Source organism: Oncorhynchus keta, chromosome 9, assembly GCF_023373465.1.
Source record: "Oncorhynchus keta strain PuntledgeMale-10-30-2019 chromosome 9, Oket_V2, whole genome shotgun sequence".
Lineage (NCBI taxonomy): Eukaryota > Metazoa > Chordata > Actinopteri > Salmoniformes > Salmonidae > Oncorhynchus > Oncorhynchus keta.
In genome coordinates, this window is record NC_068429.1 from 21,773,021 (window position 1) to 21,845,109 (window position 72,089).

The following is a 72,089-nucleotide window of genomic DNA, read 5'->3' on the forward strand; positions in this document are numbered from 1 at the left end:
GAAAAAAAATCCAGAAAATCACATTGTAGGATTTTTAATGAATTTATTTGCAAATGATGGTGGAGAATAAGTATTTGGTCACCGACAAAACAAGCAAGATTTCTGGCTCTCACAGACCTCTAACTTCTTCTTTAAGAGGCTCCTCTGTTCTCCACTCGTTACCTGTATTAATGGCACTTTGAACTTGTTATTAGTATAAAAGACACCTGTCCACAACCTCAAACAGTCACATTCCAAACTCCACTATGGCCAAGACCAAAGAGCTGTCAAAGGACACCAGAAACAAAATTGTAGACTTGCACCAGGCTGGGAAGACAATCTGCAATAGGTAAGCAGCTTGGTTTGAAGAAATCAACTGTGGGAGCAATTATTAGGCAATGGAAGACATACAAGACCACTGATAATCTCCCTCGATCTGTGGCTCCACGCAAGATCTCTCCCCGTGGGGTTAAAATGAACACAAGAACGGTGCGCAAAAATCCCAGAACCACACGGGGGGACCTAGTGAATGACCTGCAGAGAGCTGGGACCAAAGTAACAAAGCCTACCATCAGTAACACACTAGGCCGCCAGGGACTCAAATCCTGCAGTGCCAGACGTGTCCCACTGCTTAAGCTAGTACATGTCCAGGCCCGTCTGAAGTTTGCTAGAGAGCATTTGGATGATCCAGAAGAAGATTGGGAGAATGTCATATGGTCAGATGAAACCAAAATATAACTTTTTGGTAAAAACTCAACTCGTCGTGTTTGGAGGACAAAGATTGCTGAGTTGCATCCAAAGAACACCATACCTACTGTGAAGCATGGGGCCATGTATCGTGAGATTTTGAGTGAAAACCTCCTTCCATCAGCAAGGGCATTGAAGATTAAACGTGGCTGGGTCTTTCAGCATGACAATGATCCCAAACACACCGCCCGGGCAACGAAGGAGTGGCTTCGTAAGAAGCATTTCAAGGTCCTGGAGTGGCCTAGCCAGTCTCCAGATCTCAACCCAATAGAAAATCTTTGGAGGGAGTTGAAAGTCCGTGTTGCCCAGCAACAGCCCCAAAACACCACTGTTCTAAAGGAGATCTGCATGGAGGAATGGGCCAAAATACCAGCAACAGTGTGTGAAAACCTTGTGAAGACTTACAGAAAACGTTTGACCTCTGTCATTGCCAACAAAGGGTATATAACAAAGTATTGAGATAAACTTTTGTTATTGACCAAATACTTATTTTCCACCATAATGTGCAAATAAATTCATAAAAAATCCTACAATATGATTTTTGGGATTTTTCTTTTCTCATTTTGTCTGCCATAGTTGAAGTGTACCTATGATGACAATTACAGGCCTCTCATCTTTTTAAGTAGGAGAACTTGCATCATTGGTGGCTGACTAAATACTTTTTTGCCCCACTGTACATACTGAGGATATCACAAAATTGTCACCTCTGTTAGTTTGATCCCAGCAAACAACACATTGCTCATATTCACAAAACGACTCAAATTACAAGGTTATCGCCAAGGGTTTTCGAGTGCTCACACTAATTACAAATACTTATTTTCTCATCATCAATATAGATATATACATGTATGTACTGGTCTTAAAAAAGCTAATCTGCCTTGTCTTCACAGCAAATATATATATATATATTTTTTTTTCTTTTTCCTTTTCTCTTTTATCTCCCCACATGTTTTGAACAGAGGAGGAGAACCCCCCTTCTGGGACATGTGCACATCCTGAGGTGGGGAGTTGATAAGGCTATGTACACGTTCTTGGCTGAGGGCAGGAGCCTTGGTAGGGTCCTAGAATGGTGATATAGTCTAGAGGCTCAGGATGTCCTGGGTCTATGGCAGGCTGGCTATGTCCCGTTTGGGTGGAGGACCATCAGGCTTACAGATGGCCCCGTTAGCCTTGTCCTCGAAAATCATCACCCTGCAGAAAAAAAAGAGTGAGAGAGTGAGGTCAGTGGCAGACTGCAAAACAAACTCAGTCTCCCAGAGCTAAGGGTAGGTGCTTTTCTAAAAGTACATTGCACAACATTGTCAATGGGTGTCCAGCTGAGAGTAGAGGGTGTTTTTAAGCAGCACACTCACACAAGCATGAAACATACATTCCCAGACAAACACACTAAGCACTTTTAGATCTAGGTTTACAGTTAGCTTGAAGGGTTACTGGAAATGTGGCGTTGGGTGTGTATGTGTGCACGCACGAGTGAGTGAGAGAAAGAGAGAGAGAGCAAGTGAACATATGCCTGTGTATGCATATAGGCTATAGCAGGATTTGGGCCATGCACCGAGGGATGGGGTTTGGGGAACATGGTTGGCAACCCTGCCTAGACTGCCTCTATTCACTTCACGGTGCATGGGAGCTGAGAGCTGGGCAGGATTTAAGATGGTTGCCTAGCAGTGTCCACTCAGTGTCCCACACTAACGAAGACAGTGGCCATGGCCGAATACCCATACTAGTGGCATATGTTTTATAGTATGTGAAATGTATAAATTTGTACTCCGAATAGGTCATCTAATACACGATTGCGTTGACTCCCGCCATTTGTTCATTTTGGTACAGCGCTTCAATTTATCTGATTATCAGCTGTTGTCAAACACCTGAGTCGGAAAAGACGAGTGGTAGCTCAAACGCAGAAATTACTATTCAGTTTATGTAGTACACTAGTATGGGTATTTGGACACCCCCAGTCACTAACGACACAGTCCCTAACGAGCGGCCAGGTCAGAGAAGGCGATCAGAACAGGACACCCTGCTGAGTTTAACAAGGGGCTATGTCACCAACCTGACACACTGATCTAAATAGAGTAGAGAGAGGGGGAAGAGGCACAAAACAGAAAGAGAAATAATAGGGGAATATGAGAGGCAGGAGTCCAAATCCAAAAAAAGATTGAGACCATGGAAGGCCTTGAGAGAATGAAGGAGGGAGCCAGGGAGGAAGGGAGAGAGCAAGGGAGAGATGCACACAGAAAACAAGAGAGAGAGAGCTGGCAGGTTCTATTCAGGGCGAGCAGGCATCTTTACATTCCTTTTTTGGTTAACCTCAGCAAAGCTCCTATAAGCTCATAATGTGCGCTGATCCCTATGGAGACCAAACCGCTGCCACGGCAACCTGAATGCTGGTTCACAGCTCCCTGGCAACCACAGCCCATTCTCTTCCTGACTATGTTACCCAGGGTTTCAGTGGATGGCTCACTCAGCTACCTCCAGCTGCATCTGCCTGACGGTGGCTACTGGATCAGTGTGTTTGAGGGGATTGCTCATCTTAAATGATGTAATGAGTAGTGATTTGGGATGCAAGATTTGTATTGTAGATAAGTCATTCTGCAAAGCCTTGCTCAGGCTGACCCTCTCGCGAACACCCACTATGCCTCTAAATTCCCTTCTGACAAAGCAGCCTCAGTTGTCAGGCACAGCCACACCGGTTCCACTAATATAGCCGGGATTATCTAATTGGCTGGCTGGGCTCCATGAGGAAAGAGGGATTCCTCATCTCACTGTGTGGTGGTTCACACGATAACCCTGGAAAGCCTATCACACTGACCTGAACTAAGATTCACTCTGAGGACAACACAGAACCATACACAGTTACCGATCAACTACTAACTCCATGATCAACCTCTATAGATCTAACCTTTTATCCATAATAACTAGGATAACTACACACTGCTATGGTAATAATCACTAGTTAACCTGTTGATCCTACCCCCTACTTTTCGAACATTCTGTTAATCCCTGGTCTCTCCTATCATTGCTCTCCTTAACAGGTCCCCCTTGATGACCGAAAATCGCGCAACATTTCAGCGCCCTGCTACTCATGCCAGGAATATAGTATATGCATATGATTAGTATGTGTGGATAGAAAACACTCAGACGTTTCTAAAACTGGTTAAATCACGGCTGTGACTATAACAGAACGTGCGTTTCATCGAAAAGCGCAGGAAAATCTGATCACTGAAAACTGGAAAATATATCAATGCGCCACTTGAATGTATTGTTGAATAGAAACCACAATACCTGGAGCCGAGGTTGCAATACCTACCGCTTCCACACGATGTCAACAGTCTTGTCATTTGCCTAGGATTTGTTTCTTGGTCAAACGAACAAGAGACAGCCCATTTCTTCCGGTCTCCAACAGGAAATTTTGGTTGAGATTTACCCGGACATTATTTCAAGACGTAGAGCTATAGAATATACATCGCCCTGTGATCAATTTGATCGATTATTAACGTTTACTAATACCTAAAGTTGCATTACAAAAGTATTTCGAAGTGTTTTGTGAAAGTTTATCGTCAACTTTTTTAATTTTAAAAAATGACGTTGCTTTATAAAACGCTGTTTTTTTCCTTGATCACACAGTCTTCATAGATCGATATCTAGGCTATATATGGACCGATTTAATCGAAAAAAAGACCCAATAGTGATGTTTATGGGACATCTAGGAGTGCCAACAAAGAAGATCGTCAAAGGTAATGAATGTTTTATATTTTATTTCTGCATTTTGTGTAGCGTCGACTATGCTAATTATTTTGTTTACGTCCCCTGCGGGTCTTTAGGGGTGTTGCATGCTATCAGATAATAGCTTCATGCTTTCGCCGAAAAGCATTTTAAAAATCTGACTTGTTGGCTGGATTCACAACGAGTGTAGCTTTAATTCAGTACCCTGCATGTGTGTTTTAATGAACGTTTAATTTTTAACGAGTGCTATTAGCATTTAGCGTAGCGCATTTGCATTTCCAGATGTCTAGATGGGACACCTGCGTGTCGGGTGGAGGTAAGAGGTTAACTGATATGGACAAATACCTCGCTATCAATATTCTTCAGATAATCCCTTGATCTTCAAGTTAGAAGTAAACAGAATAGATACATCATTGTCCTCTGGTGCTGTGAAGAGGAATGTTTCACCAGTCTTGTCTGTATCTTCCTCTATCAATGAGTATGCTTACATGCGCAGTAAAAATTAGATATTAAACTGATTATGGCAATAGGCAGATTATGCAAGTCTCGTAAACACCCTACTCTGCTTATCTTAATTGGTGTGTAATTAAAAATCAAAGTAAGCATACGTCAATTAAAACACCTGGTTTTCTGAGCAACCATTAAAATTATTAGCACACGTGTGTACCTTAACCTCTTCAACCTATGGGGGCGCTATGTCATTATTGGATAAAAAAACGTGCCCGTTTTAAGCGCAATATTTTGTCACGAAAAGATGCTCGACTATGCATATAATTGCCAGCTTTGGAAAGAAAACACTGACGTTTTCAAAACTGCAAAGATATTATCTGTGAGTGCCCCAGAACTGATCGTACAGGCGAAACTAAGATGAAACTTAAAACAGGAAATTAGCAGGATTTTTGACGCTCCGTTTTACTATCATCTCCTTATAAGGCTGTGAATATGCTGTGAACGAGCTTATGCGTTCTGCCTTTCGTCCAAGATGTCTGCAGCATTGTGACGTGTTTGTAGGCATATCATTGGAAGATTGACCATAAGAGACTACATTTACCTGGTGTCCCGCCCGGTGTCCTGTGTCGAAATTATTGCGTAATCTGTAGGTCCATGCGCGTTCCATTTCTTCAGAAGGGAAGGTCAATTGCCACGAAGGATTTATCGTCGATAGATATGTGAAAAACACCTTGAGGATTGATTCTAAACATCGGTTTGCCATGTTTCTGTCGATATTATGGAGTTAATTTGGAAAAAAGCTTGCGTTTTAATGACTTTATTTTTTTTCTTACCCAAACGTGATGAACAAAACGGAGCGATTTGTCAACACAAATAATATTTTTGGAAAAACTGAACATTTGCTATCTAACTGAGAGTCTCCTCATTGAAAACATCTGATGTTCTTCAAAGGTAAATGATTTTATTTGAATCCTTTTCTGGTTTTTGTGAAAATGTTGCATGCTGAAAGCCAGGCATAAATCCTATGCTAGACTATCAATCCTGTTACACAAATGCTTGTTTATCTATGGTTCAAAAGCATATTTTGATGACAGTGTTGTTAACAAAAGGCTAAGCTTGAGAGCAAATAGATTAATTTCATTTCATTTGCGATTTTCATTAATAGTTAACGTTGTGTTATGCTAATGAGCTTGCGGATAGATTTACACAATCCTGGATACAGGTTTTTTTCGTAGCTAAACGTGACGCAGAAAACGGAGCGATTTGTCCTAAACAAATAATCTTTCAGGAAAAACTGAACATTTGCTATCTGAGAGTCTCCTCATTGAAAACATCCGAAGTTCTTCAAAGGTAAATGATTTTATTTGAATGCTTTTCTGGTTTTTGTGAAAATGTTGCCTGCTGAATGCTAACGCTAAATGCTATGCTAAATGCTACGCTAGCTATCAATACTGTTACACAAATGCTTGTTTTGCAATGGTTGAGAAGCATATTTTGAAAATCTGAGATGACAGTGTTGTTAACAAAAGGCTAAGCTTGAGAGCAAATAGATTAATTTCATTTAATTTGCGATTTTCATGAATAGTTAACGTTGCATTATGGTAATGAGCTTGAGGCTGTAGTCACGATACCGGATCCGGGATGGCTCGACGCAAGAAGTTAAACGGCGTTTCCAGCGGTGTATTTGATCTGCGCATGTGTCAGCACCAGCCCAGCGAGCCTCCCTCTTTAGTGCCAGTGAAGTGTGTTTGGAAAAACTGAAAATATGCATCTTATAGTTTTCACATAAATGTTATAAGTCCGGACTCCGAATTAAATAGTATTCGCAAAAATACCATGGTCACGGTGGTAGGTCGTTCATTCTAATTGGATATTTTCTGCATTTATCAAAAGATTGGATGTCATAAGGTGAATGCACCAATTTGTAAGTCGCTCTGGATAAGAGCGTCTGCTAAATGACTTAAATGTAATGTAATGTAATGTAAATGTAAAAGTCCCATCAGTAGCTTGATTTCAGATGTGTCCATATAAACAGGATTATTAAGGAAATCATTCTTCTTGCAAAGCATGACACTTTTTGCATGCCGAGTGATGCAGTGTTCTACGGCACTGCATCGCTGTGCCACTAGAGATCCTGGTTCGATTCCAGGCTCTGTCGCAGCCGGCCGCGACCGGGAGACATGGATAATTACACAAAGTTCAATTAGGACAGGGTCCTCACTCCAACTGCGGAAGGATGGAAGAGAGCACGAGACAAACAAAGAGTGTACGGATCAGTGGAGAACAGTTTTGTTTCCTTCTGATGACTATTAGTGCATTTTAGATTATTTTAGCGATTTGCCTGGTTAAGAGTCTGCCTGGTTAAGAGTCTGCCTGGCCAGCTTACGCCAGTTAGAGCTGACACGCAATAGCAAACACACACTGACCATCCCAATCCAAGATGGCATAGCAGTCAGATGTCCTTTGTCTTGTCGTGTCCTGTGTGTGTGTGTGTGTGTGTACATATATATACATATATATATATATTTACATATATATACATACATATACATATATATATATATATATATACATATATATATTTACATCTTTTATATATTTTCTTTTCCAAAAACTCAACTTCAAAACTCCCCTGCAACCCGCCTCACAAATTAAAAAAAAGAAAGTATTATTTACCTCAAATCTGATATCCACAATAGAAGCTAGCCTGAAGCTAGCCAGTATACTGGCTAGCGTTAGTATTTAGCTAACCACGGTTGATGGTCAACAGCTATCCTTTAGCTCGAAAAGCTATCGCCAGTTTTTTACAACGCGACTCAGACCAGAATATACCGGACCTATTTTTCTCTCCATATCCCCGAATTTCAACCGAAAGCTCTGAACATTTATACCTGGAAATCCCAGCTAGCTAGCTGCTGTCCGTGTGACTATTGGCTTACGTCGGGGTCCCGGAGCAAACTTAAATTATTCTTGAGCTAGCCAGCTGAAGAGTTCCATCAACCACTCCTGGGCTACAATCACCTATCCGAACCCGTTTTACTGCCGATGCGGAGCTCCACAGGGCCTTCACGACTGTACTACCGACGTTATCTGCACGAGGGAGTTATCCAACTGGCTCCTCCGTCGCGACGTTACCTGAACGGCCATCTGCGGCCCGCTAATCGTTAGCTGTCTTATCGGCTGCTATCTGAATAGGTCTCTCGGACAATTTTTCTTGGGTCACTATAACTAAATCTATTTTGCCAATTGGATTGATCCCCTCTACCACACAGGACCCCACTAATCTACTAACGGAAACGCACAAAGTGGCTAAAAACAGAACACCGTCCTACACTAGCTTGCTACCGATGGCCCGGCTAGCTGCCTGAATTGCCGTTACCCCAACCAACCTCACTACTAACTGGACCCTTATGATCACTCTCCTTAATGTCAATATGACTTGTCCATTGCTGTTCTGGTTAGTGTTTATTGGGTTATTTCACTGTCGAGCCTCTAGCCCTGCTCATTATACCTTATCCAACCTTTCAGTTCCACCACCCACACATACGATGACATCACCAGGTTTCAATGATGTTTCTAGAGACAATATCTCTCTCATCATCACTCAATACCTAGGTTTACCTCCACTGTATTCACATCCTACAATACCTTTGTCTGTACATTATACCTGGAAGCTATTTTATCGCCCCCAGAAACCTCATTTTACTCTGTTCCGGATGTTCTAAACGACCGATTCTCATAGCTTTTAGCTGTACCCTTATCCTACTCTGTTCCTCTGGTGATATAGAGGTGAATCCAGGCCCTGCAGTGCCCAGTGCGCTCTCTTTTTATGACTTCTGTAACCGTAATAGCCTTGGTTTCATGCATGTTAACATTAGAAGCCTCCTCCCTAAGCTTGTTTTATTCACTACTTTAGCACAATCTGCCAACCCGGATGTTCTCGCCGTGTCTGAATCCTGGCTTAGGAAGACCAACAAATTCTAAAATCGGCCAAAGGGGGCAGTGTTGCAATCTACTGCAGAGTTCTGTCCTACTATCCAGGTCTGTAACCAAACAATTTGAACTTCTACTTTTAAAAATCCACCTCTAAAAACAAGTCTCTCACTGTTGCCACCTGCTATAGACCACCCTCTGCCCCCAGCTGTGCTCTGGACACCATATGTGAACTGATTGCCCCCCATCTATCTTCAGAGCTCGTGCTGCTAGGCGACCTAAACTGGAACATGCTTAACACCCCAGCCATCCTACAATCTAAGCTTGATGCCCCCAATCTCACACAAATTATCAATGAACCTACCAGGTACCACCCCAAAGCCGTAAACACGGGCACCCTCAGATATCATCCTAACCAACTTGCCCTCTAAATACACCTCTGCTGTTTTCAACCAAGATCTCAGCGATCACTGCCTCATTGCCTGCATCCGTAATGGATCAGCGGTCAAACGACCTCCACTCATCACTGTCAAACACTCCCTGAAACACTTCAGCGAGCAGGCCTTTCTAATCGACCTGGCCCGGGTATCCTGGAAGGATATTGACCTCATCCCATCAGTAAAGGATGCCTGGTTATTTTTTTAAAGTGCCTTCCTCACCATCTTAAATAAACATGCCCCATTCAAGAAATGTAGAACCAGGAACAGGTATAGCCCCTGGTTCTCTCCAGACCTGACTGCCCTTAACCAACACAAAAACATCCTATGGCGTTCTGCATTAGCATCGAACAGCCCCCATGATATGCAACCTTTCAGGGAAGCTAGAAACCAATAACACAGGCAGTTAGAAAAGCCAAGGCTAGCTTTTTCAAGCAGAAATTTGCTTCCTGCAACACTAACTCAAAAAAGTCCTGGGACACTGTAAAGTCCATGGAGAATAAGAACACCTCCTCCCAGCTGCCCACTGCACTGAGGATAGGAAACACTGTCACTACCGATAAATCCACTATAATTGAGAATTTCAATGAGCATTTTTCTACAGCTGGCCATGCTTTCCACCTGGCTACCCCTACCAACAGCACTGCACCCCCCACAGCAACTCGCCCAAGTCTTCCCCATTTCTCCTTCTCCCAAATCGAGTCAGCTGATGTTCTGAAAGAGCTGCAAAATCTGGACCCCTACAAATGTATTTATTTGTATGTATTTCACCTTTATTTAACCAGGTAGGCTAGTTGAGAACATTTGCAACTGCGACCTGGCCAAGATAAAGCGTAGCAATTCGACACATATAACAACACAGAGTTACACATGGAATAAACAAAACACAGTCAATAATACAGTAGAACAAAAGAAAACAAAAAGTCGATATACAGTGAGTGCAAATTAGGTAAGTTAAGGAAATAAATAGGCCATGGTGGCGAAGTAATTACAATATAGCAATTAAACACTGGAACGGTATATCGGCAGAAGATGAATGTGCAGGTAGAGATACTGGGGTGCAAAGGAGCAAAATAAATAAATAAATAGATACCAGTATGGGGATGAGGTAGGTAGATAGATGGGCTGTTTACAGATGGGCTATGTACAGGTGCAGTGATCTGTAAGCTGCTATGACAGCTGGTGCTTAAAGCTAGTGAGGGAGATGTGAGTCTCCAGCTTCAGAGATTTTTGCAATTCGTTCCAGTCATGGGCAGCAGAGAACTGGAAGGAAAGACGACCAAAGGAGGAATTGGCTTTGGGTGTGACCAGTGAGATATACCTGCTGGAGCACGTGCTACGAGTGGGTGCTGCTATGGTGATCAGTGAGCTGAGATAAGCAGGGGCTTTACCTAGCAGAGACTTGTAGATAACCTGTAGCCAGTTGGTTTGGCGACGAGTATGAAGCGAGGGCTAGAGCATACTGGTCGCAATGGTGGGTAGTGTAGTAGGATTTGGTGACAAAACGGAAAAGTAACTTTTACAGGGTCGATGTTTTGGAATGTAGTCAACATTGTTTGTTTCATGCTCCTCCCACCATGGCGATTTAACGCTGGTTCGGTACGAGAAGTTTTGTTAAGTTCTACACTTCTGTCAAAATGTGTCTCAAGTGATTGAGAAGATCAAGTCTGTCTATCAGAGCAGCCCCTTTATAACGCAAAGTGCCTGCTCTACTTCCTCATTCATTGCTAGAGCTGTCTGGACTGCATTGTTAGCTCCCCACTCATGCTGCACAGACGTTAACACACTTGAATAATGCAACACGGCATGCATGACTATTTGCAAAACAATATTCATACATTCTAGACCACATTTACAATGCAAGACAATAACAGTAGCTTCCAGCTTTGACTGTAGGCTACCAAAAACAAATCAACTTCTTCAACACCCTCTCCACACCTGTGGTAAATTCAATTGATTGGACATGATTTGGAAAGGCACACACCTGTCTATGGAAGAAGTTTGAAAGCCTCTTCCTAGAACTGGCCACCCAGCCACTGAGCAGTCGGGGAAGAAGGGTCTTGGTCAGGGAGGTGACCAAGAACCCAATGGTCACTGACAGAGTTCCTCTGTGGAGATGGGAGAACCTTCTAGAAGCACTCCACCAAATCGGGCCTTTATGGTAGAGTGGCCAGACAGAAGCCACTCCTCAGTAAAAGGCACATTACAGCCTGCTTGGAGTTTGCCAAAAGGCACCTAAAGACTCTGACCATGTGAAACAAGATTCTCTGGTCTGATGAAACCAAGATTCAACTCTTTGGCCTGAATGCCAAGCGGCACGTCTGGAGGAAAGTAGGCACCTCCTATCACCTGGCCAATACCATCCCTACGATGAAGCATGGATGGCAGCATCATGCTGTGGGAATGTTTTTCAGCAGTAAGGACTGGGAGACTAGTCGAGGGAAAGAAACGGAGCAAAGTACAGAGAGATCCTTAATGAAAACCTGCTCCAGAGCGCTCAGGACCTCAGACTGGGGCGAAGGTTCACCTTCCAACAGGACAACGACACTAAGCACACAGCCAAGACAATGCAGGGGTGGCTTTGGGACAAGTCTCTGAATGTCCTTGAGTGGCCCAGCCAGAGCCCGGACTTCAACCCGATCGAACATCTCTGGAGAGACCTGAAAATAGCTGGGCATCGAAGCTCCCCATCCAACCTAACAGTGCTTGAGAGGATCTGCAGAGAAGAATGGGAGAAACTCCTAAATACAGGTGTGCCAAGCTTGTAACTTCATATCCAAGAAGGCTGTAATTCCTGCCAAAGCTGCTTCAACAAAGTACTGAGTAAAGGCTCTGAATAGTTATGTAAATGTAGGTGGCGGACGTGGCAGATGGCATGGCAATGAGTGCGGTTGGCTGTCGACGCAGCTACATTTTAGGAGGCCCCCCATCTTGGCACTGTAGAGAAAGTTTTACATTTTAAAGCAATTTCCTACAATTCTACAAATTTCTCCATGGAGCAGAGAGAAAATTTAGCAGTTTTAAAGCAAACTTTCTGCAATTCTACATATTCTGTTATGGATAATGCTGTGTTTGTTTGCTCAAACATAACAAAATGAATTCTGCTAAATCCATGTTTTTTTATTTTTTATGTTAAATTCTCCCTGACCTGTCTAGCTTTTATTTTGGTGATTGTTAGTTCTCTAAGATTATATTATAAAAAATATAGATCCATTCTCTTTTTTACATACTTTATATCTGTTTTAGTCATTTAAGTTTATACTTCATGCATTTTTCCATCCCAAAAATGTAGAAAACATGTTATCATAATATATTAATCGATTACAATGGCAGAAAAACCCTGACTTCTGCAAATGTTTTATTGTCCGAGTGAGGTAAATGCTGTAAATTACGAAGGCTCAATGTATTTTGAAAGACATTGAGGATTATAATAAATACCGTTTTGATGTCATACAAGGAAGCCAAAGACCCATTAGTCCAAATGTGCACTTCACATTTCCATATCATAAAACTAAATGTAATAGTGTCAACGTTTAAGATAAATACGTTGAACGTACAGTTAGAATATAACATGGCTATATACCCTGAAAAGAAAAAGCCAATTTGTTGTATTGAAGAAAATTTGACACAGACCACGCATCTGAATGCACTCATGACTCTATTCTATGTACACCAAAATTACCATCCGTCTCTCTGAAATGCCTTGTGAAAGCCTAACAATAAGATTGTATTCAATAATTTAGCTAGTCATGTTGGCAATAGAACAAGCTTTCAAATTATGCCCGCCTGACCCAGATTGTGATATATAATGGCCAGTTTTTGGATTGCGTAAACAGAAGTAAATTGTGTAAAGGCAGACATGCAGGACTGTGTTCCAAACAAAACTATATGTGCTTGCTCTAGTTCTTCAACAGCACAGCTAGGAAAGCAACATTTTTTTTTTTTTTTAAACATGTATAGTTGAAAACTCTGAGTCAAACTTCCTGGTTAAATAAAAGGTTAAATAAATAATTAAATAAAGGAACTGTGTACACTTTGGAGAGATGTGTCACTTGGAAACACCAGTTAGACCTCGCACTCAAACACGTGTAAGTTTGTCTTATGTTGCACCTACCCCACATTTCCAACACTCTTATCATGTTACTGAATGTATTCAGATATTTTCAGATTACGTTGTCAGCAAATGTGGCGAAAAGTACAGTAAATGATAATGCACATAAAATCAGCAGTGTAATGTTTGGATTCAGTCTTGTGTTAGGTGAACTGTTGTGTCCTCACCTTTAGTCAAATACTTTTTCCATAATATCCAAACTGTTCCCTTTAAATTCCTACCATGGTTATGCATATGCTTTCATTTCACATTTGAGTCATTTAGCAGACACTCTTATCCAGACCGACTTAGAGGAGCAATTAGGTTTAAGTGCCTTGCTCAAGGCATATTTATTCCGTAAGAAACATCAATTTAGCCCTATCCATAAAAGCCCATTCACACGAGTCTAAGGAGCGAAAAGAGACAGCGCACACTTCTATGCAAAGGTTGTTGATCAGTGCAGTAAACTGTTCTCCTAGCAGCTGCCAATAAAATAAGTCCTAAATGGAAGGGATTGTTTGTAATCTGTTGACCAATGAAATCAGCTAAAACAAGCTCAATAACTCAATGCATGCACACACTCCTATTGAATAATACGCATTCACGTGTATTGTGAATAGACCTAGGCAACATTTTGATTTACCCAGTTTATCAATAGAGATTTACAGTTCTAATAAATGATTGCCATTGTCGTTTTTGTAGTTAGATTGGTAAAAAGTCAAATTGACTGTGATTGCATTAATGAATCACACACGGCTGTCTCTAAAAGCACATAATGTTTAAATGTAATGATATTGAACTCAAGATGCCCAACGATTGAACAGAGCAGTAGCTGAGTTTCTCTCTTTGGATCAAGTGCCATTGTGTGACTTAGGCTAATATGCCTTCTTTTATTTGGTGGTATCGTTTTGGTATCGAGTATCGTGATGGTATCGAGTATTGTGATACTAAACATGGTTTCGGTATTGAAGTCAAAGTTCTGGTATCGTGACAACACACACGCCGAAATACAAAGAACATAAACCGAGACAATGCATGTGGTCACTCACACACCCACACAGAAGAAAAACAGCTGCCAACGAAACATGACGCAATACAAAGCACATATGTCGGCGACAGGTGCCGCACACACACCAACCCAATACAGCACAACAGACACACACCACAAACACTCACAGTTTGAGAACGGCCGAGCGCTTTCCCAGCATCATCTTGACAAAGTCTCTGTAGTTGATGCTGTCGCTGACGCCTTCGGTCACCTCAGAGATCATCTTCTTCATCTCCAGGTGGGTCTTAGGAACACCCAGCTTCTCCATCATCCTCTTCAGACCCATCATATCTGGAGGAAAACACAGGAGAATGGTTAACACACAAACGAGAATGACACACACAACACCTGGCAAACACACATACGCAAGCAGCCAAATGTGCTTGCCTGACACCTGTTTTCAAGGCCAGTAGGTCAACTACAGTATCACCTTTCTAGTGGGATACAATCATGACTAATAAACCCCTTACAGATGTCTAGTTCATCCAATACAGACAACACACTGAGGTATTAACCAATGTTCCCTCAGATTTTTTCCCCGCACTGAGCAAATTTCAGGTCTGCTGAGCGCAAACTTGAACGTCGTAGAAATTCTGTGCAACTTCCAGTGCACGTATACTGTGAACACTGAGGTTGTACCACTTTAAGCTACAGTTTTAACAGTGGCCAAGTAGGCTACTTTATCATAATGTAGGCCTACCAGAGTGGCCTACCATAAAAAACTATGGAGAAAATGCATCCAATAACATTTTAATATAGAAATAGCTGTTCTGGCATTCAGCCTACAGTAGCAGCCAATGTGTGGTGTCCAATGTAGGCCAACATTCCATGAGACTTTTGAAAAAAAACATACATGACATTAATACATTTATCCACTTGTCCTTCAGACAAGGAGGTGACTGAAAATGTGTTGTTTGAAACCACTTTACAAAATAAAAAGCATTGTTATTCCCCATTATTAGAAAATCAGACAAAGTATGCTACCCTCTGCCTATTGGCTACTTATTAAAGCTAGTCTCAAAATACAAAAAAAGAAGCTCTTTACCGGACTGGCTTTTCAAAGATGCCTAGAAATGCACACGTTTGGTGCTCTTGTAGGAAGAAATCACTCTCCTATTGCTGACTATAAATGATTTAACTGGCTAATAACTCACTACCTAGCAAAGGATATGAACAACATGTGCATGTGTGGCTACATGCAGCTCTCGCTTTGATCTCAAAACAAGCACATTTATTTACGACCTCTCATGCTGTAAACCGTCCAGTTCAAAGTAAATGGCCTGGATACAGATATGGCAATGGTCTATTTACATATAGGCCTACTGTAGCTCATTGTTTATGCCCCACCAGTCTGTGTAGAGTATGGGCTGAGTATTACGTGTCAATACAATAGAATCCTACTCCAATGTGTTCTGCCTACAACAAAATCTCTTACATTGTTTGTTTTGGTAAGTTGCATTGAAAGTGGCTAATGTTGATTTGATTACAATTGCCACAGTAAAGGGAAACGTTGATAGTGTTAACAGGGAAAACTATAGAAGTGGTCGCTGTCAAGATCACGGAGTCAAAACGCAAGCCGAGACTTACCGCTCAGATACATGACAAAAAACCCTGTAAAATTATGTAACATTAATCAATTAAAAACAGTACTGTAGCAATGAGGTTTGTGCAGTAAGCCCAATACATTATCACTGCATATTGGCTTTGCTTGAATTGCCCTGCCGATGCATTGCTGTTCGGGACATTTTCTTAAATTATATTTCAAAATTTGAGGAAGGCTATATGATCACACTGGTAATAGATCTGTTGTTGAATTATTTGTGAGGCACAGCTGAGTGAGCATACATTTAAATAATTAGCTTTTTATTTTACTAGGCAGATGGTGCCTGCATCTGATGGTCAGTCTCAGCGGAGGGAGAGAGCAGTAGACTAAGGGTCCGCCTCAACATCCCTCCGCTCTCCCTTTCATCCACTGACACTGACCAAAGAGGGACACCGTCTTCCAGCTGATAGGGAAAATAGAGTCGTACCGCATTATTTCTGCCTCATGCACAAATTCATGTTGTTAATCCTATGAACAGAGAAAGTGAAATATATCACGATATTAAAAAAGACCCAAGCTGCTAACACAGGCCTATAAATACACTTTCCTACTCATTTCTTACTGCTGCACTGCATGTTGTAGCGCTGTGTGGAAATAGGAAGAAGGCACATTTTATGGCTTATAAAAGTACAAAATACAAAGTTCACAGTGCGGAGTAAGAACTTAAAGGCTAACACACTCATAAAAACAGCTGCCCTTCGCTGTATCTGTTGACAGTCTCTCTAGTAACGGTTTTAAAACATTTGTGAAATCTCAAAGTATCAACTTTGCTGTAGCTTTATTTATTTATTTTTAATCTTTTTCGTGATATCCAATTGTGAATCTTGTCTCATCGCTGCAACAACCCAACGGGCTCAGGAGAGGCGAAGGTTGAGCCATGTGTCCTCCAAAACATGATCCGCCAAACCTTGCTACTTAACACCTGTCGCTCGAGTGCGATGAGCCTAGTAAAGCCCCCCCCCCCGGTCAAACTCTCCCCTAACCCAGACGACACTGGGTCAATTATGCGCCGCCCTATGGGACTCACGGTCACGGCTGGTTGTGACACAGCCTGGGATCAAACCTGGGTCTGTAGTGATGCCTCAACGACTCTCAGACCGTGTCGTAACTCTCGAGGCCTGCTGTAGCTTTATTTTATGCCTGCTACGTTACTGCACAGTGTTCTGAGCCATCCGATTGGCCAGCAGTAGGCCTATATTGAACTTGATTTGCTCTCTAGGCACACCGGAAAGCAGTGTTTGTACCCTCACACACATGAAATGTATTTCCCTACCCGGCGCGCAGGGCAGGTGAAATCAGGTGCATCTACTGCCAACAGCCCGAAACTAAAAAATACAAAATTAGAACAAGGCTTTATCATTGGGTTTTTTACAGAAATATTTGGCGATTGACTAAGAACGCCGACTAAGAACGCTGATTTGATCGACCAGTCAATCAAATCTAATTTTATTGGTCACATACACATGGTTAGCAGATGTTAATGCGAGTGTAGTGAAATTATTATGCTTCTAGTTCCGACATTGCAGTAATATCTAACAAATTCACAACGACTACCTTATACACACAATTTAAAGGGATGGAATCAGAATATGTACATATAAACATATGGATGCACGATGGCCATGCGGCTTAGGCAAGATGCAATAGATGGTATAAAATACTCGTATATACATATGAGATGAGTAATATAGGATATGTAAACATTATTAAAGTGGCATAATTTAAAGTGACGAGTGATACCTTTATTAAATCAATTCATTAAAAGTAGCCAGTGATTGTAGTCTGTATGTTGGCAGCAGTCTCTCTATGTTATTGATGGCTGTTTAACAGTCTGACAGCCTCGGTGACCACTACTCTAGAAAGTTGAGTGAAGTTCAATCTCATGGGGTAGCCTAGTGGTTAGAGCATTGGACTAGTAACCGAAAGGTTGCAAGTTCATATCCCCCAGCTGACAAGGTACAAATCTGTCCTAGGCCATCATTGAAAAAAAGAATTTGTTCTTAACTGACTTGCCGAGTTACATAAAGGTAAAATAAAAAAAATGTTTCTCTCTGTGGACTGATATTTCTGTACTGCAGTCCAGGAGAAGCGGGCAGTCTCCGGGCTACTGCGCACAGCTTAGAGGGAACATTCGTCTTAACTACTGCTCAGTAATATCTCACACACAGGTCAATTATCCTTATTATGACTGCAGTTGTGTATCACTGCTGAGCTGGTTCCACTACTTACCAATCTCTCCCTGGTCGTTCAGGTCAAACTCTGCATATTTGTCTGCAAAACAAACACACAGCAGACTAAATAAGGAGTGTGGTGAACCCTCATAGCCTCCAGAGACACAAACAGAAAACGCACACCACAACATTCTCAAACACACCATATATACAGTAACACAAAGTATTCAGACCCTTTCACTTTTTCACATTAGCGCCTTATTCTAGAAAATGTATTAAATATATTATTTTCATCAATTTTCACACAATACCCCACATGACAAAGCAGAAACATATAATACATTTAAAAAATGATGAGAAAGTGCATGCAGCCTCAATTAGCTCGCTAGCTTAAACGGATGCTTAGGGGATTGGCAATGAGGCCCTTTATCTAGTTCCCCAGAGTAAGATGAACTTGTAGATACAATTGTTATGTCTCTGCGTGCAGTTTGAAGGAAGTTGCTAAATAGCGCTAGCGTAATTGCTAACTAGCATTAGCGCAATGACTGGAAGTCCATGGGTACATGCTAGCAGATACCCATTGACTTCCAGTCATTGCTCTGACACTAGTTAGCATTGGCTAGCAAAACAACCTCTAACTTCATTCATACTGGACAGAGATATACAAATGGTATCCAATAGTTAATCTGACTCTGGGGAAGTAGACAAAGGTCCTCATTGCCATAATTCTGAAGTATCCCGGTTTAATGCAGTCAAGACAGGTACTACACAATCATATTGGATGATAAATAACCCGAGGTATGGCAGCGATTAGTCTACTATAGCGGGAGTCAGCTTGGTTGGTTGCCGTCTCTCCCTCCCTCCTCCGTGTCACTCACAGTAGCCTACAGACAGCACGACCCCTGCTAGAGAGGGTCACCGCTCTACCTCCTTTCCCTTGCGCTTTATCAGCTCTGGTTAATAAAGTAGCTTAAAAATGGACTTCTCTGCTGCTTCTCACCCAGATCGGAAGGGGTTTGCATCTGACCAGGTCTACACAGAATGTGTCGAGTTGTCCTCGGGTCTGTTCGGAACTGATCATTCATACACACACACACATACAGTACATACATAAATAATCAGGTCCAGATGGGAAAGCCCCAAGTCTATTTTGGAACGGGTCCAAATTTTGGGGCTGTGAAGGCCTCTAGGTGAAAAGCCCTGGAGGGCGGCTGTTTCTGAGATACTGGATCTGGTGCGCCTGGCACCGACAATCCTACCACGCTCAAAGTCGATTTTGTCCATTCTAACGTTCAATCGAACAGTAACTGAATACCTTGATGCTCATCTGCCTGCTTTATAAAGCAAGCCACGACCAAGTGACTCACTGTCTGTAGGAGCGATCCATTTTTGGGAACAGGCTGGTGTACCTAATAAACTGTCTGGTAAGTGTAGGTCAGATCCTTCATAATGTAGCCTGATAATTTATCAGTAAGTAGTAGGGGGACAATGCTGACCCTGTACGTAACTTCTGAGGAGAGGGCCCCTCCAGTTCTAGCCTCCCACCTAAACACTGCTGCGAGTGGGCCTCGTCCTAAAGCTCTCTGTAAATCATCCATCCACACACTGATAGTCTCAACGAAACAAGTATATTCTTCTTCTTCTCCTACATTCCTCAATGTTCTCATGTTCCAAAAGGTGGGTGAAGTAGCTTATCCTCTCTGAGGACTTCCCGCTCCCCCTATTCACCTTTTCGGGCTTGGCTGTGTGCTTAAGGGCAAGAACTGACAATCATACATTGTCTCGCTTTCTTCCCCACCCCTTTCTCACCCCTTTCCCTCCCTTTCTTCTCTCCATGGTCAGGAGTTTGTTCTGACAGATATATTTGTGTGAAAGAGACATCAACCCCTGGAGCGTGGGTAGCGGTTGGTTTGAAGCCTCAGCTGAGACAGAAGGATGCTACATGGAAAGCCTCCTGTCATTTTTATTTTTTTAATGATGTATTGTGCTCTTGACTGCTGCCTTGCTCTTTGTTCATTCTATCAAAAAATAACAATACCTCCAAACAATTGCTGTAACAGCTTTTGATAGCTCTATATTATTCCTGTGTTATTAATCACATCTCAGAGGCTGAGAGAGAGCTCTGATCTAGAAGCATAAGATCTAAACTGAGACAGGAAACAAGCTTTGAAGCACAGCGGCAATCAGCAGGGAGGAGGAACCGAGGGGGCAAAGGTGAGGAAGTCAGGGGTCAGTCAGATACCATAGAAACTAGAACGAGATTGTAGCATGGAGAGCCATCCTCTCAGGATCTCCCTGGGACACTGCATGTTTATAGACCATTTCCTGCACTGCACGGTGGAGTATGAGAAAGACATACAGCATTGGGGCTCTATCTAGGTCTGGTCTCCCATGTTTATAATCTTAGGACTTACCCCACACACACACACACACACACACACACACACACACACACACACACACACACACACACACACACACACACACACACACACACACACACACACACACACACACACACACACTACACTGACTAGCAACTCTCATACCTGTCCCTTGAACGATGACACACGCACGCCAACAGAGTTCATGTAGACCGTAATATGGCAGGAATCTGGGAGTCTCAATGCTGTGGTATGATAGTTAATCTGGTCCTGCTATTCTACTCCCTATAACCACATGTTACCCAGAGCCCTGGATAAAACAACAACAACCAGAGGAGTGGAGCAGCTACATTCCTGCTGCCTGGACTGCTGGGGACAGGTCGGGCCTCACAACCCACTTAGAAATCAGTACAGAACACACACACACACACACTAAAAAACAGACACAAAATACAAAATCAAATCAAATTTTATTTGTCACATACACATGGTTAGCAGATGTTAATGCGAGTGTAGCGAAATGCTTGTGCTTCTAGTTCCGACAATGCAGTGATAACCAACAAGTAATCTAACTAACAATTCCAAAACTACTGTCTTATACACAGTGTAAGGGGATAAAGAATATGTACATAAGGATATATGAATGAGTGATGGTACAGGGCAGCATACAGTAGATGGTATCGAGTACAGTATATACATATGAGATGAGTATGTAGACAAAGTAAACAAAGTGGCATAGTTAAAGTGGCTAGTGATACATGTATTACATAAGGATGCAGTCAATGATATAGAGTACAGTATATACGTATGCACATGAGATGAAAAATGTAGGGTAAGTAACATTATATAAGGTAGCATTGTTTAAAGTGGCTAGTGATATATTTACATAATTTCCCATCAATTCCCATTATTAAAGTGGCTGGAGTTGGGTCAGTGTCAATGACAGTGTGTTGGCAGCAGCCACTCAATGTTAGTGGTGGCTGTTTAACAGTCTGATGGCCTTTTTAATAGAAGCTGTTTTTCAGTCTCTCGGTCCCAGCTTTGATGCACCTGTACTGACCTCGCCTTCTGGATGATAGCGGGGTGAACAGGCAGTGGCTCGGGTGGTTGATGTCCTTGATGATCTTTATGGCCTTCCTGTAACATCGGGTGGTGTAGGTGTCATGGAGGGCAGGTAGTTTGCCCCCGGTGATGCGTTGTGCAGACCTCACTACCCTCTGGAGAGCCTTACGGTTGAGGGCGGAGCAGTTGCCGTACCAGGCGGTGATACAGCCCGCCAGGATGCTCTCGATTGTGCATCTGTAGAAGTTTGTGAGTGCTTTTGGTGACAAGCCAAATTTCTTTAGCCTCCTGAGGTTGAAGAGGCGCTGCTGCGCCTTCTTCACGACGCTGTCAGTGTGAGTGGACCAATTCAGTTTGTCTGTGATGTGTATGCCGAGGAACTTAAAACTTGCTACTACCCTCTCCACTACTGTTCCATCGATGTGGATAGGGGGTGTTCCCTCTGCTGTTTCCTGAAGTCCACAATCATCTCCTTAGTTTTGTTGACGTTGAGTGTGAGGTTATTTTCCTGACACCACACTCCGAGGGCCCTCACCTCCTCTCTGTAGGCCGTCTCGTCGTTGTTGGTAATCAAGCCTACCACTGTTGTGTCGTCCGCAAACTTGATGATTGAGTTGGAGGCGTGCGTGGCCACGCAGTCGTGGGTGAACAGGGAGTACAGGAGAGGGCTCAGAACGCACCCTTGTGGGGCCCCGTGTTGAGGATCAGCGGGGAGGAGATGTTGTTGCCTACCCTCACCACCTGGGGCGGCCCCTCAGGAAGTCCAGTACCCAGTTGCACAGGGCGGGGTCGAGATCCAGGGTCTCGAGCTTGATGACGATGAACAGCATTCTCACATAGGTATTCCTCTTGTCCAGGTGGGTTAGGGCAGTGTGCAGTGTGGTTGAGATTGCATCGTCTGTGGACCTATTTGGGCGGTAAGCAAATTGGAGTGGGTCTAGGGTGTCAGGTAGGGTGGAGGTGATATGGTCCTTGACTAGTCTCTCAAAGCACTTCATGATGACGGAAGTGAGTGCTACAGGGCGGTAGTTGTTTAGCTCAGTTACCTTAGCTTTCTTGGGAACAGGAACAATGGTGGCCCTCTTGAAGCATGTGGGAACAGCAGACTGGTATAGGGATTGATTGAATATGTCCGTAAACGCACCGGCCAGCTGGTCTGCGCATGCTCTGAGGGCGCGGCTGGGGATGCCGTCTGGGCCTGCAGCCTTGCGAGGGTTAACACGTTTAAATGTCTTACTCACCTTGGCTGCAGTGAAGGAGAGACCGCATGTTTTCGTTGCAGGCCGTGTCAGTGGCACTGTATTGTCCTCAAAGCGGGCAAAAAGTTATTTAGTCTGCCTGGGAGCAAGACATCCTGGTCCGTGACTGGGCTGGGTTTCTTCTTGTAGTCCGTGATTGACTGTAGACCCTGCCTCTTGTGTAGACATGCCTCTTGTGTCTGAGCCGTTGAATTGAGATTCTACTTTGTCTCTGTACTGACGCTTAGCTTGTTTAATAGCCTTGCGGAGGGAATAGCTGCATTGTTTATATCCGGTCATGTTACCAGACACCTTGCCCTGATTAAAAGCAGTGGTTCGCGCTTTCAGTTTCACGCGAATGCTGCCATCAATCCACGGTTTCTGGTTAGGGAATGTTTTTATCGTTGCTATGGGAACGACATCTTCAACGCACGTTCTAATGAACTCGCACACCGAATCAGCGTATTCGTCAATATTTTTATCTGACGCAATACGAAACATGTCCCAGTCCACGTGATGGAAGCAGTCTTGGAGTGTGGAGTCAGCTTGGTCTGACCAGCGTTGGACAGAACTCAGCGTGGGAGCCTCTTGTTTTAGTTTCTGCCTGTAGGCAGGGATCAGCAAAATGGAGTCGTGGTCAGCTTTTCCGAAAGGGGGCGGGGCAGGGCCTTATATGCATCGCGGAAGTTAGAGTAACAATGATCCAAGGTTTTACCACCCCTGGTTGCGCAATCGATATGCTGATAAAATTTAGGGAGTCTTGTTTTCAGATTAGCTTTGTTAAAATCCCCAGCTACAATGAATGCAGCCTCCGGATAAATGGTTTCCAGTTTGCAAAGAGTTAAATAAAGTTCGTTCAGAGCCATCGATGTGTCTGCTTGGGGGATATATACGGCTGTGATTATAATCGAAGAGAATTCTCTTGGTAGATAATGCGGTCTACATTTGATTGTGAGGAATTCTAAATCAGGTGAACAGAAGGATTTGAGTTCCTGTATGTTTCTTTCATCACACCATGTCTCGTTAGTCATGAGGCATACGCCCCCGCCACTCTTCTTACCAGAAAGTTGTTTGTTTCTGTTGGCGCGATGCGTGGAGAAACCCGTTGGCTGCACCGCCCCGGATAGCATCTTCCCAGTGAGCCATGTTTCGGTGAAGCAGAGGACGTTACAGTCTCTGATGTCCCTCTGGAATGCTACCCTTGCTCGGATTTCATCAACCTTGTTGTCAAGAGACTGGACACTGGCAAGAAGAATGCTAGGTAGTGGTGCGCGATGTGCCCGTGTCCTGAGTCTGACCAGAAGACCGCTACGTTTCCCTCTTTTACGAAGTAGTTTTTTTGGGGGTCGCTGCATGCGATCCATTCCGTTGACCTGTTTGTAAGGCAGAACACAGGATCCGCGTCGCGGAAAACATATTCTTGGTCGTACTGATGGTGAGTTGACAAAGATCAGCAATAACCGACTACATTATCATGCTGTTAGTTTGCCTGTCCAAGTAGAGCTGGCACCATGCAATAACACATGTAATGACACTTAAACAGTAATGAGATGGCAGCACAAACAAACACATTGACATATGGTACACACCCCCACAGGCAACTCACTCCCACTCCTCTGTGATTAAGAGCTAAAATAGGACAGTGATACATCAGATATTCCAGGTCGGGTAGGTCTTTCCTGGTAGAATTCCTTACTTTTAAAAGAATCCAGTTTTTCCAGGAGGTCCTCCTCATCCCGGTATTTCTGGTCTTCCATGTATTCCTAAGGAGAGAAGAAGAAGGGAGAAATAAATCTTAGATCCTTGCTGAGTATCAGGTCTAACATGGCATCAGATTCACAAAATGTTACCATCATGGTTACCTCCCAATTAACTCTTCTGCCCAAAGTGCACTTTCTTTCACTGGCTTATAAGGAAAAGACTGGGATAAAAAATATGGTGGAAACTCCAAATATTCCATGCCGCCACCAATCAAATGCTTTTTCGATTGGTGGGAAGAAGTGAACGGGTGTACACTTCAGGTTTCGATGTATCTGAAAGAGGTTTCAATGCGTCAGAAACTTGAGCTAATTAGCTTAAGTACAGCACAGGACAATGACATATTCCCAATTTAGTGCACTATAAAGGGAATAGGGAGCAGCCACCCATAGAGTGTGTTCCTATAGGGCTCATTAAACAAGTTGGATGAATGACTGATACCGGAGTCAGTAAAGAAAGGTAGACCACTATTGTGACTGACTGACTGACTGTTCAGGTGATGTCCGGGGATTTAGATACCTTTAATGTCTGACGGTGTGTTAGTACAGTACATGTACGAGGAGGAGGGGGACGGAAGCTATACTGTTACACTGGCAATACTAGGTGCCTATAAGAACATCCAATAGTCAAAGGTATAGGAAATACAAATGGTATAGAGAGAAATAGTCCTATAAATACTATATTAACTACAACCTAAAACCTCTTACCTTGGAATATTGAAGTCTCATGTTAAAAGGAACCACCAACTTTCATATGTTCTCATGTTCTGAGCAAGGAACTTGCTAAACGTTAGCTTTTTTTACATGGCACATTACTTTCTTCTCCAACACTTTGTTTTTGCATTATTTAAACCAAATTGAACATGTTTCATTATTTATTTGAGGCTACATTGATTTTATTGATATTTTATATTAAGTTAAAATAAGTGTTAATTCAGTATTATTGTAATTGTCATCATTACAAAAAAAAACACACAAAAAAATTAAAAAACGCCCGATTAACCGGTATCAGCCTTTTTGGTCCTCCAATAATCGGTATCGGCGTTGAAAAATCATAATCGGTCGACCTCTACTCTGGAGCAGGTTTCATCAAGGATCTCTGTACTTTGCTCCGTTCATCTTGCCTCAATACTGACTAGTCTCCCAGTCCCTGCCGCTGAAAATCATCTCTACAGATGCTTCACAGTAAGGATGGTTTCATCAGACCAGAGAATCTTGTTTCACTCATCTTTAGGTGCCTTTTGGCAAACTCCAAGCAGGCTGTCATGTGCCTTTTACTGAGGAGTGGCTTCTGTCTGGCCACTACCATAAAGGCCTGCTTGGTAGAGTGCTACAGAGATGATTGTCCTTCTGGAAGGTTCTCCCATCTCCACTGAAGAACTCTGTCAGAGTGACAATTGGGTTCTTGATCAACTCCCTGGCCAAGGCCCTTCTCCCCCGATTGCTCAGTTTGGCTGGGCGGCCAGCTCTAGGAAGAGTCTTTGGGGTTTCAAACGTCTTCCATGGAAGAATGATGGAGGCTACTCTGTTCTTGAGGATCTTCAATGCTGCAGACATTTTTTTGGTACCGTTCCCCAGATCTGTGCCTTGACACAATCCTGTCTCGGAGCTCTATGGATAATTCCCTCGACCTCACGGCTTGGTTTTTGCTCTGACTTGCACGGTCAACTGTGGGACCTTATATAGACTGGTGTGCGCCTATCCAAATAATGTCCAATCAACTGAATTTACCACAGGTTGTAGAAACATCAAGGATCAGGGATGCAAACTAGTGAGGGCCCAAAAAGGTGACTTTGTTTTGCACAAACATGCAAAAAATCCCTGCTAGGGGGAAATGCAGGTTTTAACTAATTAAACAAAGAATATGATCTACATAATTTACACACAGTCGCTGTGTGTAAAATAAAAGTGGTTAACGTGAACCTAACTCACAGCGAGGCGCAGGCAGAGATGGTCGCCTCGCTTCGCGTTCCTAGGAAACTATTCAGTATTTTGTTTTTTTACGTGGTATTTCTTACATTGGTACCCCAGGTAATCTTAGTTTGTATTACATACAGTCGGGAGGAACTACTGTATATAAGAGAAACGTCAACTCACCATCATTACGACCAGGAATACGACTTTCCCGAAGCGGATCCTTTGTTTTGCCCACTACCCAGGACAATGGATTGGATCCCAGCCGGTGAACCAAAACAACGTTGCTGTAAAAGGGGCAGACGAAGCGGTCTTCTGGTCAGGCTCCAGAGACGGGCACATCGCGCACCGCTCCCGAGCATACTACTCGCCAATGTCCAGTCTCTTGACAACAAGGTTGATGAAATCCGAGCAAGGGTAGCATTCCAGAGAGACACAAGAGACTAACGTTTTTTGCTTCACGGAAACATGGCTCACTCGAGACACGCCATCGGAGTCGGTAGAGCCAGCTGGTTTCTTCACGCATCGCGCCGACAGAAACAAGAAGAGGGGTGGGGGGGGGGGTATGACTTATGATTAAAGAGACGTGGTGTGATCATAACAACATACAGGAACTCAAGTCCCTCTGTTCACCTGACCGCATTATCTACCAAGATAATTATCTTTGATTATAATCACAGCCGCATAAATTCCTCCCCAAACAGACACAGACGGCCCTGAACTAACTTTGACTATGTAAACTGGAAACCACAGATCCTGAGGCTGAGGCTGCATTCATTGTAGCTGGGGATTTTAATAAGGCTAATCTGAAAACAAGACTCCCTAAATTCTAGCAGCATATTGATTGTGCTACCAGGGCTGGTAAAACGCTGGATCATTGTTATTCTAACTTCAGCGATGCATATAAGGCCCTCCCCCACCCTCCTTTTGAAAAAGCTGACCAAGACTCCATTTTGTTGCTCCCAGAGACTAAAACAGGAAGCTCCCGCACTCAGGTCTGTTCAACGCTGGTCCGACCAATCTGATTCCACGCTTCAAGATTGCTTCGATCACGTGGATTGGGATATGTTCCGCATTGCATCAAACAACAACATTGACGAATACGCTGATTCGGTGAGCAAGTTTATTAGCAAGTGCATCAGCGATGTCGTACCTATTAAGCAACTATTAAAACATTCCCAAACCAGAAACAGTGGTTTGATGGCAGCATTCGCACGAAACTGAAAGCACGAACCACTGCTTTTAACCAGGGCAAGGTGACTGGAAACATGACCGAATACAAACAGTGTAGCTATTCCCTCCGAAGGAAATCAAACAACAGTATTGAGACAAAGTAGAGTCGCAATTCAACGGCTCAGACCCAAGAGGTACAGTGGGGCAAAAAAGTATTTAGTCAGCCACCAATTTTTCATCATAGGTACACTTCAACTATGACAGACAAAATGAGAAGAAAAAAATCCAGAAAATCACATTGTGGGATTTTTTATGCATTTATTTGCAAATTATGGTGGAAAATAAGTATTTGGTCACCTACAAACAAGCAAGATTTCTGGCTCTCACAGACCTGTAACTTCTTCTCCAAGAGGCTCCTCTGTCCTCCACTCGTTACCTGTATTAATGGCACCTGTTTGAACTTGTTATCAGTATAAAAGACACCTGTCCACAACCTCAAACAGTCACACTCCAAACGGCCTAACCAGCTCTGCTAGGGCTAGTAAAATGGTCAAAGTGAGGTGTTCTCTCATTTGTGTCTGGAAATAGCTAGCGAGTTAGCTTGGTTGCTTGACACCCTTTGTGAGGTCAGAATGCTCGGATCAACCCTACTCCCGTGTCCAGTGACGCACTCTGAGAGCGAACCGCTCTGTCCGTTCATAAATTCAATCTGACAACTCTCTGGCTTTACCAACGCCCAGTATGCACTCTGGCACTCCAGATTAAATTTACGAACAAACCCAAAATCTTAATGTTTAGCTAGTCTTTTGTTATGCTAACAAGCAAGCAAGAGGTTGCATAGCAACAACAACTTTCGGTAGACAGGCGAAGCATTAGTATGCTCAACTGAAAGGATACTGTTTGTTTACAGTACTAAAATGAACTAATAGTATGTAGTATACACTCATTAAGTGGGTAGTATACAGTGTATTGGTATTCGAACAGTGTTGCTCGTCAATGAATGCAGTGATGTTCAGCAGATTACAATAACGCTTTGATTTAGCCACTTCATTTCCATAATCATAATAAATCCTTGTCTGACCTCCACAATGAGACCTGCTTTTTATAGGCTGTTAATACTGTTGATTGCTAGTAATACCCTCCTGGGGGGTGGTACGTGTTGCAGTGATGAGTCAGACCCACTGAATCGTGCCGCTGTCATTGAGATTGGCTGTAATGCTGATTCTCATATTAATCTGCAATTTAAATTCCACTGTTCACTCTACAAACTTTCACTCCTGCTCAATCTGTCTCTGTCTCTCTCCCACTCAGACACTCTTTCTCTCTCCCTCCCTCCGTTAGACACACACTCACTCTAACCTAACTTACCAGTTTTAGAAAGACGCTTGAGCAGGGTCCCCACTTCTGTTTTTCAGGGGAAATGGAGGTTAGGTTGAAATACTGTATCACTGAAAACATCAGTGTATTGGTTGCATCCACAGATTTGCAGAAAAGAGAAAGAAAGAGAATACGTTTTCTGTTTTTTTATTGTTGTAGTATCATCTTTCACATGTACTAGAATAGCCACACAGTCAGATAGGATGCTGGAGATCATTTTGATGGAAAACACAAGAGGGCAACTGTAGGTGTGCAAAGTTTCAGACCGATAACTTCAGGAATGGGTGAGCTACATGACATTTAGCATGAAGTCACCCAGGTGTCCCACACAAGTTGCCCAAATGTACCCAAGTGGCCGAATTGGTGAAATGACCTATAACTATATACAGCAGTGCAAATAACTATATACAACATATCAAAAAGCAATTCTAACACACACACACACACACAAAAAAAAAGTAAAAAAATAAAAATAAAATAAATATATATTTTTTAAAACAGTACACCCCTTGGAAGTCCCCGTCATAATATTTTGCTGCCTGTGCCATAGCAGTCTCTTTCTGATGTAAAGCAGAGGCAAACTAAACAAGTGGTGCATTTCATGCGACACAGAACACAACGACACCTCCATGCTGTGCCCTTTTGGCCCTGAGGCACAGTCATGCCTGCAGTAATGAACTGTGGCATATGAACACCACCGGGTGCACAGGTAGAGCGGACACCGGGGGCTCCCAGTCGGAGTCGCCATCACTGTGAAAAAAATAATATTTGTATTGTATGAGCCTTTTATCATCACATAAAATAAACAGATATGTATTGATTGTATAGAGCAGAGGGAACAGTCACTAAGGTGTTCCATTCAACTCCGGCCATTGTTGTGTGTGTGTGTAATATATATATATATATATATATATATATATATATATATATATATATATATATATATATATATATTATATACACACACACACAAACAAACTACACATTTCATTGCAATTTCTTTTACATTTTTTATATATAATATATATATTTTTATATTTCATAAAACGCCATTAGCACTTACCCGTCCAGAAGTACATCCTGTCCAGAAACAGCTCCTTAGTTCGTTTGAATCATAACACTCGAAGATTCCTCAAACAAACAAAAAAATCTCACTTTCACTTTCTCACTTTAGAGTTTGACTTTGCTTTACATCATTTATTCGCCATGATATATTCAATGAAATCGTTGAAACTACAACTTTCCGAAATACAGATGGGCGTAAAAAGCCTTACAACAACTCCTCTGATCGTCAAGGACAGAATGGAGTTCCCTGCGTGTGCGATTACAACCAAGGAATTGTGGTCAAACCCCAAAGCATTACATACTGGCGTTTACCTCAGCTCATTGGCTATCTACCCAGCTAGATTTCAAGATCAGTGGTCATTGGGCAGAAATAGTCAATCAATGAAGCGTCGCTAAAAATATTGGTGCGTAAGGTAGTAATTTATCGTTGTCTTCAAATCAGCTCACTTCGGTCAATACTACCCGCAAAAAACCCAATGTTATTTGGCTGTGTTGCAAACATCCAGATGAATGCACTGAAACCCACCATGACTAGATAAACGATTGTTTACAAGGGCGAATCACGCCGAACGCTCTGTAAAAAATTGATAGAGATGGAATTCACGGCACAAACAGTTTACAAAATGTTTTGATTTAGGCTATAAAATATCAAAGAAAACAGCACTTCATTTGATCAATGGGTCACTCAGGAAGAGAAATAAGAGCAAGATATCAGAATGTAAGTCATCATTTTATACCTTCAGATGTGAATGTGTAAAAACTGTCATGGCGGAAAATGTTTCTGTTCTTGATTGCTCTTCTCAAACAAAAGCATGGGATTTGTTCTCTGTAATAGCTATTTTAAATTGGAAGACGTAGTTCGATTACCAAGATTCTAATCTTTTGAAGGATTTAACACACTTGCATTTTCAAGAATGTTTAATGTTACGAAGTTGTATTTTTAGTTGTCACTCTGAAATTTCCCCTGATGTTGGTCCATAACAGGTTAAAGCAATTAATTTGTATCCGCTCTCGTCGGACTTAGACTGCATATTTTCCTCCATTTCCTTCAAATCTGAAAACATTGTGATGTCACACCCATTCTCTAAAGCATTGCATTATGGGCGCTAAAAGCACAGAAATAAGTGGCCACTGCTTGTATACTTCGTAATTTGACAAATTTAGTACATCATTGGGGAACTTTTGACATACTATATCCATACTATGACCAATAAGCATACTATATACACACACAAACGTCACAAAAAGTATGGTTAGTAGGAGTATTCGAACAACTTTCATTCACAATCAAAGCCTAAAATTAACACCCGCTACCTGCCAAATGCAGGTAAACACGTCTATTTCACCAGCCACATTGGCAGGTGGTCTGCACGCCACAGTGAGAGCAATTCAATCACATTTGTGAATACCAATAGTAAAGAATGATCACATTTATAGGTAAAAATATGCAGTAGCTGTTTTCAATGTATTTCCGCCGTTGTTTCAATGCTGGTAAATTAATAGCACAAAGTCAAGGGAACTACGAATCCTAGAAAACCTATTACACTTCGCGCTGCAACACTGCCTGGCTGGAGGCTGTGCGCACCTGAAGGGCTGTGTGAAATATAAACTCAGCAAAAAAAGAAACAGCCCTTTTTCAGGACCCTGTCTTTCAAAGATAATTTGTAAAAATCCAAATAACTTCACAGATCTTAATTGTAACGGGTTTAAACACTGTTTCCCATGCTTGTTCAATGAACCATAAACAATTAATGAACATGCACCTGTGGAAAGGTTGTTACGACTCGAACAGCTTACAGACGGTAGGCAATTAAGGTCAGTTATGAAAACTTAGGACACTAAAGAGGCCTTTCTACTGACCGAAAAACACCAAAAGAAAGATGCCCATGGTCCCTGTTCATCTGCGTGAACGTGCCTTATGCCTCCTTGCAGCATGCCTGAGGGCTGCAGATGTGGCCAGGGCAATAAATTGCAATGTCCGTATTGTGAGACACCTCAGACGGCGCTACAGGGAGACAGGACGGACAGCTGATCGTCCTCGCAGTGGCAGAACAGGTGTAACAACACCTTCACAGGATTGGTACATCAGAACATCACACCTGCAGGACACATACAGGATGGCAACAACAACTGCCAGAGTTACACCAGGAACGTACAATCCCTCCATCAGTGCTCAAACTGTCCGCAATAGGCTGAGAGGCTTGACTGAGGGCTTATAGGCCTGTTGTCTGGTGAGGACCTGCCTTACATCACCGTCAACAATGTCGCCTATGGGCACAAACCCACCATCGCTGGACCAGACAGGACTGGAAAAAAGTGCTATTCACTGACGAGTTGCGGTTTTATCTCACCGGGGGTTACACCGAGGCCTGTTCTCTGGAGTGGGATCGATTTGGAGGCTTGTTCTGTGCGTGATTTCCTGCAAGACAGGAATGTCAGTGTTCTGCCATGGCCAGCGAAGAGCCTGGATCTCAATCCCATTGAGCACGTCTGGGACCTGTTGGCTCGGAGGGTGAGGGCTAGAGCCATTCCCCCCAGAAATGTCCAGGAACTTGCAGGTGCCTTGGTGGAAAAGTGGGGTAACATCTCACAGCAATATCTGGCAAATCTGGTGCAGTCCACGAGGAGGAGATGCACTGCAGTACTTAATGCAGCTTGTGGCCACACCAGATACTGACTGTAACTTTTGATTTTGACCACCCCTTTGTTCAGGGACACATTATTCCATTTATGTTAGTCACATGTCTGTGGAACTTGTTCAGTTTATGTCTCAGTTGTTGAATCTTGTTATGTTCATACAAATATTTATACATGTTAAGTTGGCTGAAAATAAACGCAGTTGACAGTCAGGACGTTTCTTCTTTTGCTGAGTTTACATTTTTAGAAACGCTACGCACATGCACAATTGCCTTGAAACGAAGGTCTACTAAAGTGATACTTTGTTCTTGTGTTTCTTGGCTATTAACATTGTTTTGTTCACAAGCTAGGTTGTTTTCAATGCCTTTCAACTGCTTGGGAAGAGAAGACAACGCTTCTACTAGTCAGATTCACGGGTATAAACATGATTTGAGTCACGCTACCACGGTAACCTCTCGTCCTTAAAGGGGCAGGTGAACGTTTGTCTCCTGTGATATTTTAATGACTAAGGTCACAGAAATGTAAATTAAAAAATATACGACATTAGTTACTTCGTAGTAGTAATAGATTTGTTTTAGAAACTTTTTGTGTTTTGTTCTGGTAATTTTAGCATCAAAACAACATTTTATCTGGTAAAAAATCTGAGTAGCTGGTAGATTTTTAAATCTAGTGGCTGGTGGACCAAAAAGTAAATTTTATGCCCGGTTTACAATAGTTAACATTTATCCTTGTGTGTGTGTGTGTGTGTGTGTGTGTGTGTGTGTGTGTGTGTGTGTATGGCCAATGTCATCAGCTTGCCCATATGAGTCTACATTTTTACTGATGTTATTGCAGAAATGGGGATTATTATTTTGTCAAATGGCCCACAATATCAGTGATGGCCTCTCTTTGTGACCTGATTCCCTCTCCTCACATCTAGGTTTGCTGCCTGAGAGAGAGCGAGCAAGATATTTAGAGAGAGTTGAGAGAGATCCACTACATGGCTAAAAGTATGTAGACACCTGCTCGTCGAACATCCCATTCCAAAAAAATCACGGGCATTAATATGGAGTTGGTCACCCTTTGCTGCTATAACTCTTCTGGGAAGGCTTTCCACTAGATGTTGGAACATTGCTGCGGGGACCATTCAGCCACAAGAGCATTAGTGAAGTCAGACACTGATTGGGTTGTTGGGTTGGCTCCCCCCTTGGGTTGTGTCGTGGCGGAGATCTTTGTGGGCTATACTCGGCCTTGTCTCAGGATGATAAGTTGGTGGTTGAAGATATCCCTCTAGTGGTGTGGGGGCTGTGCTCTGGCAAAGTGGGTGGGGTTATATCCTTCCTGTTTGGCCCTGTCCGGGGTATCAAATCAAATTTGATTTGTCACATACACATGGTTAGCAGATGTTAATGCGAGTGTAGCGAAATGCTTGTGCTTCTAGTTCCGACAATGCAGTGATAACCAACAAGTAATCTAACTAACAATTCCAAAACTACTGTCTTATACACAGTGTAAGGGGATAAAGAATATGTACATAAGGATATATGAATGAGTGATGGTACAGAGCAGCATACAGTAGATGGTATCGAGTACAGTATATACATATGAGATGAGTATGTAGACAAAGTAAACAAAGTGGCATAGTTAAAGTGGCTAGTGATACATGTATTACATAAGGATGCAGTCGATGAGAGTACAGTATATATATACGTATGCATATGAGATGAATAATGTAGGGTAAGTAACATTATATAAGGTAGCATTGTTTAAAGTGGCTAGTGATATATTTACATCATTTCCCATCAATTCCCATTATTAAAGTGGCTGGAGTTGGGTCAGTGTCAATGACAGTGTGTTGGCAGCAGCCACTCAATGTTAGTGGTGGCTGTTTAACAGTCTGATGGCCTTGAGATAGAAGCTGTTTTTCAGTCTCTCGGTCGGTCCCAGCTTTGATGCACCTGTACTGACCTCGCCTTCTGGATGATAGCGGGGTGAACAGGCAGTGGCTCGGGTGGTTGATGTCCTTGATGATCTTTATGGCCTTCCTGTAACATCGGGTGGTGTAGGTGTCCTGGAGGGCAGGTAGTTTGCCCCCGGTGATGCGTTGTGCAGACCTCACTACCCTCTGGAGAGCCTTACGGTTGAGGGCGGAGCAGTTGCCGTACCAGGCGGTGATACAGCCCGCCAGGATGCTCTCGATTGTGCATCTGTAGAAGTTTGTGAGTGCTTTTGGTGACAAGCCAAATTTCTTTAGCCTCCTGAGGTTGAAGAGGCGCTGCTGCGCCTTCTTCACGACGCTGTCAGTGTGAGTGGACCAATTCAGTTTGTCTGTGATGTGTATGCCGAGGAACTTAAAACTTGCTACCCTCTCCACTACTGTTCCATCGATGTGGATAGGGGGGTGTTCCCTCTGCTGTTTCCTGAAGTCCACAATCATCTCCTTAGTTTTGTTGACGTTGAGTGTGAGGTTATTTTCCTGACACCACACTCCGAGGGCCCTCACCTCCTCTCTGTAGGCCGTCTCGTCGTTGTTGGTAATCAAGCCTACCACTGTTGTGTCGTCCGCAAACTTGATGATTGAGTTGGAGGCGTGCGTGGCCACGCAGTCGTGGGTGAACAGGGAGTACAGGAGAGGGCTCAGAACGCACCCTTGTGGGGCCCCCGTGTTGAGGATCAGCGGGGAGGAGATGTTGTTGCCTACCCTCACCACCTGGGGCGGCCCCTCAGGAAGTCCAGTACCCAGTTGCACAGGGCGGGGTCGAGATCCAGGGCTCGAGCTTGATGACGAGCATTCTCACATAGGTATTCCTCTTGTCCAGGTGGGTTAGGGCAGTGTGCAGTGTGGTTGAGATTGCATCGTCTGTGGACCTATTTGGGCGGTAAGCAAATTGGAGTGGGTCTAGGGTGTCAGGTAGGGTGGAGGTGATATGGTCCTTGACTAGTCTCTCAAAGCACTTCATGATGACGGAAGTGAGTGCTACGGGCGGTAGTCGTTTAGCTCAGTTACCTTAGCTTTCTTGGGAACAGGATCAATGGTGGCCCTCTTGAAGCATGTGGGAACAGCAGACTGGTATAGGGATTGATTGAATATGTCCGTAAACACACCGGCCAGCTGGTCTGCGCATGCTCTAAGGGCGCGGCTGGGGATGCCGTCTGGGCCTGCAGCCTTGCGAGGGTTAACACGTTTAAATGTCTTACTCACCTCGGCTGCAGTGAAGGAGAGACCGCATGTTTTCGTTGCAGGCCGTGTCAGTGGCTCTGTATTGTCCTCAAAGCGGGCAAAAAAGTTATTTAGTCTGCCTGGGAGCAAGACATCCTGGTCCGTGACTGGGCTGGGTTTCTTCTTGTAGTCCGTGATTGACTGTAGACCCTGCCACATGCCTCGTGGTCCTTCTGTAGCTCAGTTGGTAGAGCATGGCGCTTGTAACGCCAGGGTAGTGGGTTCGATCCCCGGGACCACCCATACGTAGAATGTATGCACACATGACTGTAAGTCGCTTTGGATAAAAGCGTCTGCTAAATGGCATATATATATTATTATATTATTATTATTATTATTATTATTATATTATTCTTGTGTCTGAGCCATTGAATTGAGATTCCACTTTGTCTCTGTACTGACGCGTAGCTTGTTTAATAGCCTTGCGGAGGGAATAGCTGCATTGTTTATATTCGGACATGCTACCAGACACCTTGCTCTGATTAAAAGCAGTGGTTTGCGCTTTCAGTTTCACACGAATGTTGCCATCAATCCACGGTTTCTGGTTAGGGAATGTTTTTATCGTTGCTATGGGAACGACATCTTCGACACACGTTTTAATGAACTCGCACACCGAATCAGCGTATTCGTCAATATTTTTATCTGACGCAATACGAAACATGTCCCAGTCCACGTGATGGAAGCAGTCTTGGAGTGTGGAGTCAGCTTGGTCTGACCAGCGTTGGACAGACCTCAGCGTGGGAGCCTCTTGTTTTAGTTTCTGCCTGTAGGCAGGGATCAGCAAAATGGAGTCGTGGTCAGCTTTTCCGAAAGGGGGCGGGGCAGGGCCTTATATGCGTCACGGAAGTTAGAGTAACAATGATCCAAGGTTCTACCACCCCTGGTTGCGCAATCGATATGCTGATAAAATTTAGGGAGTCTTCGTTTTCAGATTAGCTTTGTTAAAATCCCCAGCTACAATGAATGCAGCCTCCGGATAAATGATTTCCAGTGTGCAAAGAGTTAAATAAAGTTTGTTCAGAGCCATCGATGTGTCTGCTTGGGGGATATATACGGCTGTGATTATAATCGAAGAGAATTCTCTTGGAAGATAATGCGGTCTACATTTGATTGTGAGGAATTCTAAATCAGGTGAACAGAAGGATTTGAGTTCCTGTATGTTTCCTTCATCACATCATGTCTCGTTAGTCATGAGGCATACGCCCCCGCCACTCTTCTTACCAGAAAGATGTTTGTTTCTGTCGGCGCGATGCGTGGAGAAACCCGTTGGCTGCACCGCATCGGATAGCGTCTTCCCAGTGAGCCATGTCTCGGTGAAGCATAGGACGTTGCAGTCTCTGATGTCCCTCTGGAATGCCACCCTTGCTCTGATTTCGTCAACCTTGTTGTCAAGAGACTGGACATTGGCAAGAAGAATGCTAGGTAGTGGTGCGCGATGTGTCCTTTTTCGGAGTCTGACCAGAAGACCGCCTCGTTTCCCTCTTTTTCGGAGTCGTTTTCTTGGGTCGCTGCATGCGATCCATTCCGTTGTCCTGTTTGTAAGGCAGAACACAGGATCCACGTCGCGGAAAACATAATCTTGGTCGTACTGATGGTGAGTTGACGCTGATCTTATATTCAGTAGTTCTTCTCGACTATATGTAATGAAACCTAAGATGACCTGGGGTACTAATGTAAGAAATAACACGTAAAAAAACAAAAAACTGCATAGTTTCCTAGGAACGCGAAGCGAGGCGGCCATCTCTGTCGGCGCCGGAAGTAATTATAAATCATCGGATGGGGCCACAGTGTCTCCTTACCCCTCCTGTCTCAGCCTCCAGTATTTATGCTGCAGTAGTTTATATGTCGGGGGGCTAGGGTCAGTTTGTTATATCTGGAGTACTTCTCCTTTCTTATCCGGTGTCCTGTGTGAATTTAAGTATGCTCGCTCTAATTCTCTCGGAGGACCATGCCTCAGGACTACTTGGCATGATGACTCCTTGCTGTCCCCAGTCCACCTGGCCATGCTGCTGCACGGCCGTGCTTCTGCCTGCGGCTATGGAATCCTGATCTGTTCACCGGACGTGCTACCTGTCCCAGACTTATTATTTGACCATGCTGGTCATTTATGAACATTTGAACATCTTGGCCATGTTCTGTTATAATCTCCACCCGGCACAGCCAGAAGAGTACTGGCCACCCTTCATAGCCTGGTTTCTCTCTAGGTTTCTTCCTAGGTTTTGGCCTTTCTAGGGAGTTTTTCCTAGCCAACGTGCTTCAACACCTGCATTGCTTGCTGTTTGGGGTTTTAGGCTGGGTTTCTATACAGCACTTTGAGATATCAGCTGATGTACGAAGGGCTATATAAATACATTTGATTTGATGTTGGGCGATTAGGCATTGTCATGCTAAATTAGGAAAAGGCCTTCCCCAAACTGTTGCCACAAAGTTGGAAGCACAGAATCATCTAGAATGTCATTGTATGCTGTAGCGTTAAGATCTCCCTTCACTGGTACTAAGGGGCCTAGCCCAAACCATGAAAAACAGCCACAGATCATTATTCCTCCTCCTCCACCAAACGTTACAGTTGGCACTATGCATTGGGGCAGGTAGGGTTCTCCTAGCATCCGCCAAACCCAGATACAGTCTGACGGACGACAGATGGTGAAGCCTGATTCATCACGCCAGAGAGCGTATTTCCACTGCTCCAGAGTCCAATGGCGGCGAGCTTTACACCACTCCAGACAACGCTTGGCATCGTGCATGGTGATCTTAGGCTTGTGTGTGGAAACCCATTTCATGAAGCTCCTGGCGAGCAGTTCTTGTGCTGACCTTGCTTCCAGAGGCAGTTTGGAACTCGGTAGTGGGTGTTGCAACCGAGGACAGACGATATTTACACGCTATGCGCTTCAGCACTCGGTGGTCCCGTTCTGTGAGCTTGTGCCGCGTTGTTCCACATAGACGTTTCCACTTTAAAATAACAGGTAAGCTAGTTGAGAACAAGTTTTCATTTACAACTGCTGACCGGGAAAGCTCTAGCATGGTAGAAATTTGACTAACTGACTTGCTGGAAAGGTGGAATCATATGACGGTGCCACGTTGAAAGTCACTGAGCTGTTCAGTATGGGTCATTCTACAGCCTGTTTGTCTACGGAGATTGCTTGTATGTGTGCTTGATTGTATACACCTATCAGTAATGGCTGTGGCTGAAATAGCCGAAACCACTCATTTTAATGGGTGTCCACATACTTTTGGCCATGTAGTGTATGCTGGATGAAAAGATATGGGAACAGCCGTTGAGGCTGATACTCAATGTCATGTGCCTGTTCAAGCCCTTCAGACGGTTGCACCTCACACAAAGGGCTCATTCAGCCCACCGCCCAGACACCTGTTTCCCGTCTAAATGCCAAGGGAGATGGGCCACAGGGCATCAAAAGGGCCTGCCCTTTTATGATCCGAGTCAGGAATCACGTTGGGAATAGGGAATTGGATAAATAGTAAGCAATACTTAAGGTGACAAAGATCGATCGATCTGGTCAAGCAAGAGGGATACTCCCTGACTGACCGGCATGCCATGAAACAAGTGTCTGTCGCTCTCACAACACAGGGGTGGCCACAAACATGGTTTATGACCGCCAGCAAGATAACAGGTCGCTGGGTCGATAACGATGTGCGAAATTAATGACAGATTTTATCACATGCAAATGTCAGTACAGGCAGATCATCATGCGGTTGGAACTAGTGTTCACATAACGTGGCTAGTAAGACTGCTGCTAGCTACTAACGTTAATTATAACATATGCACTAACAAGCTCGTCTAATTCAAAGCAGGTTCAAAGCCAAATGTATTTTAATTCTGTTGAAAATACCTTTACAATACATTGACAAAATACACAAAACGTCTTCATTAGAAAGATCACGACTTACCTTGTTTATTTCCTCGCATCTCTCCCTTTGTTGAGCTTTTAATAATCCAAAGGCTTTCCCTCCTGCAAGAAAAATAGCTCGTTAGCCTAATTTCATAATGTGGCTAGTAATCAGTAACGTTACTACAGTAGCTAGCTACTACTAGCGAACTAGCCCTCTTGCAAGCTCAATTGAAGTGTGTCTACTAGTTTACCATTCTAATAAAATACAAAACTAGTAGACTATGAGCGTTAGCCCTTTAACTAGACCGCCCCCCCGAAATATCCCACTCGGATATTTGTAATTACCTTGAAATGTATGATTTACAGGCATTGTGAGATGACTTTGATATGGTGAGCTAGATAGAGAAGGAGAAATCAGCACACAGCACCTCGCTCGTCTTCTTCCCTTCGCGGGCAGTCGCACGCACGCTGCCAGCACAGTGGGTCTGTCAATTCCATACAGCTATTGGTCAATTCACAGCAAGCGATGCACTCTGGCTCGCCAGGAATGCTAGTGACACTTGGTCACCCTCGTGTGGTACATTAAATAACTGCAAGTGCAAGGTACACAATCTCTTAAAAAATATATTTAAAAAAGATTTGAAACAAAATCCCTAAAAAGGTAGACCTTGGCCTCATTGTGGACGTGTACGTTTTCAAGTCAGTTTTTCTCAAACAAATGATATTGCTCTTCATTGTCTTTATTTGACTCTGTATACATTTACTGGTGTGCTTTTATATACACTATGTACAAAGGTATGTGGACACCCCTTCAAGTTAGTACTGCATTTGAACAATTTCTAAGAAATCGGTCTGTTCAATGGTAATTTCCATTCTTGATAGTTATTCCTTGATTCTTGAAGAATATAACAAATAAATACTTCATGTGCTTACGTTTGCTTTAATGAATACATTTGATTATTGTTTACAAATAGGAATGTAAACAATGTAGCCTACAGTATCGCTTCTAGTATAACTATCATGACAAGATGTCATGGACTGTCAGTCCTTAAGGGCATCTAGAGCGCGGTCTATGATTTTATGAAGAGTTACATTTCACTTTATGAAGAGTTACATTTCACTTAACGAAGAGTTACATCACTTTATGAAGAGTTACATTTCACTTTATGAAGAGTTACATTTCACTTTATGAAGAGTTACATTTCACTTTATGAAGAGTTACATTTCACTTTATGAAGAGTTACATTTCACTTTATGAAGAGTTACATCACTTTATGAAGAGTTACATTTCACTTTATGAAGAGTTACATTTCACTTTACGAAGAGTTACATCACTTTATGAAGAGTTACATTTCACTTTATGAAGAGTTACATTTCACTTTATGAAGAGTTACATTTCACTTTATGAAGAGTAACATTTCACTTTATGAAGAGTTACATTTCACTTTATGAAGAGTTACATTTCACTTTATGAAGAGTTACATCACTTTATGAAGAGTTACATCACTTTATGAAGAGTTACATTTCACTTTATGAAGAGTTACATTTCACTTTATGAAGAGTTACATTTCACTTTATGAAGAGTTACATTTCACTTTATGAAGAGTTACATTTCACTTTATGAAGAGTTACATTTCACTTTATGAAGAGTTACATTTCACTTTATGAAGAGTTACATTTCACTTTATGAAGAGTTACATTTCACTTTATGAAGAGTTACATCACTTTATGAAGAGTTACATTTCACTTTATGAAGAGTTACATTTCACTTTATGAAGAGTTACATTTCACTTTATGAAGAGTTACATTTCACTTTATGAAGAGTTACATTTCACTTTATGAAGAGTTACATTTCACTTTATGAAGAGTTACATCACTTTATGAAGAGTTACATTTCACTTTATGAAGAGTTACATTTCACTTTATGAAGAGTTACATTTCACTTTATGAAGAGTTACATTTCACTTTATGAAGAGTTACATTTCACTTTATGAAGAGTTACATTTCACTTTATGAAGAGTTACATCACTTTATGAAGAGTTACATTTCACTTTATGAAGAGTTACATTTCACTTTATGAAGAGTTACATCACTTTATGAAGAGTTACATCACTTTATGAAGAGTTACATTTCACTTTATGAAGAGTTACATCACTTTCCGAAGAGTTACATCACTTTACGAAGAGTTACATTTCACTTTATGAAGTTACATTTCACTTTATGAAGAGTTACATCACTTTACGAAGAGTTACATCACTTTATGAAGAGTTACATCACTTTATGAAGTTACATTTCACTTTATGAAGAGTTACATTTCACTTTATGAAGAGTTACATCACTTTATGAAGAGTTACATTTCACTTTATGAAGAGTTACATTTCACTTTATGAAGAGTAACATTTCACTTTATGAAGAGTTACATCACTTTATGAAGAGTTACATTTCACTTTATGAAGTTACATTTCACTTTATGAAGAGTTACATTTCACTTTATGAAGAGTTACATCACTTTATGAAGTGTTACATTTCACTTTATGAAGAGTTACATTTCACTTTATGAAGTTACATTTCACTTTATGAAGAGTTACATTTCACTTTGTGAAGAGTTACATTTCACTTTATGAAGAGTTACATTTCTTTACGAAGAGTTACATCACTTTACGAAGAGTTACATCACTTTATGAAGAGTTACATTTCACTTTATGAAGTTACATTTCACTTTATGAAGAGTTACATTTCACTTTATGAAGAGTTACATCACTTTATGAAGTTACATTTCACTTTATGAAGAGTTACATCACTTTACGAAGAGTTACATCACTTTACGAAGAGTTACATTTCACTTTATGAAGTTACATTTCACTTTATGAAGAGTTACATTTCACTTTATGAAGAGTTACATCACTTTATGAAGAGTTACATTTCACTTTATGAAGAGTTACATTTCACTTTATGAAGAGTAACATTTCACTTTATGAAGAGTTACATCACTTTATGAAGAGTTACATTTCACTTTATGAAGAGTTACATTTCACTTTATGAAGAGTTACATTTCACTTTATGAAGAGTTACATCACTTTATGAAGAGTTACATTTCACTTTATGAAGAGTTACATTTCACTTTATGAAGAGTTACATTTCACTTTATGAAGAGTTACATTTCACTTTATGAAGAGTTACATTTCACTTTATGAAGAGTTACATTTCACTTTATGAAGAGTTACATTTCACTTTATGAAGAGTTACATTTCACTTTACGAAGAGTTACATCACTTTATGAAGAGTTACATTTCACTTTATGAAGAGTTACATTTCACTTTATGAAGAGTTACATTTCACTTTATGAAGAGTTACATTTCACTTTATGAAGAGTTACATTTCACTTTATGAAGAGTTACATTTCACTTTATGAAGAGTTACATTTCACTTTATGAAGAGTTACATCACTTTATGAAGAGTTACATTTCACTTTACGAAGAGTTACATCACTTTATGAAGAGTTACATTTCACTTTACGAAGAGTTACATCACTTTATGAAGAGTTACATTTCACTTTATGAAGAGTTACATCACTTTATGAAGAGTTACATCACTTTATGAAGAGTTACATTTCACTTTACGAAGAGTTACATCACTTTATGAAGAGTTACATTTCACTTTATGAAGAGTTACATTTCACTTTATGAAGAGTTACATTTCACTTTACGAAGAGTTACATTTCACTTTATGAAGAGTTACATTTCACTTTACGAAGAGTTACATTTCACTTTATGAAGAGTTACATTTCACTTTATGAAGAGTTACATTTCACTTTACGAAGAGTTACATTTCACTTTATGAAGAGTTACATTTCACTTTACGAAGAGTTACATTTCACTTTATGAAGAGTTACATTTCACTTTATGAAGAGTTACATTTCACTTTATGAAGAGTTACATTTCACTTTACGAAGAGTTACATTTCACTTTACGAAGAGTTACATTTCACTTTACGAAGAGTTACATTTCACTTTACGAAGAGTTACATCACTTTATGAAGAGTTACATTTCACTTTACGAAGAGTTACATTTCACTTTACGAAGAGTTACATTTCACTTTATGAAGAGTTACATTTCACTTTATGAAGAGTTACATTTCACTTTATGAAGAGTTACATCACTTTATGAAGAGTAACATTTCACTTTACGAAGAGTAACATTTCACTTTACGAAGAGTTACATTTCACTTTATGAAGAGTTACATTTCACTTTACGAAGAGTTACATCACTTTATGAAGAGTTACATTTCACTTTACGAAGAGTTACATCACTTTATGAAGAGTTACATTTCACTTTATGAAGAGTTACATCACTTTATGAAGAGTTACATCACTTTATGAAGAGTTACATTTCACTTTACGAAGAGTTACATCACTTTATGAAGAGTTACATTTCACTTTACGAAGAGTTACATCACTTTATGAAGAGTTACATTTCACTTTATGAAGAGTTACATTTCACTTTATGAAGAGTTACATCACTTTATGAAGAGTTACATTTCACTTTATGAAGAGTTACATTTCACTTTACGAAGAGTTACATTTCACTTTATGAAGAGTTACATTTCACTTTATGAAGAGTTACATTTCACTTTATGAAGAGTTACATTTCACTTTATGAAGAGTTACATCACTTTATGAAGAGTTACATTTCACTTTATGAAGAGTTACATTTCACTTTATGAAGAGTTACATCACTTTATGAAGAGTTACATCACTTTATGAAGAGTTACATTTCACTTTATGAAGAGTTACATTTCACTTTATGAAGAGTTACATCACTTTATGAAGAGTTACATCACTTTATGAAGAGTTACATTTCACTTTATGAAGAGTTACATTTCACTTTCACAGCTGTATACCAAAATACAGTTCAATGTCAAACGTGTTGTAATGTGGATCTACCATTGATCAGTTTGAATCCTGGCTTAACTTTGGGGCGGCAGGTAGCCTAGTGGTTAGAGCATTGGATTAGTAATTGAAAAGTTGCAAGATCAATTCCCTGAGCTGACAAGGTATAAATCTGTCATTCTACAGGCAGTTAACCCACTGTTCCTAGGCTGTCATTGCAAATAAGAATGTGTTCTTAACTGACTTACCTAGTTAAAAGAAAAGGTCCATATCAGAGATTGTCAGTCCTTGCATCTAGAGCTCTGTCTATGAAATTAGTAAGGCTACATGTCCCTAGTGATACTGAAACACATATCTAACTGAAGTGGTGGGACTGCTGAAAAAACAATTCCATATTGTAGCTTGAATTGTAAAAGGCAGGTCATTTTAATATGTTTTTCAAAAATGTTATTCGATTTCATTTGGGAAGCGAATTTCCTGCATAGATGGTTGTCAGGACTCAGTACCCACATTATATAGTGTCCATCGACTGTGTGGAGGTCATTAAGATCAGCATGATCTAAAACCCCCTGTGCCTCCCTAGATATGTGCCAGGGGCTCTCAGAGCATTAGACTCTAGCATTTTAATGATATGTTTGGTGTGGTAGAGTGACTACACTGGCGACCCTCAAGCAGTGACTCTGACGGACATGAATGTGTTGTTTTGTGTAGGCATGCAGGAACTCTGTGACCATCTGATCAGTGTGTACATTATTATATCTAGATTTGTGACTTATATACACATTACATTTGAGTCATTTAGCAGATGCTCTTACATCCTTTCAATTTAGATAGCTGGGTGAGACAACCACATATGACAGTCTTAGCAAGTACATTTTCCCTCAATAAAGTAGCTTACAGTAAAGTCAGCATTAGTAGGCCATAGTCTCACCCCCAGCCATTTAGGTATCTTACCTAAACAAACATGATTCTTCAACAAGAATTGAGGCTGTGTTATACAGCCAGCCCAATTCTGATCGTTGTCCAATTATTGGCAAAAGAGCAGATCTGATTGGTCAGAAGAACAATAAGTGAAGAAAATAAAACAGAATTGGGCTGCCTGTGTAAATGCAGCCACATTGTAATGTCTAGCATGCCATGCTACCTCGGGGCTAACTGGACTGTAGCCTTAAATCGTTCACATTCACAGATAGCGGGTTGTCACATCACTCTGGCTATGTTGCAGCCCAATCCTGATCTTTTCCCCAATTATTGGCAAAATAGTTGACTGATTGGTCAGAAGACCAATTAGTGGAAAAATATCAGAATTAGGCTGCTTGTGTAAATTTGTGTGTGTTTCTCTGCCCAGGCGTTGTTGATGCCTGACAGATCTTACAACGCCTGGATAGGCATTTTAAGCATCAGCTAATATGTTATAGAAATCTGATGCCCAACTGCACAGTCGATGAGGTGACACAGTCTTCATATGACTTGTGTACCCAAAACGTCATGATTGACGTTCTATTAAATGTATAAACCCATGCAGTCATACAGGCCTGCTCAGTAACAGGTTACTAATGATTTATAAATACAAACAACATATGTCTGTAACTTATAAAACCTTTAAATCGGTACCTAACCCCCCTTATAAACTGTTATGTCACTCTAGCCATCCAATTTGTTTTCAAAAAAGAGCTGATGTGATTGGTCAAAGACCAATTAGTGGGAAAAATATCAAAATTGGGGTGCCTGTGTTAGCATCCACTTATGTACAGGACATACCTTAAAGATGTTCCCAGAAGGGCACTCATGTAGTTTACCGCTAGGCTGGCCAGTGTTTTCCCTTCAGGAAGTGATGGACAGACCTGAAGCTCTGGTTGGTCTGAGTAAATCAGAAACTGTCACAATCCTGTGAGTGTTAGTATGAAGAATGTTTAATATACAGTACAGATATACAGTATAAAGTAGTGTGGCGGGTTTGTGCTTTGTGCAGTACAGATATATAAAGTAGTGCAGAGGTCCCAGAGTCCTATGATTCCACCATGGTGGGTCAACTAACTCACAGCAAGTGATGTTCTCTGGTTTGTAAGGAACGCTAGTGACTCTTGATTACCACCGTGTGGTAATTTAATGAACTGCAGGAATGTGTCAGTTTGATATCAAAGGATCCAACATTTAACAGAAATAGAGTCCATAAGACTGAAGTTATGAACATAATACAATTTATTGATATAGACACTTTATAATTGCTTTTCACCATCAGTATATATTTAGTGTATATACTACAAGACCATGGTGCTTGCCTACGGAGCTGTGAGGGGAACGGCACCTCAGTACCTCCAGGCTCTGATCAGGCCCTACACCCAAACAAGGGCACTGCGTTCATCCACCTCTGGCCTGCTCGCCTCCCTACCACTGAGGAAGTACAGTTCCCGCTCAGCCCAGTCAAAACTGTTCACTGCTCTGGCCCCCCAATGGTGGAACAAACTCCCTCACGACGCCAGGACAGCGGAGTCAATCACCACCTTCCGGAGACACCTGAAACCCCACCTCTTTAAGGAATACCTAGGATAGGATAAGTAATCCTTCTCACCCCCCCCCCCTTTAAGATTTAGATGCACTATTGTAAAGTGACTGTTCTACTGGATGTCATAAGGTGAATGCACCAATTTGTAAGTCGCTCTGGATAAGAGCGTCTGCTAAATGACTTAAATGTAAATGTAAAATGACTTAAATGTGTGCTTTATAGTCTTATTAATGGCTGCCATCAATAGCTGTGCTAGTTTCTCCAATAATAATCAACAGCACCATCAACAAAATAACACGATTTTGGGTGCGAGCACACATGCAGAGGGGGAATACATCATTACATTTTCAGGCCTTGCTTACCGGGCTATCATCTAAAACCAATCATATCCTATTTCTGGTCTGACAAAATTCTATCTGAAATAGCAAGGTCCCATTTCTAGCGACAGATTTCTATACCTTCTATAATTCAGTAGGTATTCCAGCCATTGTTACCCACATGGAGAAAAGCCAACAGGTTGATTGTTTTTGTCCTTTTCCATTTGACAGATCATTTGCTCAGAGAGAAAGGAGACGGAGGGAAAGCGAGAGGCACATGTAGAATCCCAAAAGGAATGACTGTGTGCGTGCAGTTGAACCCTATGGAGGGAAAAATGACTAATTGTCAATTATGGAAGGCTGATGAAAATTGCTCAAGTGTAACTGAAGGTGTCACATTGGAGAAGCACTGCAGTTCAGACACACCTACCCCCAAAGTGGACAATCAGCATTATTTTAAACTTGACAGGACACACTGGGCTGTTGAACAGGCAGCTATAGCAGACATATTATTCACTGATTAATTACACTGCAGAGGTTGGAAATATTACAGGGGGAAATGAAGTGAGAATGAGCACTGCTATGGCGACAGGGCAGGGGTAATGTGGAGTCGGGAGCGGGATGAGCTACGGAAAGATAAGTAAAGCCAAAACGGAGTGAGGGGGTAGGACTAACGGAAAGAGCATGATGATGGTATAAGTTCAAAGAGGGCAAGGAAAACTACCTATGACTGGACAGTAGTATTGAAGTGATATCAGCCAGGTCAGAAAAGTATAGTGGAGAGTTTGAAAAGTATAGAGACAAAGTGGTAGAACTGTGACACTGCACTGCAGTAGATGGGGATGGACAACCACAGTATTGTCCACTAACACCAATAAACTGAGGAGGATGCCACCTACACTTCTATGTATGTGTCCCAAATGGAACCACATTCCCTACATAGTGCACTACTTTTGACCAAAGCTCTACAGGCACTAGTCAAAAGTAATGCACTATAGGGTGCCGTTTGGGACAGACTACATCCCCCCTAAAGCATTCAAATATCTGAGACCTACCCACCATCTGAACTTCGAGTCCTCCCAGCATTCTTATGTCTAATTCCAATTCTCTTGCTGTAAGAAACATGGTAGACCCTCTATTAAATCATTGAGGTTGAGTGAACGAGTGTGCGCACTTCGGGGAGGGAGTAAAATGAATGTCCTCCTGGAGCACAGTCCTAGTGTCCTTCTATCCCCGAGGCCTGGGGGCAAGTCTGGGGCAGGTGCAGGGCGATGTCCTTCAAACTGTCTCGCTCCAGTCTTATCTTCTGCAGGTCCTGTTCCAGGTGAGTCAGTTGGCTCTTCTGATCCTGGGCAGCTGACCATAGGGTCTGGATCTTCACGTTCAGGGCAAGGCTCTCCACGCAGCCACGCAGAACACCCAACCGTACCACCGTCTCACTCAGGATACGGTCAAACTGCTCCAGCACCATGCTCCCATCTGAAAGACAGAAAACAGTATTTGAGATACTACATTGTACAGTCTATCAGGATTACAGTTATTGTGAAAAAGTAGACAGAGGGATGAATTTGTACTTTAGAGCTAGGAGTGTTGAACAGGCCTAGTATTTAACTCTTGCCATCAGCAAGGTTCTTGTCTTGTGTGGTCACTGAGGTCTATGTGCCACCCTGTTATGCCCACCCAACGATGGGGTTGGCCAGCATTATGAGTGGACGTTTCTCCATCAGGATGGTGCCCACATCACCACTGACTCATTAACAGGGACACAGGAACTGTGGGAAACCATTTAGTCACCTGGTTTATGCATTTAATCAATACAACTGTTTCAATAAAACATTTTTTAACAGTATCTGGTTTTCTAATTCTACTAGTAAACAGGATATCTGAATTCCTAGAGAAGTGCGTCAACAACATTCTTCCTTCATCTGAGAAATCCATCTGGACCCCTTTACTAACGACCATTCTGACATAGCATCCCTGATCTGATGGAAGTCAGGTGTGAGCGATCAGTGGTGAGGAGGGCAGTAACATGTAGGCTTAGATGCTTCTGGTTGAGCTGAGATGTTGGATTTGTTACTGCGTGGAATTTAGTGTGTGTCCAAATTTGTACCCTTTTCCCCATGTGCCCCAGCTAAAAGTAGTGCACTATGTAGGGAGTAGGGTGTCATTTGGGACAGCCCAGTAAACGTCAGATTTGAACTTACCCATGTTACGGATGAGCTGGGTGAGTGTGAGTGAATATGCCTCCAGTTGAAACTTAGCTGCCTGGATGTCCCCCTTCACACTGGTCAGAGACTCTACAGGCTGGAGATCACAGAGGGACAAATATACAGGGATATATTGTAATGATTGCTCAGGAAGAAAAAGGTGCACAGAGCACAGCAGGTGTTTATTTTGTAGAAGGCAGGAATCGTGGTCACAGGCAGGCAATACACAGGTAGGCAAACAGGCATGTGAATCAAAACTAGAACTGAAGGCTATAACTGGTTCTCACAAAAGAGCGAGGAAAAGGCTTAGTAGAGTCAAAACAAACAATACCTCACAAAGTCACAAACAGAATGAACTGAGCTAAATAAGGAGCTGATGAGACCAGGTGAGTAACTAACACAGGTGAAATCAGTGAACAAAAATGAAAGACTGGGCTATGTTCAAGAACACAAAGAAACAGGGCTACGTTCAAGAACACAACAAACAGAACACAAGGTTGACTAAGAAAATAAATACAGAACCTTACACAGATGTACTGTACATATACAGAGCAGTTAAAAGTTTGGATACACCAACTCATTTCAGGGTTTTTCTTTATTTTTAATATTTCTACATTGTATAAAAATAGAGAAGACATCAAAACTATGAAATAACCAAAAAAGTGTTTAACAAATCAAAATATATTTTGTATTTGATATTCTTCAAAGTAGACACCCGTTGCCTTGATGACAGCTTTGCACACTCTTGGCATTCTCTCAACCAGTTTCATGAGGTAGTCACCTGGAATGCATTTAAATTAACAGGTGTGCCTTGTTAAAAGTTAATTTGTGGAATTTCTTTCCTTCTTAATGCGTTTGAGCCAATATGTTGTGTTTTGACAAGGTATGGGTGGTATATAGAAGACAGCCCTATTTGGTAAAAGACCAAGTCCATATTATGGCAAGAACAGCTCAAATAAGCAAAGAGAAACGACAGTCTATCATTACTTTAAGACATGAAGGTCAGTCAATATGGAAGATTATAAGAACTTATTCAAGTTCAGTTGCAAAAACCATCAAGCGCCATGATGAAACTGGCTCTCATGAGGACTGCCACAGGAAAGGAAAACCCAGAGTTTCCTCTGCTGCAGAGGATAAGTTCATTAGAGTTAACTGCACCTCAGATTGCAGGCCAAATAAATGTTTTACAGAGTTCAAGTAACAGACACATCTCAACATCAACTGTTCAGAGGAGACTGCGTGAATCAGGCCTTCATGGTCGAATTGCTGCAAAGAAACCACTGCTAAAGGACACAAATAAGAATAAGAGACTTGCTTGGGCCAAGAAACACGAGCAATGGACATTAGACCGGTGGAAATCTGTCATTTGGTCTGATGAGTCCAAATTTGAGATTTTTGGTTCCAACCACTGTGTCTTTGTGAGACGCAGAGTAGGTGAACGGATGATCTCTGCATGTGTGGTTCCCACTATGAAGCATGGAGGAGGAGGAGGTGTGATGGTGCTTTGCTGGTGACACTGTCAGTGATTTGTTTATAATTCACATTTAACCAGCATGGCTACCACAGCATTCTGCAGTGATACGCCATCCCATCTGGTTTGCGCTTAGTGGGACTATCATTAGTTTTTCAACAGGACAATGACCCAACACACCTCCAGGCTGTGTAAGGGCTATTTGACCAATAAGGAGAGTGATGGAGTGCTGCATAAGATGACCTGGCCTCTACAATCACCCAACCTCAATCCAATTGAGGTGGTTTAGGATGAGTTGAACCACCAGGGTGAAGGAAAAGCAGCCAACAAGTGCCCAGCATATGTGGGAACTCCAAGACTGTTGGAAAAGCATTCCAGGTGAAACTGGTTGAGAGAATGCCAAGAGTATGCAAAACTGTCATCAAGGCAAAGGGTGGCTACTTTGAAGAATCTGAAATATTTTGGGGTCACTATATGATTCCATATGTGTTATTTCATAGTTTTGATGTCTTTCACTATTATTGTACAATGTAGAAAACACTACAAATAAAGAAAAACCCGAGAATGAGTAGGCGTGTCCAAATCTTTGGCGGGTACTGCATATAGAGAGATAGATAGACGGCAACATTATAGCATACAATGTGGGGGCTGAATCCTCCTTCAGATCCGCATGTGTAACTCTTCGTAACTTATAGATCAAAGTGTATTTGTCACTTGCACAGAATACAGAGGGTGTAACGGTACCATGAAATGGTTACTTCCAAGGATTCATGGAGCAATGTCAGTTGTATATTTGTGTGAAAATTTGCCCATGCAAATCTCAAGCTAGGATTCAACCCTAAGTGATAGGATATAGTATTGTATTAAATACTCTTTCAGGTCCCAGATTATTGGTTGTGTTGTGTTACCTATGAGTTGAGTTGGGTTTGTGCCTGGGCAGTGTGGTTGATTCTTGGTTGTGTAGTGGTTACATATGAGTTGAGTTGGGTTTGTGCCTGGGCAGTGTGGTTGATTATTGGTTGTGTAGTGGTTACCTATGAGTTGAGTTGGGTTTGTGCCTGGGCAGTGTGGTTGATTCTTGGTTGTGTAGTGGTTACATGAGTTGAGTTGGGTTTGTGCCTGGGCAGTGTGGTTGATTATTGGTTGTGTAGTGGTTACATCTGAGTTGAGTTGGGCTTGAGTTGTGGTTACCTATACGTTGAGTTGGGCTTGTGCCTGGGCAGTGTGGTTGATTATTGGTTGTGTTGTGGTTACCTCTACGTTGAGTTTAGCTTGTGCCTGGGCAGTGTGGTTGATTATTGGTTGTGTTGTGGTTACCTATACGTTGAGTTGGGCTTGTGCCTGGGCAGTGTGGTTGATTATTGGTTGTGTTGTGGTTACCTCTACGTTGAGTTTAGCTTGTGCCTGGGCAGTGTGGTTGATTATTGGTTGTGTTGTGGTTACCTCTACGTTGAGTTTAGCTTGTGCCTGGGCAGTGTGGTTGATTATTGGTTGTGTTGTGGTTACCTCTACGTTGAGTTTAGCTTGTGCCTGGGCAGTGTGGTTGATTATTGGTTGTGTTGTGGTTACCTCTACGTTGAGTTTAGCTTGTGCCTGGGCAGTGTGATTCTCCAGCTCAGCCAGCTGCTGCATGGCTGTGTCCACAGAGGAGCTGAGCTGGGCAGACGCTGTCCTTGCATGCTTGGCCTTGGTCAGGGTGGCCTTGGTCAGGGTGGCCTTGGTCAGGGTGGCCTTGGCCTCCTGTGTTCAGAGAAAAACACAGACAAATGAATATGAAGGATACAGGATTCATAGGGGTGTGATGTGACTTATGTGAATGGAATTTAAACACACACACCCCCCCATACCCACTTTAGACAGGGAGTGTGCAGTGTGTTCTGCCTGTCCTGCAGTAGCGTTGGAGAGGGTAGCGTTATCCAGGGCAGGCCTCAGGACTCTCTCTGTCTGGTTCACCTTCTTATTGATGTCTTCTAAAACCTTCTCCCTCAGCAGCGTCTCCTTCTTCAGAGCAGCCTTGGTCTGGCCCAGCCTTCGAGGCCACTCTCTCTGCATGTCTAGGATGGGGGATGGACATGGTTAAAGAAGTGTGATAGCAACTGACAAATACTTCCAAAATTGTGGCAAAATGGCTTTTAGGACAACAAAGTCAAGGTATTGGAGTGGCCATCACAAAACTCTGACCTCAATCCTATAGAATATTTGTGGTCAGAACTGAAAAAGTGCATGCGAGCAAGGAGGTCTACAAACCTGATTCAGTTACACCAGCTCTGTCAGGAGGAATGGACCAAAATTCACCCAACTTATTGTGGGAAGCTTTTGGAAGGCTACCCGAAACATTTGACCCAAGTTAAACAATTTTAAAGGCAATGCTACCAAATACTAATTGAGTGTATGTAAACTTCTGACCCACTGGGAATGTGATAAAATAAATAAAAGCTGAAATAACTCATTCTCTAGTATTTGGCTCAGGTGTATGTAAACTTCCGACTTCAACTGTGTCTAGGTGGGTGAAGGTAGTGTGGAGAGAAATGTATATTGTGTCCTCTATGGACCTGTTGTGGCGATATGCAAATTGGAGTGAGTCTGGGATGATGAAGCTAATTTCCTGCAATTCCATCCATTTTGCTATGGGATTTTGTACTGTGTATTTTAATACTGTATTCTCAACATAGCTCATCCTAATATTTCTACTACCGTAAAATGCGTTTTAGTTTCACTGTTTATATACAACGCATATTTATTAATACAGTGCATTTGGAAAGTATTCAGACCCGTTGATCTTTTCCACGTTTTGCCTTATTCTGAAATCCCCCTACACACAATAACCCATAATGACAAAGCAAAATCAGGTTTTAGAAATGTTTGCAAATGTATAAAAAATTCAAACTTAAATATTATATTTACACAAGTATTCAGACCCTTTACTCAATACTTTGTTGAAGCACCTACAGTGCCTTGCAAAAGTATTCACCCCCCTTGGCCTTTTTCCTATTTTGTTTCATTACAACCTGTAATTAAAATTGATTTTTATTTAGATTTCATGTAATGGACATACACAAAATATTCCAAATTGGTGAAGTTAAATGGGAAAAAAATGACTATATATATATATAAAAATAATAATAATGGAAAAGTGGTACGTGCATATGTATTCAACCCCTTTGCTATGAAGCCCCTAAATAAGATATGGTGCAACCAATTACCTTCAGAAGTCACATAATTACTTAAATAAACTCCACAAGTGTCACATGATCTGTCACATGATCTCAGTATACAGTATATACACCTGTTCTGAAAAGCCTCAGAGTCTGCCACACCACTGAGCAAGGGGAACCACCAAGCAAGCGGCACTATGAAGACCAAGGAGCTCTCCAAACAGGTCAGGGACAAAGTTGTGGAGAAGTACCAATCAGGGTTGGGAAACAAAAAAATATCTGAAACTTTGAACAACCCACAGAGCACCATTAAGTCCATTATTATTATTTTTAAAGAATTTGTCACCACAACAAACCTGCCAAGAGAGGGCCGCCCACCAATACTCATGGACCAGGCAAGGAGGGCATTAATCAGAGAAGCAACAAAGATACCAAAGATAACCCTGAAGGAGCTGCAAAGCTCCACAGCGGAGATTGGAGTATCTGTCCATAGGACCACTTTAAGCCGTACACTCCACAGAGCTGGGCGTACGGAAGAGTGGCCAGAAAAAAGCCATTGCTTAAAGAAAATAATAAGCAAACACGTTAGTTGTTCGCCAAAAGGCATATGGATTCTGGTCAGATGAGACTAAAATAGTTATGCATGTTGAAGTTTTCAGTTTTTTGTCATATTTCTTGTTTGTTTCACAATAGAAAATATTTTGGGAGTCATGTTGTGTAAATCAAAAGATACAACCCCCCCCCCCAAAAAAATCCATTTTAATTCCAGGTTGTAAGACAACAAAATAGGAAAAATGCCAAGGGGAGTGAATACTTTCTCAAGTCACTGTATGGCAGCGATTACAGCCTCAAGTCTTTTTGGGTATGACGCTACAAGCTTGGCACACCTGTATTTGGGGAGTTTCTCCCATTCTTCTCTGCATATCCTCTCAAGCTCTATGAGGTTGGATGGGGAGCGTCGCTGAACAGCTATTTTCAGGTCTTTCCAGAGATCTTCGATCAGGTTCAAGTCTGGGCTCTGGCTGGGCCACTCAAGGACTTTCAGAGAATTGTCTCAAAGCCACTCTTGCGTTGTCTTGGCTGTGTACTTAGGGTCATTGTCCTGTTGGAAGGTGAACCTTCACCTCAGTCTGAGGTCCTGTTCGCTCTGGAGCAGGTTTTCATTAAGGATCTCTCTGTACTTTGCTCCGTTCATCTTTCCCGCAATCCTGAGTAGTCTCCCTGCCGCTAAAAAACATCCCCACAGCATGATGCTGCCACCACCATGTTTCAACGTAGGGACGGTGCCAGGTTTCCTCCAGACGTGACGCTTGGCGTTCAGGCCAAAGACTATAATCTTGGTTTCATCAGACCAGAGCATTTTGTCTCTCAAGGTCTGAGAGTCCTTTAGGTGCCTTTTAGCAAACTCCAAGCGGAGTTTGCCAAAAGTCACCTCCCTGACCAAGGCCCTTTTTTTTTTTCTTTTTTTTTTTCCCCCGATTGCTCAGTTTGGGCAGGCGGCCAGCTCTTGGAAAAGTATTGGTGGTTCCAAACTTCTTCTATTTAAGAATGATGGATGCCACTGTGTTCTTGGGGACCTTCAATTCTGCAGACAGTTTTTGGTGCCCTTCCACAGATCTGTGCCTCGACACAATACTGTCTTGGAGCTCTACGGACAATTCCTTCAACCTCATGGCTTGGTTTTTGCTCTGACATATACTGTCAACCGTGGGACCTTATATAGACAGGTGTGTGCCTTTCCAAATCATGTCCAATCAATTGAATTTAGCACAGGTGGCCTTCAATCAAGTTGTAGAAACATCTCAAGGATGATTAATGGAAACAGGATGCAGCTGAGCTAAATTTCAAGGGTCTGAACACTTATGTAAACAAGCTATTTCTGTTTTCATTTTTTTTTTGCCAAAAAATTGAAAAACCTGTTTTCACTTTGTCATTATGGGGTATTGTGTGTAGATTGTGTGTAGATTTATTTGTGTACTTGTTTTACATTTTACTGCATTGTTAAGAGTCAGTAACATAAGCATTTTGCTGCACGGGTTAAAACATCTGCTAAACTGTTTTGAAAGTCAATTTGTTTTGAAATCATATTGCTGTTTTTGGCTGTACAGATGATGTATTTTGGATGTTTTCAGTGTATTTTGAATGCTTTCAGACAATGTGATGAATTTTTTTGCACAAAATAATTACAAAAAGTAAACTTGAGTTAAATGACTAAATCTGAGATTGCTACTTTTAACGTGTTAAATATAATCAAGGAGACAGAACACTAGCTTCTCTAGGTTAAGTTACCTTTTTATAGAATTTCATATGTAGAAACTACTACATCTGAAAATATGGTTTCATATGTGAAACATAGGCTCAACATGTGAAACAACTATTTAATTTGTGAAAATTCAATTTCACGTGAAAATTAGATTTTGACAATTGAAGCTGCAAATTTGACATGCTTTTATTTGTAAGGGTTTATATTCAGACTACCCTGATGAGATTTCTTTTACATTTTATAAATGTTATAATTTTTTTATAAACAGTGAATATATTGTTGAAATGAACTAGAGGCTGTGAAACTCAGAGTGCATTTGAGGCTTTGTTATTATTTCCGACAATCACAGCTGCTCTTCCTCCCCTCACAAAATGGCAAGGGGAGCTTAACAGGGAGAAACAAACGGTTACATTTGTGTTACATTTGTTTTTCTAAGCATTTTGATATTTAATTAGAATAACTCCGTGGGCTGATATTGCAGTGATGGGAATATGAAAACGAAATAAAAAGTCTGAAATAAAAAACAACAGAAAAATAAACAGAAATAGAATATGCTGCAAACGTCACCTTCCAGTTCTCTCCGCAGGGCGATGACCTCTGACTCCATTTCTTTCCCTGTCACCACCAATGACAGGGCCAGGACCTCTGACCCCCTTTGACCCCAGCATGAGCTGTCAGCTGCAGAGGGAGGTACCAGGGATAGAGAGAGAGTAGGGAGTGAACCTCACAGAACCTCAAGAGTTACACATCAGACAGCACAGCATCCTGACTATGGGGTCACTGACTGATTTGACGCAGAAGCATCTACCATCTACTGTAGTTCTAATAAAACAATTGAAATAAATAATTAAGGAATTCATATTTTTCAGACGGACGATAAAAGTACTGTAAAATGTTTTATTATAATCTTTCTTATTATCTGTAAATGTTCTGCTTTTACTCTACAGCAGGGGTACGCGCAATGCCGTCAGTGGTTCTCTGTCTGCATTAACAAGAACAACACACAGGTCTTTCCATGATTGTATGATTTTTTGTGTGCAAATGAACTCAAGTTTACGGACTATGTCAAATGTGAGATAGCGAAGCACCTGAATGAGTGTGGTCTGCAATTACGCAGGTACTTTCCAGAAACAGACGACACAAACAACTGGATTCGTTATCCCTTTCATGCCCTGCATCCAGTCCACTTACCGATATCTGAACAAGAGAGCCTAATCGAAATTGTAACAAGCAGTTCTGTGAAAATTGAATTCAATCAGAAGCCACTGGCAGATTTCTGTATTGGGCTGCGCTCAGAGTATCCTGCCTTGGCAAATCGCACTGTTAAGACACTGATGCCCTTTGCAATCACATACCTATGTGAGAGTGGATTCTCAGCCCTCACTAGCATGAAAACTAAATACATATGTGTGTGGAATACCTGTGGAAAATTATTTAAGACTGAGACTCTCTCCCATACAACCCAACATTGCACAGTTATGTGCATCCTTTCAAGCACACCCTTCTCATTAACCTGTGGTGAGTTATTCACAATTGTAGTTGAGAAAATAAGGTTTTATATGTAAGATGGTTATATAAAGAGCAAAATAATTCATTATTATTATATTATTATTTGTGACCTGGTCCTATAAGAGCTCTTTGTCACTTCCCACGAGTTGGGTTGTGACAAAAACTCACACATTCTTATGTTTAATGAATGTATCGTATAGTGTGTATGTGTGGCAGGCTTACAATCATGGCAAAAGCAACATTTGAGAGTGCACTGACCCTGGTGCTAGAGGGGATATGCAGCTGGAAGTTGAATGTTTGAAGGGGTATGGCACTATACAAGTTTGGGAACCATTGCTCTACAGGATATTGAATGGTATGTGGATTGTGTGTACATTCTATTGTCTATTTTTGGCAGTATATACTGTTTATTGCTGTCAGCAACATTTCACCAGGTCATATTCCTGGTACATGTAAATGTTAGGTGTGCAGATAAAACCCCCTCTACCTTGTAAATATCCTTTACAGCAGCCATGTTGTTGTGAGCGGTCTGTATGCAAGGCTCCATCTCCTCTCTGATCTTATTGACCAGCTCATCTTTAGACTGGACATTAAACGCCAGCTCAGCTGTCCTGTTGCTTAGCTCAACATCCTGAGGAAAGGGGAGAACAGCTGACATTCATTCATTCAGACATTCAGTCAGTAATTCAGTCAGTCAGTCAATAAGTCAGCCAGTCAGTCAGTCCATCAACTTGAGAGTACAATGAGTTCTTATTACCTCTGACCGCGGTAGCCACTGACCTCTGATTGATTGGCAGCCGGTGCGAGGCTGGGGTCTGATTGGATGTAACCCTGTGTTGGTCTGAGATCTGATTGGTTGGTTCCTGATGTGGATTTGGGCCTCCTCTGGGACAGCTCCAATAGGGAGAAGGTGAAGTTTCCTAGGGCAATCAAGACATCAGCAGACTCCTCCTCCAGAGACAATTGATTGGCTAGAGTCCTATTCACTTGGGCAGTCAGATTCTCCTTTATCTGCTGCATGTCTGCCAGTCTGAGAGAGAGAAAGAGAGATAACGAGAGAGAGCAAGAGAGAGTGAGAGAGAGAATGAATGAGCGAGAGAGAGAGCGAGAGAGGGGAGGGTGTTAGATCATTCAGTGTTTTGATTCCTGACACACTCGCGTGCACATACACACACATGCACACAAACACACACAATCAATCAACCAAATGCATTTATAAAGCCATTTTTACATCAGCCGATGTCACGAAGTGCTATATAGAAACCCAGCCTAAAACCCCAAACAGCAAGCAATGCAGATGTAGAAGCACAGTGGCTAGGAAAAACTTCCTAGAAAGGCAGTAACCTAGGAAGCAACCTAGAGAGGATCCAGGCTCTGAGGGGTGGCCACACATCCTCCCACACACACACCCTACTTCACACACCCTCCCACACACACCCTTCCACCCATGCACCCACCAAATTGTTCTGAAATATTACGATTAAATCCCCAGAAGCAAGCAGACTAGTGCTGGTATGAGGGTAATCCATTTCTTGTCTCCTGCCTGCTCCCATCGTGGCGAGGCGTGGCGTGGCCACCAGAGGTTTTTGCATGGTTCCGTTGAGCTTTGGGGGTAATCCTCAGTTCAATCTCACGCTAGGAGATGCTGCTCCCTCCATGCTGCTCCCTCCATAAAAGCAGCCCCAGAAAGCAATTAGCTTAAAGAGGAGGGAAGAGAGCTGTTCCCCTGTGGACAACTGTCTTATTTTCATAACTCCAGTGTAGCCTGGAGTTATTTAGCTAGCATTCCAATCCTTGCTTCTTCTTGTCATTGCAAAAGAGACTGTCTTTCTGCAATCTTCAAATATGAACATTCTATCATTAATGAGCTTGAGGAGATCAGAGGATTTGATCCTGATTCGATAACCCTCATAGCTATCATCCAGTCACAATGTTTATGCAAATTAGACTGATAGTATATTTTCCTAACTTAATTCATGAATTTGATTGGAAACATTCTATCATTGGGCATTCTGATGTAATACATTTAATTGTAAACATGAACATTGTGCGTGGGGCGAACAGAGGATTCCCGTTTTTTGCATTTTTAACAGCAGCCCATACGATCACATCACACCAGAGAAGCTCTTGCCATTCAAACTTCCCCTCCAGTTCATTGTGAACGCTGTAGCCTATTTTATACCCAGCAATCAAGAGCAAGGTGCTATATACAGTACCAGTCAAGAGTTTGGACACACCTACTCAAGGTTTTATTTTTACTATTTTCTACATTGTAAAATAATACTGAAGATATCCAAACTATGAAATAACACATTTGAAATAACACACAAGTGTTAAAATAAAAAATAACAATAACACATCCTAGATCTGAATGAATTAAATATTCTTATTAAATACTTTTTTCTTTACATAATTGAATGTGATGACAACAAAATCACACAAAAATGATCAATGGAAATCAATTATCAACCCATGGAAGTCTGCATTTGGAGTCACACAAAATTAAAGTGGAAAACCACACTACAGGCTGATCCAACTTTGATGTAATGTCCTTAAAACAAGTCAAAATGAGGCTCAGTAGTGTGTGTGGCCTCCACGTGCCTGTATGACCTCCCTACAATGCCTGGGCATGCTCCTGATGAGGTGACGGATGGTCTCCTGAGGGATCTCCTCCCAGACCTGGACTAAAGCGTCCGCCAACTCCTGGACAGTCTGTGGTGCAACGTGGCGTTGGTGGATGGAGCGAGACATGATGTCCCTGATGTGCTCAATTGGATTCAGGTCTGGGGAACGGGCGGGCCAGTCCATAGCATCAATGCCATCCTCTTGCAGGAACTGCTGACACACTCCAGCCACATGAGGGCTAGCATTGTCTTGCATTAGGAGGAACCCAGGGCCAACCGCACCAGCATATGGTCTCACAAGGGCTCTGAGGATCTCATCAGTACCTAATGGCAGTCAGGCTACCTCTGACGAGCACATGGAGGAATGCCCCCCAAAGAAATGCCACCCCACACCATGACTGACCCACCACCAAACTGGTCATGCTGGAGGATGTTGCAGGCAGCAGAACGTTCTCCACGGCGTCTCCAGACTCTGTCACTTGCTCAGTGTGAACCTGCTTTCATCTGTGAAGAGCACAGGGCGCCAGTGGCGAATTTGCCAATCTTGGTGTTCTCTGGCAAATGCCAAACGTCCTGCACGGTGTTGGGCTGTAAGCACAACCCCCACCTGTGGACATCAGGCCCTCATACCACCCTCATGGAGTCTGTTTCTGACCGTTTGAGCAGACACATGCACATTTGTGTCCTGCTGAAGGTCATTTTGCAGGGCCCTGGCAGTGCTCCTCCTGCTCCTCCTTGTACAAAGGCGGAGGTAGCGGTCCTGTTGCTGGGTTGTTGCCCTGCTACGGACTCCTCCACATCTCCTGATGTACTGGCCTGTCTCCTGGTAGCGCCTCCATGCTCTGGACACTACACTGACAAAAACAGCAAACCTTCTTGCCACAGCTCGCATTGATGTTCCATCCTGGATGAGCTGTACTACCTGAGCCACTTGTGTGGGTTGTAGACTCCGTCTCATGCTAACACTAGAGTAAAAGCACCGCCAGCATTCAAAAGTGACCAAAACATCAGCCAGGAAGCATAGGAACTGAGAAGTGGTCTGTGGTCACCACCTGCAGAACCACTCCTTTATGTCTTGCTAATTGCCCATAATTTCCACCTGTTGTCTATTCCATTAGGCACAACAGCATGTGAAATGTATTGTCAATCAGTGTTGCTTCCTAAGTGGACAGTTTGATTTCACAGAAGTGTGATTGACTTGGAGTTACATTGTGTTGTTTAAGTGTTCCCTTTATTTTTTTGAGCAGTATATATTTCATATTTGAGATTCTTCAAAGTAGCCACACTTTGCCTTGATGACAGTTTTGCACACTCTTGACATTCTCTCAACCAGCTTCATGACGTAGTCACCTGTAATGCATTTCAATTAACAGGTGAGCTTTGTTAAAAGTGAATTTGTGGAATTTCTTTCCTTTTTAATGCGTTTGAGCCAATCAGTTGTGTTGTGACATTGGTAGGGGTGGTATACAGAATATAGCCCTATTTGGTAAAAGAGCAAGTCCATATTATAGCAAGAACAGCTCAAATAAGCAAAGAGATATGATAGTCCATCATTACTTTAAGACAAGGTCAGTCAATGCAGAACATTTCAAGAACTTTGAAAGTTCCTTCAAGTGCAATTAAAAAAAACATCCAAACTTTTGACTGGTACTGTATAAATATACAGAAGACAGAGATGTGTAAGTTAGAAGTTGGTTCATATGCTAGCCTGTTAATCCATCATTAGTATGCTAGTCTACAGTGCATTTGGAAGGTATTCAGACTTTTTCCACATTTTGTTACGTTACAGCTTTATTGTAAATTTGATAAAATATTTTTTTTCCTCATCAATCTACACACAATACTCCATAATGACAAAGGAAACACAGGTTATTAGAAATGTTTTAAATGTATGATTTGGACATGATTTGTTAAGGTACACACCTGTCTTTTTAAGATCCCACAGTTGACAGTGCATGTCAGAGCAAAAACCAAGCCATGAGGTCGAAGGAATTGTCCGTAGAGCTCCAAGACAGGATCGTGTCGAGGCACAGATCTGTGGAAGGGTACCAAAAAATGTCTGCAGCATTGAAGGTCCCCAAGAACACATTGGCCTCCATTATTCTTAAAAACCTCTCTGGGATATTCTGTACGGTCGCGTCCCACCCCGCCAACAGCCAGTGAAAGTGCAGGGCGCCAAATTCAAAACAAGACAAATCTCATAATTAAAATTCCTCAAGCATACAAGTATTTTACACCATTTTAAGGATACAATTCTCGTTAATCCAGCCGCAGTGTCTGATTTCAAAAAGGCTTTACAGCGAAAGCACCACAAACGATTATGTTAGGTCACCACCAAGTCACAGAAAATCACAGCCATTTTTCCAGCCAATGAGAGGAGTCACAAAAAGCAGAAATATAGATAAAATTAATCAATAACCTTTGATGATCTTCATCAGATGAAACTCATAGGACTTCATGTTACACAATACATGTATGTTTTGTTCGATAAAGTGCATATTTATATCCAAAAATCTCATTTTACATTGACGTGTTATGTTCAGTAGATCCAAAACATGAGGTGATTTTGCAGATCCACATCAATTCACAGAAATACTCATAATAAACATTGATAAAATATACAACTATTACACATGGAACTTTAGGTGAACTGCTCCTTAATGCATCCGCTGTGTCAGATTTCAAAAAAACTTTACGGAAAGAGCACACCATGCAATAATCTGAGACCAAAACAGCGCTCAGAGACCAAAACAGCCAAAGAGATATCCGCCATGTGGGGTGTCAACATTAGGCAGAAATAGCATTATAAATATTCACTTACCTTTGATGATGTTCATCAGAATGCACTCCCAGGAATCCCAGTTCCACAATAAATGTTTGATTTGTTCGATAAAGTTCATAATTTATGTCCAAATACCTTCCTTTGTTAGGGCATTTGGTAAAAGAAAATCCAAACGCACGTGGAAAGTCCAAAAAGTTATATTACAGGTCGTAGAAACATGTCAAACTAAGTGTAGAATCAATCTTCAGGATGTTTTTAACATGAATCTTCAATAATGTTTGTCTGTAGAAAAGCAATGGAACGCAAGCTAACTTTCACATGACGCGCGTCACAAGCTCGTTGCAATCTGCAAGACACCTGGCTCAATCCCCTCTCATTCGGCCCCACCTCACAGTAGAAGCATCAAACAAGGTTCTAAAGACTGTTGACATCTAGTGGAAGTCTTAGGAAGTGCAAGATGACCAATATCTCATTGTATCTTCAATAGGGAATGAGTTGAAAAATGACCAACCTCAGATTTCCCACTTTCTCAGGTTTTCGCTTGCCATGTGAGTTCTGTTATACTCACAGACATCATTCAAACATTTTTAGAAACGTCAGATTGTTTTCCATCCAACTATACTAATTATATGCATATTCTAGCTTTTATGGCTGAGTAGCAGGCAGTTTACTGTTATTAATCCAAGCTACTCAATACTGCCCCCCAGTCACCAAGAAGTTTTAAATAGAAGAAGTTTGGAACCATCAAGACTTCTTTGGCCGACCCGGCCAAACTGAGCAATCGGGGGAGAAGGGCCCCAGTCAGGGAGGTGACCAATAACCAGATGGTCACTCTGACAGAGCTCCAGAGGTCCTCTGTGGAATTTGGAGAACCTTCCAGAAGGACAACCATCTCTGTAGCACTCCACCAATCAGTCCTTTATGGTAGAGTGGCCAGAATAAAGCCACTCCTCAGTAAATAGCACGACAGCCCTCTTGAAGTTTGCCATGAGGCACCTAAAGGACTGACTATGAGAAACAAGATTCTCTTGTCTGATGTTACCAAGATTGAACTCTTTGGCCTGAGTGCCAAGCGTCACGTCTGAAGGAAACCTGGTACCATCCCTACGGTGAAGCATGGTGGTGGCAGCATCATGCTGTGGGGATGTTTTTTAACAGCAGGGACTGGGAGACTACTCAGGATTGAGGGAATGAAAACCTGCTCCAGAGTGCACAGGACCTCAGACTGGGGCGAAGGTTCTCCTTCCAACAGGACAATGACCCTAAGTACACAGCCAAGACATTTCAGAAGTGGCTTTGGGACAATTCTCTGAATGTCCTTGAGTGGCCCAGCCAGAGCCCAGACTTGAACCCGATCGAACATCTCTGGAGAGACCTTTGTTTTCGCTTTGTCATTATGGGGTATTGTGTGTAGATTGATGAGGAACAAGGGGTCTGAATAATTTCCGAATGCACTGTATTGGGCCTTCTACAGTAAATTTAGGCGACAACCACCTATGCTATGCAAAAACATTTTTTGCAAATGAATTGAAGTTGAACATCGTCTAATGCATCTGTTGAATTTAATGTGCAATACAAAAGTGTAGTGCCTAGGCCTATTTTATTAAAGAAACCCTGGCCGTTGACATACGCAACAGATCGCAAAGCAGGGAATCTCCATTCCACATTGAGCTCATTTTTGAAAATGGCAAGTTCACTTTTTCCTCCATAAATGCATATCAAGTGCAAGTACGCTTCCCAGCAGCTCACATTATCAGGATGGGGGGCCTTTTCAATAGGAAGGACATCTACCGTGGATAGCTAAAATAATGATAAACACTTCCTCAATTTAAATATTATATATCCGTCTTTCGGATGGACGTTAAACGGGTGTCCTGACTCTCTGAGGTCATTAAAGAGACATTAAAGATCCCATGGCACTTATCGTAAGAGTAGGGGTGTTAACCCCGGTGTCCTGGTTAAATTCCCAATCTGGCCCTCAAACCATCATGGTCACCTAATAATCCCCAGGCTCATTAATCCCCCTCCTCTCCCCTGTAACTATTCCCCAGGTCGTTGCTGCAAATGAGAACATGTTCTCAGTCAACTTACCTGGTAAAATAACGGATAAATAAAAAATAAAATAAAATAAAAAATTAAACCTATGGGGACACCTATAGCCTACATTTGGCAGACCAGTACTCGTGATCATTGTAGCCCTTTATCGTCTAGATGTTGAAATATCTTCATGCCTAGAATAAAAACCACCAGACTCATTTGAATGAAAAAGAATAATAATTACATGGGGCAGTTTAGAAAAATAAATCCAGTGCAAATCTTCCTCTGGAATAAGGCACATGCTGGGATAATCATGACATAACCAACGTCTCTAGTAATGCTGTAGCTGTCTCTCTATCCCCCCATCAAACTTTCCTTTACAATTAATTTGATAGTCAACTAATGTTAGGCGTTAGGCTATGCTATAATGTAGCCTAGACATTCTTTCTGATCGACTACAGCCAGGAAGATGAGCCTAGTTTTTTAAAAATACGTTTTTAGGAAAGGAACTTGAACTTTGAGATTGCCGAAAGGCTAGTCTATTTGGCAATGACAAGGAGTGGCAAGGAGTGGAATGTCAGCGAAAGAGACTGGTACCCAGGCTAACTCCAGTGTGCTCTAAACAGCTGCTATAAAGAGTAGGATTCATGACCTTGTTTTGTGGGACACCACTACAGCTAACACCACACCTGGGTCCTATTTGGGAGAAATATACAGAGGAGAAAAGGAGAGGAGCAACAACATTGTGTAAATGAAGTGCTGTGTTGAGATATTGCTTCTGTTTTTATCCATGCAGGTTAACAGTTTTTTTTGCACCTCATATTGAGCCTTTAAAATGATGTTGTGTTGGAGGAATGGTGGGGCAAGAAAGAGAGAGAGAGAGTGTGTGTATCTGCGTGTGTACTGTGTAGGTTTGTATGTATGTTTAGATTAAAGATTAGAGTGTTTAATAGTCAAATGTACAGGGTTACATATGTATTACAGGGTACAGTGTAATTCTTGAGCTCTGAGCTCCAAAAATGCAGGACATATTAACAACTGTGGCAATGATATATTTCCATTGTGGTGGAAGCAGGGGGGGAGCACCAGGGAGATGGCAGGAGGGAGACAGTGGGAGCAGGTTGCTGACTAGTTGTGGTTATTCAACAGTCTGATGGTCTGGAGGTAGAAGCTATTGGCCAGTCTTACAGTTCTTGCCATGATGCTCCTGTACTGCCTGTGTCTGAGTGATGGAAGCAGGGAGAACAGGCCATGGCTTGGGTGGCTCGGGTCCCTGATGATATTCTTGGCCATCCTGCGATACCTGGTATTGTAAGTGTCCTGGAGGGCAGACAGTGTGCACCCAATGGTGCGTTTGGCTGAGTGTGGCAAGTCGTGGGTATACTGGGAGTACAGGAGGGGACTGAGTACGAACCCTAGTGGGGCCCTCGTGTTGAGAATCAGTGTCGAGGAGGTAATGTTGCCTATCTTCACCCTCTAGAGGTGTCCCGTCAGGAAGTCCAAGACCCAGTTGCATAGGGAGGAGTTCAGTCCCAGGGCCGTTAGCTTTGTGGTGAGCTTAGAGGGTACTATATTATTGAAGGCTGAGCTGTAGTCAATGAACAGCATCCTCACATGTGTATTCCTTTTGTCCAGGTGGGTACGGGCAGTGTTCAGTTCATTGTCGATTGCGTCGTCCGTGGATCTGTCAGGAGTATCGGCGAATTGGAGAGGGCCGAGTGTGTCGGGGAAGCAGGAGGTGATGGTCTTTGGTCTTTGACTAGCCTCTCGAAGCACTTCATGATGTGTGTGTGTGTGTGTGTGTGTGTGCGTGTGCGTGTGCGTGTGTGTGTGTGGTGATGTAGGGATGTGAGAGAATTAGTTTTGGACACACTACATTTGCTGGGTCACCTGCAAATTGGGACCATGCCCCAGGACTACCTGGTGTGTGTGTGAAATGTGTAGTTACTCACTGCTCTGTGAGGTTACTGATGTATTCCTTTGTAGAGTTGTCCTCCAGTAGGTCCATCAGTAGAGAGTAGGTCTGGTTGGAGGCCATGAATGCATTGGTAGCTATAGACTCTATATGACCAGACATCTCTGTGTGGCTGACAGATAGAGAGAAAAACAGATAGGGTATTAGATATACGGGCCTGACAACCACACCTGGGTTCAAATAGTGTTTGTTTGACTTCAGCTTGGTTGATCTTGTCTGCCGCAATGGAACTGAATAGAACCAAAAATGCAAGCCCAAACCCTGCCCATCTGGCACTCCAGGCAGGTTTGATGAAACGCTTTCAATTATTTGACAAAAAAACAACTGGTCTGCTGAGAAGAAGTCAAATGGATTCCAGCTATTGAGTTAATCTCTCCATTTCCTCTCCCTAGACTTAATGTATTACTTCTGCATAATAAGCTTTTTTATTGTTGTCATTGATTGAGGGTGTCTGTGGCAGGCCAGCCATTGTGCGATTGACAGGGCCTACATTAGGGGAGATGACCTTTGTTTGCCATAATTGGCCACTTAAAGTCTATTGAACTCAACTGACTTACCTTTTCATAAGGACCTCTGATTGGTTCACTGCTGAGTTCCATCGGTTGGGCACCGGTGGCACCTCGAAAGGAATGACCTTTGGAAAAGCATAGAAAAAATGAATGAAATGAAAGCGTGCAGAGGTGGCAGGCTAGCAGACAAAAGAAAACTGTCTAAGGACAAGGTGCTACACATGCTCTGGATGGGATGTGACGTCAGTTGATTTAAAACCTGAATCGTGACCATGCACAGTTATTAGCTAACCTTACATGACCCCAGGACCAGTGTTAAACTCACAGAAAGTAGACTGACTCAATAAAGTCATTTCAGAAAGTCATACTGAAGGCTCCAAGTACAGCACATATTCACTCACTAACGTATACAGAGTCAATGTTTCCATTTATAAGTCCTAGTGCATAAATGTTGACTATTTCACTGTGTGACAGTTCTTTTGAGAAAGTGCTAATAAAATAGAGGAAAGTGAATCACAGTATATGACACGCAAAGATGTTCTCTTCCTATTTCAGAGCCGTTCTGCTTGTTAATGTGGAATTGCAATGCTCTGGCTCCAGGCTTGCGCATGCACACACACACACACACCACACACACACACACACACACAGCCAAAACAAGCGCTCTCATTTCCCCAAAACCACATAACATGGCAGCCATATTCATAATAGATCCCAAGCTGCTGCTAGTGAGCATGGAGCGACTGGGAAAAGCTTGAGCTGTGGGTGCAGAACAAATTGTTCATTTCATTTGAGCGTCAGTCAGAGAAACTGTGTGCTCTCTCTCTGCTCTCTCTCTATGGTAGGGATATGGAGCTTCAGAGGGAGAAATACTGCACTTTAGCCATCACTGTGGATCAATACATTACACCTCTACTGAATCATCAGTATCCTTCCCAGGATAAAAAAATGGCAAAATACTTGAAATGGACAACTGACTATCGACCTCGTCAACATACAGTGCCTTGCGAAAGTATTCGGCCCCCTTGAACTTGCGACCTTTTGCCACATTTCAGGCTTCAAACATAAAGATAAAACTGTATTTTTTGTGAAGAATCAACAACAAGTGGGACACAATCATGAAGTGAAACAACATTTATTGGATATTTCAAACTTTTTTAACAAATCAAAAACTGAAAAATTGGGCGTGCAAAATGATTCAGCCCCCTTAAGTTAAAACTTTGTAGCGCCACCTTTTGCTGTGATTACAGCTGTAAGTCGCTTAGGGTATGTCTCTATCAGTTTTGCACATCGAGAGACTGACATTTTTTCCCATTCCTCCTTGCAAAACGGCTCGAGCTCAGTGAGGTTGGATGGAGAGCATTTGTGAACAGCAGTTTTCAGTTCTTTCCACAGATTCTCGATTGGATTCAGGTCTGGACTTTGACGTGGCCATTCTAACACCTGGATATGTTTATTTTTGAACCATTCCATTGTAGATTTTGCTTTATGTTTTGGATCATTGCATTGTTGCCAAAAAGTTCAATTTTGGTTTCATCTGACCAGAACACCTTCCACATGTTTGGTGTGTCTCCCAGGTGGCTTGTGGCAAACTTTAAACTACACTTTTTATGGATATCTTTAAGTAATGGCTTCCTTCTTGCCACTCTTCCATAAAGGCCAGATTTGTGCAATATATACGACTGATTGTTGTCCTATGGACAGAGTCTCCCACCTCAGCTGTAGATCTCTGCAGTTCATCCAGAGTGATCATGGGCCTCTTGGCTGCATCTCTGATCAGTCTTCTCCTTGTCTGAGCTGAAAGTTTAGAGGGACGGCCAGGTCTTGGTAGATATGCAGTGGTCTGATACTCCTTCCATTTCAATATTATCGCTTGCACAGTGCTCCTTGGGATGTTTAGAGCTTGGGAAATCTTTTTGTATCCAAATCCGGCTTTAAACTTCTTCACAACAGTATCTCGGACCTGCCTGGTGTGTTCCTTGTTCTTCATGATGCTCTCTGCGCTTTTAACGGACCTCTGAGACTATCACAGTGCAGGTGCATTTATACGGAGACTTGATTACACACAGGTGGATTGTATTTATCATCATTTGCCATTTAGGTCAACATTGGATCATTCAGAGATCCTCACTGAACTTCTGGAGAGAGTTTGCTGCACTGAAAGTAAAGGGGCTGAATAATTTTGCACGCCCAATTTTTCAGTTTTTGATTTGTTAAAAAAGTTTGAAATATCCAATAAATGTCGTTCCACTTCATGATTGTGTCCCACTTGTTGTTGATTCTTCACAAAAAAATACAGTTTTATATCTTCATGTTTGAAGCCTGAAATGTGGCAAAAGGTCGCAAAGTTCAAGGGGGCCAAATACTTTTGCAAGGCACTGTATATTGTGTGAACTCTACTGTATACGTGTGAACTCTACTATATACATGTGAGCTCTACTGTATACATTAATGTATGATACTGCTTATTATAATAAGATAAACTAGAGTTATGACTGCTTCAAATGACTCAACAGCAGGCATCAATGTGTCAGAGACAGTGGCTGTGTCCCAATAAAATCATTTTTCTACTGAAATGTGCACACGTTCACTACTTCCCACAAACACAATAGCCTTGGATTGGTGGAGGCATGGCTAGTGTGAGTTTCCACCATATTTCTTATGCCAGTCATTTACTTTAAAATCAGTGAAGGGAAGTGAACAAGTGCACACTTTGAAAGGAAGGAGAAATACAGATGTAGGATCTTAATTTGACCAACCTGTTTCAGAATTTAATAATTGTAGTGTATTTGAGGTTTAAAATGTCTACTTTGAAATTTCAGACATAATTTTCCCTTAAGAAAAATGCATCAACCCCTACAAAAATGTTGATGAATTAAAATAATTATAATTCACATTTCCTGTTGCTGTAGGATTATTTCCTGGCTGTAGCAAACTGGCTCAAATTAAGATCTGACATCTGTAATTAGGACATAGCCAAAGTGAGAGTAAATGTCCCACTGACCATGTTGTCCAGGTCCAGTGTTGCCTGCTTCAGCTGTGTCTGTGCACTTCTGACCAATGATAGAGTGTCACCAAGGGTACTACACAATGTTCTCCGCCCGTCCTCCTTCCCCTTCTCCTTTTTCTCCTCCTCCTGCTCTTCTTCCATGCTAGCACTACAGTTCATAGCTGGGGTAACATTGTGCAGCTGGGCTGAGAGAGTGTGTGTAGACTCCATGAGAGCAAACTGTTTAACCAAGGCTTCCTTTGCCTCTGCAGAGAAACAGAAAAACACTGATGTGATAGAAAAACACACAGCATGGATCGTTAAATGAATCCTTTTGATTCTATTTCAATGTTATTGTTATTTAGGATAGAAGTACTGCCAGACCCTTTATAGTAGGACTTTGTAGTGGAGCTGTTGCCTTTGATTTGATTTGATTTTTTATTTATTTTTACCTTTATTTAACTAGGCAAGTCAGTTAAGAACAAATTCTTATTTACAATGACGGCCTACATATGATCATGGATTGCATGTGGTCAGTCGTCAATTCAGACTGAATTCACTGTTTGTGCTAAAAACGCTCTCTGTATGTCCGGGTGCCTTTGGTTATTGTTGTAGCTTTATGGGTAAGTTGTTTATTGCAGTGTGCCTCGCTGGTGTGACCTTCTGGCTCTATCTGTGAGAGGAGGGTGTTTACAGCATCCTCTGTGGGATGTTATCCTGCGTTTGTGTGTTTGTCTCTCTCTCTCTCACTCTTGCGCGCTCTCACTCTCGCGCTCTCTCTCTCTGTGTATGTGTGTGTGTGTGTGCGTGCGTGCGTGTATGTACAGTACCAGGCAAAAGTTTGGACACACCTACTTATTCAAGGGTTTTTCTTAATTTTTACTATCTTGAAGGAGTTCCCACATATGCTGAGCACTTGTTGTCTGCTTTTTCTTCGCTCTGTGGTCCAACTCATCCCAAACCATCTCAATTGGTTTGAGATCGGGGGATTGTGGAGGCCAGGTCATCTGATGCAGCACTTC

General features: G+C 42.1%; 2 protein-coding genes across 2 annotated transcripts in view; both read right to left on the bottom strand.

The window, feature by feature from the left end:
- Nucleotides 1–1,701: 1,701 nt before the first annotated feature.
- LOC118387402 (allograft inflammatory factor 1-like) lies at nt 1,702–40,367 on the bottom strand. Its single transcript, XM_035775733.2, has 6 exons — nt 40,181–40,367; nt 39,894–39,955; nt 24,562–24,628; nt 18,240–18,281; nt 14,536–14,698; nt 1,702–1,917 (listed from the first exon to the last, which is right to left on the bottom strand). The coding sequence occupies exons 1-6, from the start codon at nt 40,203–40,205 to the stop codon at nt 1,830–1,832; spliced, it is 447 nt and encodes a 148-aa protein (XP_035631626.1). The 5' UTR covers nt 40,206–40,367; the 3' UTR covers nt 1,702–1,829.
- Nucleotides 40,368–53,131: 12,764 nt separating this feature from the next.
- The window catches only part of LOC118388066 (laminin subunit gamma-3-like), a 235,317-nt gene continuing 216,359 nt past the window's right edge, over nt 53,132–72,089 (bottom strand). Inside the window, 7 exon segments of the mRNA XM_052526033.1 lie at nt 53,132–53,278; nt 57,210–57,320; nt 58,639–58,782; nt 58,932–59,181; nt 67,547–67,681; nt 68,127–68,203; nt 71,083–71,333. Of these exon segments, the coding sequence (XP_052381993.1) occupies nt 57,261–57,320; nt 58,639–58,782; nt 58,932–59,181; nt 67,547–67,681; nt 68,127–68,203; nt 71,083–71,333 (917 nt within the window). The 3' untranslated portion in view covers nt 53,132–53,278; nt 57,210–57,260.

What these genes read in the sequence shown, in the direction of transcription:
- LOC118387402 (XM_035775733.2), bottom strand. Translation starts at nt 40,205, where the DNA reads ATGCCTGTAAATCATACATTTCAAG. An exon ending in GATGCGAGGAAATAAACAAG is followed by an intron (nt 24,629 to 39,893) that starts GTAAGTCGTGAT and finishes TTCTCTCCTTAG; the next exon opens with GAATACATGGAAGACCAGAA. An exon ending in GAACGACCAGGGAGAGATTG is followed by an intron (nt 14,699 to 18,239) that starts GTAAGTAGTGGA and finishes GTTTTCCTCCAG; the next exon opens with ATATGATGGGTCTGAAGAGG.